Here is a 72,089-nt window from a genome sequence, read left to right as displayed (position 1 = left end):
CAGAACATCATTACCCCCTCGTTCTGCCTGCCTTTTCTCTTCCCCTCTTTTCGCAGCTCCCACTCCTTATCTCCCTTCCCACCTCCAAAGGCCGAAGCCAAAGCGGAAGGCATAAGGGAGTGTCCTTAGAGTTGGCAATTGTTAGGATTAGCAGAAACTAAGCCATTTCGGTTCTTGCCCCATCAGCCACCTCAAACCTGAAATTCAAAAAAAAAAAAAAAAAAAAAAATTCTCTTAAAAAATTCAAACATCTCGACACAGATTCCCATGCCTCTTTGATGATGGGCAGCATCTTTGCCGCCCTCTAGTAGGGCCTTTTGTGTTAACCGTGCGCAGAAGCACGCACATCCACCTGGGGCAAGTCCCAGAGGGGCCTATGAGGGGAGGAGATGCTGCTGACCATACCGGGTAGGACAGTTTCATCCACACCTGCTTCTCTGCGCCCTTGTGGTGGATGGATTGGATTTCTAACAAAGCTAGCGGGGATTAGATAGCCAGGAAAGAAAGCAAGGCCTAACTCGGCCTCCTTAGCACAGAGAACTATTCTCCAAACACTAGCTTAAGTGTAGAGCAGGGGTGGCAAACAAGTTTTACCTTTCATTTCCAACACCGAAAAATCAATACTGGCCGCCCAGAGCCTGGGTTGGGTTTCATATTTGTGAAAGGTCAGATAAGTATTTTAGACTTTGGGGACAGAATGGTCTCTGTGGCAGTTACTCAGCTCTGCCACTGGATTATGAAAGCAGCCATGGACAATACATAAACAAGTGAGTTGTGGCTGTGTCCCAATGAAACTTTATTTATAAAAATGGGCAGCAGGTCTGAGCATGTGTATAATATAATCCTTTGAGATATGGGGGGAGCCACATTAGAATTTCTCTTATGTTTATCTTATCTGCTTTTATTTTGGACTTGATCTTGCCTACCCCACCATGAATCCATGGAATTTGCAATGAGTCCGTGCATTCATGCTAATCAGAGGTCAGGTTTACAAACCTCTGAAAAAGGTTATCACAGAGGATGTGCCCTTGAGTGGCAATATCTGTCATTGACTCTCCCTGCTGGTCTGATCTGAGCTATGTACGTCTCCTAGGAACTCTCCTGGGAGGAGAACAGAAGCCCCTAATTACTTGCAGGCAGGTTTTGGGGAGCTATGGTGGACTTGCCATGCCAGAGGAGTCTTAGACTCATAATTCTATCTTGAATCTGATCAGCGGCTCAGCTATTGGTCAAAACCCAAAGAAATGGAACACCCCCATCCCCACACCACGTGTGTGCACGCACATGCACACACACACACACACACACACCCCATTCACAAGAACACTGAACAAATTGTGCTTTCCTGGCCTCTGGTGGTCTACCTCTCCCTTGATTATTTAGGCCTGCCATGTATGGGTGGTCAAGTTGTACACTGCACAAGAGTGTCATACCTAGGGAGGCATCATTGACATTGTATGCACATGAGACTTATTGCAACAATATTCTTGTGTATAGTAGCATCATGTTCTAAAAAAAAATCAGTCCATTACGAGAATTTCTGAGTAATGGATGTAAAGCATTGAGGAATGGGTGCCTTTTTAATTCCACAAGGGTTAGCCGCAGCCACAGCTATAGGACACCTGTAAAGAATGAAAAAGAAGGAAAATACACATAATACAATAGATTCACACTCTTCTGGGGCAGAGTTGTCTTATGAGCACCCTTTACAGTTTGGGGAGACTTTTCAGTGACCCAGCATTTGAGCACTGAAGCGTTAGAACAAAGCTTTAAGAGTGAGGGTCTGGGGCGCCTGAGTGGCTCAGTAGGTTAAAGCCTCTGCCTTCAGCTCAGGTCATGATCTCAAGTCCTGGGATCGAGCCCCGCATCGGGCTCTGCTCAGCGGGGAGCCTGCTTCCCCGACCCCCACGCCTGCCTCTCTGTCTACTTGTGATCTCTGTCAAATAAACAAATAAAATCTTAAAAAAAAAAAAAAGAGTGAGGGTCTGAAGCTGATGGCCTACCCTCAGATAATTTAATCTACTCATGATGGAGGTAAAGGAGCAAAGGGAGAGAAATTATGTCTTTCCCCATCCCACCTGCTCTCCCTTTCACACAGAGAAGAGGAGCTGAAAGATGAAGTCAAAGCAGAGAGATGTGTTTTGCTGTTGCCCCACACAGAAGCAAGTGATGAAGTAAGACTCCTTAAAGAGGAGCCAGTTGTTTGTCTTGTGGCTTCCCAGTATCCATTCCCCTTTCTCCTGGTAATAGCTCCCCACTTTCCCTTTGGGAAATAAGTTCTGCTCCATTGTGCAAAGTCTCTGGAATTACCCAACAACATCTTGCCTTCTTCCGGCCAAAGGGATGGTCCTATAATTCAAACTAGGCCAGATGTGCTCGCTCTCTCTCTCGCTCTCTCTCGCTCTCTCTCCTCCTCTCTGTGACAGTTAATTTAATGTGTCTACTGGGCAATGGGATGCCCAGCTATTTGGTCAAAAATTATTCTGGAATTTTCTGCAAAGGCAATTTTGGATCAGATTAACATTGTAATCATATGTGGTTGGTGCTTGCCCAATCCGTTGAAGGTCTGAATCTAGCAAAAAGACCAACCCTCCCCTGAGTAGGGGAGAATTATCCAGCAGACTGCCTTTGGGCTTCATCTGCAACAGCAGTTCTTCCTGCCTGATGGCCCTTGAAGTGAAACATCAGTTCTTCCTGGGTCTCCAACTCCAACCACCCCTGCACGTTGCACTTGCTAGCCTCCATAATTGTGTGAGCCGATGCTTTGTCATAATTCTTTCTCTCTCTCTCTACCTCTCCCCCACCCCCTTTCTGTGTATATTCCAATGGTTCTGTTTTTCTCTGAAAAACTCCACTCTCCCTCTCTTCCTCTGGATTTTGATGCATGGGTATACACATTCAAAAACGTAAGAGTGGCTGGAAAGCATTCATTTCCTTTTGCTCCTTTTCTGAAACTGATTCTCAGTCTTTCCAAAAAATTCTTTGCCCCCCCCATATCTTCTTTCAGGCCACAAACTTTTACTGAGCACCTACTATGTTCAAGGTCTGCTCTGCCAGGGAGACAGCTGTGCACAAGGTAGCCATGTTCTCATAGAACTTATTTTCTAAAAAGTCCTTTTCTTCTTAAGGAGATTTATTTTTTTTTTTCCTAAGATTTTATTTATTTATTTGACAGAGACACCGGGAGAGAGGAAACACAGCAGGGGGAGTGGAAGAGGGAGAAGCAGGTTTCCCACCAAGCAGGGAGCCCAATGCCAGGCTCACTCCCACGACCCTGAGATCATAACCTGAGTGGAAGACAGATGTTCAACAACTGAGCCACCCAGGCGCCCAAGGAGGTTCATTCTTTTTTTTTTTTTTTAAAGATTTTATTTATTTATTTGACATAGAGAGAGATCACAAGCAGGCAGAGAAGCAGGCAGAGAGAGAGGGGGGAAGCAGGCTTCCCGCCGAGCAGAGAGCCCGATGCGGGCCTCGATCCCAGGACCCTGAGACCATGACCTGGGCCAAAGGCAGAGGCCCAACCCACTGAGCCACCCAGGTGCCCCAGGAAGTTCATTCTTATTAGAGGATTGGTTTCCATTGCTTGCCACCAAGGAATCCTGACTGATATGAACATTCTCCCTGCAGAGACTACTGGGAGTCTCTGACCTAGGCCCTGCCCCTTCTCTAGGTCATCTTGGATAAGCCAGATGCCAGTCCTACAGAAGAAGTCAGAGGGTTTTGGAGGGGGGGGGTAGGGGGGTAAGCCTGGTGATAGGTATTATGGAGGGCACGTATTGCATGGAGCACTGGGTGTGGTGCATAAACAATGAATTTTGGAACACTGATAAAGAAATTAATAAAAAAAAAAAAGAAGAAGAAGAAGAAGAAGTCAGAGGGAAAACCCCAGGCTCTACGTAGTTCTCAAAGACCACTTCTCTCTGATTAGCCCAAAGAAAAACAACCTGGGACTTCATCTAACCTACTCCCTTTAGGATAATGAAGGACCGAACAGGAACACTTCCATGACAGTGGCTTCTCCACTGGAAACCCTCCATCTAAACCCCTGTTTCTCCTCTGCTGCTTGCAGCCGGAGGAGACCCGTTACAATGAGCATTACATTGCTTGCGCCTCATTACGATTGCTTTCAAGTTTCATCTTCACCGGCAGCCTTGTGAAAGCCGTCCCCCACCAAGACCCGTGGGATTTATTCTGGGGTTAGGCAGGAGACAAGATGAGAGAAGCTAATCGAAGTGGCCAGACAGGACTTTCTCCTCAGGTAGCGCCAGACAGGTCCTAAACATAACTGTGACTCTATTCTGCAGCCAGGAAGCCTGCTGTTTGTGTCACTGGGGCAGGGCGGGGCAGAGGGGGGTGTCTCAGAGATTACGGCTGGGAATTGTCACGGTTTAGCTGAGCGCTCCTGGCAAACCCTAGAGCTGGCTTGCATAATGCAGTGTCTAGAGAACATGATTCCAGTGGAACAGAGCACGTTGGCAGTTAAAAATAGAATTCGGTCACATAACAACTCATACATAAACCGGGAGGCTGGGGGAGGAACGAAATTCAATAACACTCCCAGGGGGTTACTGAACACCTGCCCCGGTCACTCAGAGCCCCCGCTCTCTGGGAATTGCCAGCTCTGCCCTGAAACTGAATGGCAGAAATAAACAACAAAACTGACCCAGTTAAATCAAGAAACATGAGTGCACCTTTAAGCACGCAGGAATTTGGGCAGCCTCTCCAGGCCAGGCCCCCTGGGAGACTGAGTTCCATGCTCTTAAAGAACTGACTGCTGTAGATTCAATGGCAGACATGCTGGGTTTACAGCTCCATGGAAAGCTGAGACCCAGGTAGGTCTGAATGCGTTTTCACTGCATGTGCACGTGTTCCGCTCTGTCCAGAATGCAGTGAATGTGGTCCCTGGCTCCTCCTAAGCAGATGCAGACATCACATGATCCACTGCTTGGGCTTGCAAAGAGCTGAGGTTTAGAAAAGAAAGATGTGGGTTTTCCTTACCAGGAAAGACATTAAAACCGTAGTGTAGTTCTCATTGGAAAGGTCATGCTGGGGAAGGAGTAGAGACCTCCTGTCTGTGAACATAGAAAGCAAAGCCGACCGGACAATTGATATTGTAATATACCACCAGAAAAAAAAGGATGTGTGAGAGCGAAAAGAAAAGGAGGCTCCTCCTACCCCAGCCCTGCCCTCACCAGCCCTCCATCTTGACAAATTGCTTCTCCTCTCTCTGCCTCTCTTCCCCTCTTTAAAAGTAACTTATGATGACTGTTTCCCTTCCAAACGCACCAGAAGGGTAGAAAGTTTAATTGGACACTTATGTTGGTTCTTTTGTTTCTGATTGTGGAATTCTAGAGCAGTAATATCCTCTGGGGAGCTTATAAAAATTACAGTACCTGGACCACACCCCCAGAGATTTTGGGGTGGTGGGTTTCAAGGCCTGGGTAGATTGAAAAAGTCCCCCAGCTGATTCTAATGTGAAGCACGGGCTGAGAACCATGAGCTTCGACAGAGAGAAAAATTGCTCTACTGCTTCCCCGGGAGAGATGGTGGAAGATGGAAGACACACGGATTCTCCGACCTCCTCCAAATCTTCAAAGGGTTTCTTTTCATGGGGTTGGACAAACTGTCTTCTTCCAAGACCTTCTCTCACCAACATCCTCCACCCTTCTGCCAGCGTCGCTCAGTGAGGAAACGAGCTAAACATCTTGAGAAAGTGGCAGGGAACTTCTGATTTTTTTTTTTAAAGATTTTATTTTATTTATTTGACAGAGAGAGAGAGATCACAAGTACGCAGAGAGGCAGACAGAGAGAGAGGGGGAAGCAGGCTCCCCGCTGAGCAGAGAGCCCGATGCGGGGCTCGATCCCAAGACCTTGGGATCATGACCTGAGCTGAAGGCAGAGGCTTAACCCACTGAGCCACCCAGGTGCCCCTTCTGATTGTTTTTAACTGAAGCCAAACCTTAAGTAGCACTTAAGTATATTATGGCCTTTATCTCGAAGTTTATCTTTCAGGACTTACTCAGTCCTGGAGCATCTGTAAGCAAGCAGGGGGTCTTACAGTCCTCGGTCTGTGCTGCCATGTTCAGGACAGGCTGCTGCCTTCAACCAAGCTGGCGACACTGCCCTTGTGCCTTGCTGTGGGCCATTACTAGCACAGGATGCCTGGGGGTTAAGCACCCCATTCCGTTATAAAAAGGGAATGATTCAGGCCAGAGGATCCACAGTGAGTCCTTAGGGAGGGACTTGATGGCTTGGTGTGGTTTGGTCAGTCCCGTTTCCCCGTACCCCTCCATGAGCTCCATGCCCATCCGCCCCCCAACCCCCCGCCCGACAAAGCATCTGTTACTACAGTTTCGCTCCACAGATCTGTTATGTCTCCCACTGGAAGTCCTGGAAGACCCATGGTCCTTTCCTTGTCCTTCTATAGCCTGTAATTTGTTCTCTGACCTTGAAAGCACCCTGTGTGCTTCTGCTCTGTTAATCAGACATTTGGAAGGACGAGGAAACCTCGAAAGAGCAACCAAAGAAAACCCCAGCAGGGTCATAGTAACAAGCGTGGTTAAGAGCTAGGGAGTCAAACAGGCGTTGATTTGAATCCTGTCCCTATCACTTCGTAGCTATGCACCTGGGATAACATACCTAATCTCTCTGAGCCTCAGTTTACTCAAACGTAAAAGAAGTTGAGTCATAAAATCTATAGCATAGGCTGGGTATGAGGTTGAAATGAGAAGTACCTGGCATCATGTGACCATCCCAAGTGGCAGTCACTATCATCACTGTTATTATTAATAAAGTTAGTTGTGCGGAGCGTGGGGGACCACTGGCGTCTCCTAGGAATGAATGTGAACTGTGGAGCAGCAGGCCCTGGGGAAGAAAACCTCAGTTTAGAACCATCCCTTTCTAAGATTTTAGACCAGTCGGAGAATCTCTACAGCCTTCTGTTTCCCCAGGAGCAAAATTGTGATAATAATGATATAATAATGATGTGGAGTGGTTGGAAGGACTAAATGCAACAATGCATATAAATGTGCTTTGCAAACTACAAAGAACCATATAATATTAGTAATCACGAGTCACACCCAATTCTCAATACTTCCTGGGACTGGTCCTAAAAACTGGTAAAAGCAATAAATGGCTTCTCTAAGATTAGACATGGAACAAAATGGGACTCAACTCTCATGCCTTTAATCCAGCAGCTCAATAAAGTCTGGGCCATTGGGTGAGCCCCACAGAGAATGAGGGATCTGATTAAAAGGGGGCCCCTGTGCTGGGCTTAATTGCATTCTGGAATGATCCCTTCCTTGGATACAGCAACTGCCTAGTGTTTACTTACCCTATTATCTCCCACTGCCTCAGGAGACATCTCAGCAATTAGTTAAAGTTATTGATTTTCAGAAACAATGACCTTCATAAAAGATGGCCTAATATCACAAGGCAAAAAAAGAGAGAGGGCAGAAAATATCATAGCGCATGTTTCTGCCTTTCCAGGAGCATTTTTTTCTTGGCTCTCACTTTTTTTTTTTTTTTTTTTTTGGTGCCTAACTTTTAAAAAAATAAATTAGATTTTGGGTGACACTTTCCTGGTATTTTTTCTAGGGGTTTTCCAACCCCTGCTGACTTTGCTAACCTACTCAATTTTCCACTGCTACCATAAATAGACATTTCTAATTTGAAAGTTAAGAGCAGGAGCACCTCTGTTGGCAAGAGAGAGGGAATTTAATGTCAAAATATCACTAGCCACCTGTAAGTAGGCCCTGGATGGCTGCTATCAAAGTGGAAGCTCTCTTTGGGTCTTGAGCTACATAATTACAGCCTCTCTTCCTCCTCCATCCTTCAGCTGTCCTCAGTGCCTCTGCTGACCCAAGCTGCTCCCCATTCACATTAAAGATAGAGATGACTCAGGACACCTTAAAATGCCAGTCCTCTAATACAGTGTTGTTTCAGGAACATTCAAAATGTAGCCAAAGGAAAGAAATTCTAATAGTAGAATTCCAGGCTTTGCTCTTGGGGGCCCAAGAGGTACTATGGGAGCAGGCAGAAGGTTAGTTCTCCAGTAATACTTGCAGTCTGTGGTATCAAGTCTTTAGATGACTTCCTAATTCCTTGCCCACTGTCCACTAGAAAGAAGTTGGGGCCAACTGGATCTGTGGACTTTGGGGGAGGGGGGCAAAGAAAATTTGCAAAGAGGGCACAGGAATGCCACTCCTCCTGAATTGTTTACATATTTGTGGAGGACACAGGGACAACTCAAAGGGACGAGAGGCAATCTAGTGACAGGAATGTTCTCCGTCCTCAAAAGGGCTCCTATGGAGGAGTGTCTTAGGAGTTGGGAGGGTGTGTAAAATACGCACCACTGATAATAGGGCCCCTTTTGAGAGCTTTCTTCCAATCCCCATATAATTTCGTTTTGCCCCCAAATTTGACAACAAATTAAGAACAAGAAAAGAAAACTTCAAGTCCCTTGTTCAGATCTGCAAAATCGAAAGCCCTGCTTATGCAATACTACACTTCACCAGTCAAAACAGCAGTGTGCGTTTATTTTAGGATTTGGCAAGAATTCAAGCACAGGAACCTGCAAGGTTAAAACAGGCACTGGCACATAATTGGGTAAGGCAAAGAACCAGGAAATGGATGTTCTGAAAGGACAAAAAAGAAAGAGGATCTCGATAAAAAGGACAGCCACCAGCTACCAAGAGGCCTAGTCACCCTTTGAGGGGCTCTAGACGCGTAAAAGAAGGACCAGCTTGGCAGGTTGTAAGTCACCAGTGACCCAACACATCCCTAAAATGAATGAAATCTGCATCTGTAACCTCCCATCCCCAGGCCCAACGCCTGACACACTGGAAAAAAGGGCCCTCTGTCCTGCCGGGGCCAGCTCTGCCCCAGTCAAAGCAAATATTAGACAAATATTTGAAGAATATCATTGCAAGGGACGTGGGGAATTACTTGCCTGCTCGAAGCACCCATCTTTGTTTGGGGTGCCTCTTCACACCCCATAGCTGCACAAGCCAAGAACACAGGGGAGCGGTACAGGCCAGGACTATTAACATCAGAAAAGGGGTAAACATTGTCTTCTCTCTTTCATCCTCTAACATAGGTGCCTAGGGTCCCTGGGCTGCCAGGGTCAGGACAAGGGTGAGGTGGGATGAGGAAAAGAGAAGGATAATGAAGCCAGGGCTGCTTCCCCCGTTGGGCACGGTCTCACTTATGCTTCACGGCCTGGAGTGGCACAAAGGGGATTTCCATTTTTCTGAGGCCTCCTGAGGTGCCAAAGACTACTGGTTGCATTATAGACATCATCTCTTTCAAACCCTCACCACCCACGGTGGTAGCTTTGACCATTCACACATTCCCAGTGTGGGGCGAGGGAAATTACGAAATGTATCCCAACTCACACAGAGGTTCAAAGCTGGGTCTGACCTCCCAAGCCACCCCCGCCCCGCTCGTACAGGACACATTTGAGGCTCCTCTTCATTTCCTGCGGTGTCCCCTCTAGCCTGGACTGTCAGCCCCCAGCCCTGGCTCTGTGGCCTCTACAGCCCGGGAACTTACTCCCCCTGGGGCCAGCTTGAGTCCTGCCTGGGAGAGTCAGGACCTTCCCCTTGCTGCCGTGGGGCAGCTAGGCCAATCAGCCACACACCTTGACATTGTGGCTTCTCCTACTGCTTCTAGCCTCAGCTAGAAGGTCTCACACAGGCTGTGAGATCTGATTTCCCCAGAAGTGGTGCCCAGGGGTAGTTATCTCTGTGCTGGAGAGACCCAGCCCGACAATCGTCTTCACCCTCCTCCCTTGCAAGGATGACTCCAAGGCACCATCTCTTGAAACAACCCCCCTGAAGACCTGCCCACCTACCAGCCCTGTGTCTTCAGAGCTCTCTGTGAGACAAGCTAAGGCATCCCTAGCGTTATTCCCTGGAACTTTCCCTACCTCCCTTCACTTTTCCCTCATCATCATGGCCCAAAGATTGCACTTTCTAAATCAAGCAAGCCTGGGACCCAGGCTTTCCAGTTTTGTCTTGACTTATTTTGTTGCTCTTAATCATGTGTTTGGTACCCACAATCCCAAACAAAAGCTAGAACCTTGACATAACCTTCATCTAACCACGTGGTCCCCCAGCCCACTCCCCTCATGTATCCACCCAAGAAAACCATCCTCCAGAATTCCTTTGTTTTTTTTAAATAGGTAGTTTTATTGCATCTATATGTATTTCTATAAAGTATATTCTTTTTCTAAGTTATGCTTTTTTATTCATTTATTTAATCCACTTAAATAACAAACAATTGTTGAACTCTATTTATCCATGTACCGTGCCAGGCCAGGGGGATATAAGGATAAATAACACACAATACCAGCCTTTAGAAAGTTCACAGTCTAGTTGTACTCTTGAGAGTGTCATCTTTTTAACCTCTTAGTCACTCAACATATTCCCGCCTCGGTCTACGCTTAATCACACACTGGAACAGATCACTCCATTTCTGTCAATCCAACTCTATTCCTGATTCAAGTTTTAACTCTTGTATCAATGCTTCCAATGATTTCAGGCAGTGTTTGGATGAACTAAGATTTAAGATTATAAAGTATATTCTTATATTAGTTGTTTTCAACTTTATACAAATTATGATATTGTATACTTTTAGGACAGCTACTGTCTTCACTTAATGTTGTATTGTTTCATTTCTAGGATTTATCCACACTGTAGTGAAGTAGAGTAGTTCATTTGTTTTTATTGCTATGTGATAATGTTATGTAACTATATTACATTTCACCCATCCGCTCTCCTGTTGATGGGCATCTGGGCTGTTCTCAGGTTTTCACACTGTGAAACTATGAACATTCTTGCACATGTCTCCTGTTGCAAATCTGCATGAGCTTCCCTCGGGTCCATCCCTCGGAATGAATTGTTGGATCATATCCACACAAATGTTCAACTTTAGGAGACAGACCAAACTGTTCTCCAAATTAGTTAACCAAACTTGTGCTCTATCATACTCGGACTGTTCTCTAAAATCCAGTGTTTGTGTTTCTTCTTGTTCCCATAGCTGCCAAAAATGAGAATTGCTGGGCTCCTCTTCATTAAGGGCAGTACCTTATGTTTCCTCTGAGTATTTGGATTTTTTAAGAGGATGCTTGGAGAGGCAACACTTCTATCCAAAGCAATGACTTTCTCAGGCTGAATACTGCGGGGCTTCCATCTCTACAGCCCCTTCCCGATTCACTCAAGTTCACTGACATGCTTACTAAGTCCTGGGGCTGTGTAAGACCTTGACCATCCAGGAGTGGGAGACACAGCCTTGCTTTCAAACATTCTAAAGGCTGATGTCTGAGAAAGACAAGAAGACTAATTATGATGGGTTTGGATGCTATCTCAGTCTTGCTTTTTCTTCCTCACTCTTTTTCCCTTAGGTGAATGGTAATGCAGGTTGATGGAAGGCAACAGGGACGGGAATGAGGACAGGGATTGGTGGAGGGGGGAGTGCAGTGCACGGGAAGACTTGAGAGAGCAGACAGGTATACACTAAACTTGGCTACCCCAAGGCAAATAACTTCAAATAGTCCCACCTCATTATGTGCTATCATCAGTCCCCTTCCAAGATAAATGTCCTCTGAGAAATTGCCCCCTTCTAACAAGGATAGCTGGTTCTACGGTGAGTCAGAGAGCAGGTTGCCCCATTCCTAGAGACTGGTAGAAACCTGTCCTTCTACTCAGCTTCACCCACACAAAGATCTTATAGAGTGGATACAGCACAGGTTAGGACCTCTCCACCCTCACTCCCTATCCCGTTTGCCTCTGCTTGGTTTCATCTTCAAGCTGACTCCATGTGTCAGTCAGTTGGACTCTGGTTACCTCAGACCTCCAGAGTTCCTACAGCCTATGATCCTGGAAAAAAAGGGTATTTTTCTGGATAGCTGGTGATTAAACACAGAGACTTCTGGGGAACTACTCTTTTAGAAACTAATCACTGTGACTGGAATGATGTCATACTCTGATTGACTGCATCTGGACCACATACCCATCCTTGGGCCAAACCACCTGACCAGGAATACTTTGGAATGTGGGTGGGGGACATGGTCCCCCAGAAAGGATGCTGGGAAGATTAAAAAAAAAGGGGGGGTGCTTGAAGGCTCAAGACGGTAGCAGTTTTACTTGATTACTCCAGTTCATATTCCTCTTAATACCTCTTTCACTAGGGAGAGGTAAGGCATAACTATATTTTACATTCTATCTCGGCATTCTATCGACTGTAGCACAATGATCCTTGTAATAGAGAGATAACTTAAGTCCTCTGTCTGACTTCTCCTTGCAGTGGCTTTAGTAATCACATGCATAAAAGAATGTTTAGAACTGCACAGGCAGCCTGGCGTAATACAGATTTATAGTCCCCTCTAACAGTTGAGCAAGCGGGGACCTCAAATGGCTCCCCACTTTGCCTTAGAAGTTTAGGAGGACTTCTGTTCCCCCTCTACTCTTTACCTGGGTTTCTGATCTGGAAGTGTCGTGAGTTTACTCTCCTACATGGAGCATTTTCCATCAGTTTTCTCAATACCTTTTTTTCTGGGGCTCTGTGTATATTCCTTAAGCCTCTCTCTTCTTATCACTAGCAGCTCCATAACTTACCACCTTTCCCTTTGTTCTTGTCCTTAGGCCAGTCTATTAGAATTCTCAACCCTGGAATTTCAGAAGATGCAGCTGAAGAATGGACATTGCGTTAGGGTGGGGAGAGCAGACAGCAGCTAAATCCTAAAGTCGAACCTCACAGACAGCAGTTCATCTCACCTACTTAATGATCATAGCTGGCTCTGGAGAGCCCCTCAGTGCTTAGAATGTTAAGTTTAAAGAATTTCCGAGGGTTCTGAGAGTGCCATAAGATTATCCCCAGAAGTCCTCCATGGGATTTCTTACATGAGACCTAAGTCAATAGTAGTCAGTGATGTAAATTATGAAGACTGTAGTCATTGCCAACTTATCTCTGTTGTACCACAGATTTTGCAAGGTACCCAAATTGTAGAGTGAAAGACAAAAAAATACAATAGCGTAGGTTTTGTACTCTTCGTTGCACATATCACAACTTGAAAGTACATTTTCCTTAGTTTTTTATGCTTTTGGCCCTCCCTTTTAGAATATAAATTCTCTGAAGACAAAAATATCTGGTTCTCCTCTGTATGATGAGCACTTAGCAAAGTGCCTGGTCCATATGGGTGATCGATAAATATTGGAAAGAAGTCTCTATTCAGGTCTCTCTTTCTTCTCAAATGGTTGGCAACTACTGAAATTAAATGTGTTGAGAAAATCCAGTCTTCCTTAAATTAAGTTGTGCAGGAATCCAAGTTTACTTTAGTTCTGCTTCCCATTTTCCTCTTCTTCAATACTGAACAGCTTCTCTAGCATACTTCCCAGGCATTCAGTATCCCTTCTGCAACTTCTTGGCAGCCTGGAACTTTTTCCTTTGGTTAAGCCTGTCTTTCTAAGATGGTACCCCAGATTCCAAGATTACCCTTTTTCCCCCTACACTCCCACTAAAATTCCTACGTTTCTCACTGCCAGGAGAAAAATAATCAGATAATTTTCCATTAGAGTGTTATACTGTAAAGATCATTTAATGCAGTAATTCTCCAGGGTGTTGGTATTTTAAAATGTGAAGCTGTAGGGGTGCCTGGCTGGCTCAGTCAGTGGAGGGTGAGACTCTTGATCTCGGGGTTGTGGGTTCAAGCCCCATGTTGGATGTAGAGATTACTTAAAAATAAAACCTTTTTAAAAAATAAAATAAAATGTGACATTGTTAACATAAGTATTAGGGTGGCATTTTAAGATCCCTGTGACAAGGCAGCAGGATGCATATATATTGTGGTATATATGGTGGTAGGGTGATTGGGGCTGTCCTCTTCTCAGGGTTTTGCCTTGATAAAAAAAAAAAGTCAAAGTCAATAAATTCTTAGATTTCTTATCATATGATCATTCTGGGAAATGAAAAAAAATAATAAATCAGGGGATTTTAACCACAAACAAAACACCTTACTTTTATCTAAAAAAAGGGAAAAAAAGAAAAGACCAACGAAATTGTTTCAGAAAGCCAAGACCAATTTATTTAGCTTGTAAGACAATTACAAATAATCGTCGCTTTAGAAAAATGGGATGGGCAAAGAGTACAAAAAATACAAACCTATGAAGAATAAAGAATGATCACAGGGAGGTTCTCCAAAAGAATCCTTTAAATGGCTAACTCCTGAAGTGCATGTAAAGTAAAATTCCACTTGCAAAAATAACATCTACAGTTAACTTTCTAGAAACCATGCTACTGTATAAAATACCTTCTTCTGCCTCCAAGAGAAATTGTAAACAAACTTCCATTGCCAAAAGTTCGTCAGCATCAGAATTTCCCTGGAGAGCTTTTACTCAGGGATTTCTCTATTTACCCTCTTCATATCATGTTAGGAAATTGATTTTTTTGCTGATAAGATTACAGACCGCCTGGGTGTGTGACTGATCAGCTTTGAAAGCCATCCCCTGTGGTAGCCTGTTCTCTCTTAATAAATGCTCAGAAGATCATGGCGGTCCTGACCCAAAGTCCACATGTGGACCAGAATCAGGAAGGAAGGGCATTTCTTTGGGTTTCCTATGTTAGATACAAGAAGTTCAGGTCCTGGGGCGATCCTGTCCAGCATGCTAAAAACAAAGCACTTCATCTGCTCAGTTTACTGTCCCAGATCTATCACACCCTGTTCTCTCTCTGGCAGGAAGTCAGTTCTCTGCACTTGCAAACAGAATAAACAAACCATCCTTACAGAACTAGTGGACACTTTGTTTTGTTTCCTGGAAGGTTCCAAGAGAGACCCCTGGGTGTAATACAGTATTAAACTTGAAATCTCTTTATCCCTCTCTGGTGCCACTCTACTTTCCAGGGAGACAACAAAACGTGGAAGTCCTTTGAATCATTACTTATGAGAGCAGCGGCACAAAACGGGATACTAACCTCTCCATAGCCACCCTGCTCCACAGCTTAGGCCACCTGCTGAACCCTCCAGCGTGGGTAGGATTGGGGGACCAGCCTGAGACATTTTCACATTTGTCTTCATCCCCCAGTCCTGATTTGCTGTTGGAAGTACTCCACCCATGTTAATTGACATACTTCAGTTGATGCTCTACGAATACTACACTCTCATTACACAGAGAGGTAAGCAAAAGGAAATTAAATGGCAATGCTTCGGGAAAATTTCTAAGTCTGATGAAGCCAGAGCAGGAATGAATGGTTTCTGCACCTAAATCTCGTGCTTTTGTTGCAGGCAGTACTCTGCTGCTGGCGCTCACCTGGCTGGCTGCTTCTGCTCATTGTCACCCGTCTGGGACCTGAGATCCCATGACCAGCAGGTTTAGAAAACCTCAGCTCTCAGGGTCGCCTGGGTGGCTCAGTCAGTTAAGCTTCTGTCTTTGGTTCAAGTCATGATCCCAGGGTTCTGGGATCAAGTCCTACATCAGGCTCCCCGCTCAGTGGAGAGCCTGCTTCTCCTTCTCCCTCCCACTCTGCCTACTTGTGCTCTCTCTCTCTCTCTATCCTTCTGTCAAAAAAAAAAAAAAGGAAAAGGAAAGAAAAGAGAAAATTCAGCTCTCTTGAACCTACCCACTATCTTTTGAGCTTATCTTTTATTCTACCGCCATAGTGATTTTCCTAAACTGAAACCTGATCGTGTTATTGTCCTCTGTCTCAAAGCAACTCACTGCCAGAGAATCAAGTCTGAACTCCTAGGTGGGCACACAAAAACCAGCTTCTACACTGCTCCCCTTAGTCAAAGCATCAGATATATTGAGGTATTTGGTCCCACAAAAGAACTCCCCTCACCATTCTCATCATTCCCTACCTTCCGCTGCACCTCTATCTGGATGCCCCTCCCATCTTCCTGGAGAAGCCCCTTCACCTCCCTCAAGCTTTGGTGCTGTGTCACTTCTGCTGTGAGGCCCTTTCCAATATGCTTTCATCCCTCTGAGCCTCTGTCTCTACAAAATGTATATCGTAATTCCAACACCCTCCCTTAGTTCAAGAGTCACATGAAAAAGGGAGTACAAAAGCTCTCTGAAAAACGCCAGGCACTATGCAAATTCCGAGTTATTATAAAAGTTATTATGCAATATGCTTTTTTTCTTTAGAAACCTAATTGAAGTGCTCGTGATGGTCCCTATAAAATTAATCTCTACAAATTAGGGCATCTTTCCTGTTTATTCATTGCTTAAACTTGAGCTAAGCTTAAGATGGTGATGAGAACTGTGCTCACTTCAGCCACAAATATATTAAAATTGGACCCACACGAAGAGGATTAGTGTGACCTTTGCCCCGCATGATTTGCAGTAGTGAACATTTTCATTTTCTTTGCTTTCTAGAATCCTATTACCAAGTTTCATAGTTCTTTCCTTTTACCAATAGAATGGTCTTCCTTACAACTCTCATCCTCTTGTGGACAATAAATAAAAGTTTGACTTCCTTATGCTTTTGCTCTAACATTGAGTTTTGGTGATTTCTTCACCACCCAGTTGGGAGACTGAGCCACCCATGGTTTCTGAAACACAGTGATAATAACAGGTAACATTTACTAAGCGCTTATTCTGTACCGGGCCCTCTTCCCTATGATCTCTGACAACTATAAAATGTAAACCTCACTACAACACTCATTTCCTCACTGCAAAATGGGAATGAGAAAAGGGAAACTTAAAGGTGAAAGCCTTTGCTGAAAGTCAAAAAGTAGAGGCAGGGTTTAAACCCAGGAGTCTCGTTTCACAGCCCTGCTTTTGACCACCAAATTGTAACCACTGCTCTAATGGACTTGGGAGCGGTAAGAGGGCTCCCCTGCGCTCAAGAAACTCACATTTAGTGCAACGGGTGTGGGGCCCACGGCTATGAGAGCAGACACCAGGCTTTAGGTGTACAGCTGGATCAATCCTACGCCACAGTGGGTCACTGCCACCTGCTAGGAAATGGACAGTGAAGGGAAACAACCAAGGGGAGGCAGGTGCTAACACCAGATAGTTAATGAGCAGGACCAAAAGGGGTCAAAGCCATTTGCCATTTACCAAATCCTCGTGCATTTTGTTCAGTCTTCAAGAGAAAGGAAAATGATTTTGTCTTTTTCATTTCCCTCCATTCCTGAAAATGCCTTCAATAAAGATCTCACTAGTTTAAAGTGGTATCCCAGATTGGGTCCTGGAGTGGTTAAAAAAAAAAAAAAATTAGTGGACAAGTGGTAAAGTTTGAAAAATCCTGTAGCTTAGTTAATATTAATACATCAATGTTAATTTCCTTGTTTTGACATGTCTCTTGGTAATAGAAGATATTAGAAGAAGCTGGGTGAAGCGTATATAGCAACTTTTCTGTAAATCGAAAATTATTTTTAAAATTAAAATTTAATTTAAAAAGAGTTGTTTAATTATTTTGAGATTAATTTATCGGGCCCTCTGAGTTAATCTATTGCACAATTTAATAAATGTAGAGTGATTTTTACATTTTTCTAAAACAGTTTCTTTAAAATATTTTTTATTTATTTATGTGAGCGAGAGAGAGAGAGAGAGCACAAGCAGGGGGGAGGAGCAGACAGAGAGGTAAAAGCAGACTCCCCACTGAGCAGGGAACCCGATGTGGAGCTCAATCCTAAGACCCCAAGATCATGACCCGAGCCAAAAGCCAGGTGCTTAACCGACTGAGCCATGCGAGGACCCCAATTTTTACATCTTCCTAAAATGATTGTTGACTACATCAGTGAAAAGAAAAGAACTGTGTTTATTGATGAAGTTCAGGTTTTGAATTCAGCAGTAATAAACACTTTCTTTTCAGGAGAAAGACAATATTGATTGAGAATGAGCTCAAAGTCTCATCTTTCTAGTCAAACGACCAGCACTTGGTATTACCATGGAGTAACACAAAGGAAGTTAGCCAACAATATGATTTCCCTAACACAGTTTCCTTCTCACCTCTTGACATCATAACCTGGTACATGTTTTATAAAGAGCAAAGAGAAAGTAAAATAATGACAAGCTAGGTAGACAAATCAGCCATAATTATACTACCACGGATAGGACTCAATAATACTACCTCAGACAGGACAATTTTGCATTACAAGTACTATTTTCCATAACAGCCCCAGTAGAGAGTAGAACACGCTGTGCCTAGGGGTACTGGCTCTTAGCTCAGATTTGAAGAACAAATCAGAAAATGACCAGTGTTGCAGTCAATGTGATAGTCATCTGAACATTCTTCCCAGATTTTGAACAGTTGTGCCTTCAGTGAAGATGCTATTGTTTAAACACTCTTGTTTTTCCAGGATCAAAAAAATTTACATCTATCTGGTTGCCTAATTAGATCTCACTTGCTCTGCCAGCCACTACCAGCTCCTTCTCAGGAAAGTGGGCGTTCCTCTGAACTGAGATGATTGGCAAAAGTGGTGCTAAGCTCTACATAACACAAAGTAACTGTAGTAATTCACTCCTGCTTTGTATGGCCCAGTGAGATCCTGCGAATTAGTCCCGACAAGTGACCAGATACTGCTCTTCTGCTCACCTTGAGTGGTCTCTATCTTTTCAAAACTAGTGGCACATAGCTAAGGATGAGAATTTCTTAAAGTGCAAGGTGCAAACTCTAGCACTAAAGGTTTTCTGAACAGAAAAACAGTACCTTCCACTTCTGGGATGAGAAGCAGGAGAGAGAGCAAGAAGGAGCACAAAAGTGGAAACACAAAATCAATCTTCTCAGAAGCTGAGAAAGAGTCTGGCCAATTCTCATTTCTTAGACCTTCAAAAAATGAAAAACTAAATGCCAAAGCTGGGTCACTAAATTACAGTATATTTTTGATTTTTAAAGGTAATAAATAAAATTGCAAATCGAACAGCGCTCAGATCTGGCAGTGTATAGCTCCTTTGGAAATATTAAAGTCTAATCTAACACTGAATCTTTGTGACTATGAAACCTGAAAGAGCACTACTATCCACAACCCACTCCCAGGCCTCAGCAAAACACAAATAAAAGTTTGGAAAAAATGGACTAAAGAAAATATATCAAGAGAAGCAGTAAGGAGATCCATTACATTGGAGCTCCGGTAAGTGAGTGCCAGGAGAAAAAGTGCAGAAACGGAATAGAAAAGAAAAACAATAAAGGAAGCAGCGGAAGACTTGGACTACCAGTTACAGTGGTCTCAGGTGCACTCAGAAAGATGCCCAGTAACAGTTGTCAAACCCTCCTACCACCGCAAGGAACCTAATTCATAGGCAAGTGCTTGCAAGGTGGTACTGGGACCCTACTGTGCTAATTCCTTATTTACTAAGTGTTAAACGGTGTTAACCATCTTACCATACACGGCAACAGGCCACCACTCCAGCTCTCCAAGGACCCCAAAATATTGGGGAAGCCGCCAAGGAGGTCACAACAGGGAGTCCGATAACTGGGTGCCGAGGAGAAGCGTCACCTAAGCCGAATCTTGAAAAGGAGCAGGAATTGGCCTTCTGTAGAAAGACACCTAGAGCCCCTCAAGTTGAGGACACGCCGGATAGGGTAGGAAGTGGGTAGGTGAGTCAGGAGGAGGCGGTCCGCCCACGCGTTTTTCTATTCGATATACATCCTTCAACCCTGCCTCCAATGATGATAATTTTGGCAATGAACTGAATTTCTGTAAGTATGTGTGATGAATAACGCTTTCGACTTGTTCTGTAACAACTTTCCATTTTGGCAAAAGGCCCCTAACACCAGTGTTGAAACGTGGCTTCATCTATAATAATATTTTGTAAGTCCGTCTACAAGTTGGGAACTGCGAACAGAAGAGGCTGGAAGACAGCCGCGACCGGGGACGGACCGCGCGGAACTATCCCGGAGCGAAGGTTCTGCGCGCGGCGGCGGACCGCGCTGCGCAGGTGCGGAGTGGGAGCGCACATGCGCGGCAGGAGACGGAGCGCCGGGGGGGGGCTGGACATCAGGGAAGTGGGCGCGGCGCACGCAGCATGGCGTCCAACATCTACTTGGTTCGCCAGCGGATCAGCCGGCTCGGCCAGGTGCTGCCCCGGGAGTCGCCTCCCCTTTCCAGCCCCTGCCCAACCCTCGCCTCCCGCCACCGCCCCTCTCGCGTCCACGCCTCAGCCTCTCCTCAAGCGGCCCAACCGCCGCCCCGCCCCGAGGCCTCCCGGGCCCACCTCCCCGGGCCGCCCCGCCCCACGGTCTCCCGGGCCCACCTCCTAGAGCCCGCCCCGCTTGGCCTTCCTCGCGGCCCTGCTGCTCTGTCTCGTCGGTCCCCCTCCTTCTCCGCCCCGCAGTCCTGACTCTCTCTCCCTCCTTATCTCAGAGGATGTCCTCCTTCCAGCTCAACATTAACCCGCTCAAGGAGCCGCTGGGCTTCATCAAGGTCCTCGAGTGGGTGAGTGCAGCCCGCACCAGCGAGGCCTGGAATCGCGCCGCCGTGACCGTGACCGCACCCGCGCCCACTCTGGCCCGGCGGGCTCCCTCGGCTGGGAGGCCGGGAGTCCCGGCGGGAGCGAGAGCAGGGACGTCCGACTCCGCGCGGGCCCCGAGACGGCCGCCGCCGCCCTCAGGAGGGTCGGGACAGCGGGGAGGGGACGGGAGGCCGCGGAGCTGAGCCCGCGCGGGGCGGGGACGCCGCTGTCCGCGTCGAATCACGAGTCCCTCACCGCCTCGGTCCCGTCCCGGCCGAGGCCGCCCTCCCACACCCAGGCTCACCTCTGGGTGCTCCCGCGGGAGTGGGAGTTCAAATTTCTCTTTGGTTGCACGGCTTCCCGCAAGGGAAGAGAAAACTTCCTGTTGCGGTCTAACCGAAACCTGGGGGCCGGCGTCGCGGCCCGGCCCGCGCTGCCGCCGCTGGTCCTGCGGAAGGGGCCAGCCGGTGCCTTCTGCCCGGTGCTGACTGCAGGCCGCGCTCCGTCGAGAGCTGGTTGTGCCTTCTCCAAGCGAGCTGCCGAGCAGTCCGTTCGTAGCTTGCTTTTGAGACGGCTCCAAGTTGAAAACGGACAAAAATAAACAGCGGGTCAGGCAAGCGGTGGGGGGAGGGCGGGGGCGTCTTTTACAAAACGCGTCTAAGTCAGTCCCGTCCACTCAAACTCAGGCTAGGAGTCGCCATCAAGTTCGTTTAGATATTTCCAAACAATGTCCTGCAGTCCGCTTTCCGTCCTTTCCGGGGAACCTCTCAATCATTAACATCAAAGGAGACTTATTAATTCGACCTTGGCAGTGATCAGTCACTTGGAGGAGTTAAGCGAATACATCAGGCACCGCACATTTGCTTCGGATTTCGTGGCCTCGTACATGTTTCAGGGCTCATTATCAGACCCGGATTAATAGGCAGCTGGCGTCTGTCCACTGTGCAAGCAGGTTGTTTTTATAGCCAGCGACATTTACATCCGTAACTCTTTAACCCTATATTTTAGTGTTCGAGTGGTGACGAGGAAGAACTTCCAGTTGCCTGTGTTAAAAGACTGAGGCTGTTTTTTTAAAGTCACACAGAAACAAGAAATTCCCACATGGGTACTCAAGAAGCTGATTTTCAGGAAGATCCCTACCTTTCCTCCAAAGTTTTAATTGTTCTCTGAAAACTGAAATAGTGCTGATTTCACACAAATGTTTACCTTAAAGACACATAAATATATCTTATATATATATGTATATATGTATGTATTACGCACACACACTCACTCCTAGGGTTCTATAAACCCATTTTCAAATATAAAGAAAAGTATTTGAGTATATAAAAATACGGAATTGCAGGAGGAAAATCATGTTTAATTGGGCTTATCAAATATAAAGGTTAAGAAAGAGTCTTTGAGGGTTTTAATTATATTTGTAATTAAAGTTTTCACTTAATAAATGAGGCCATTTATGTTTGTGCTTATATTATTTGTCAGTTTTTTGTTAAAACATAGACATAACTTTTTTCCTTGATATTTTAAAACATTAGTGGTAAGTTTATTAGTGATCGTAGATAGGTCTGATGTATTTTGGAAAATATCCTGTTTAAGCATTTTGAAAAAATACTACTTTCAGTGTGAACAACATACCATTACATAAGAGATCCCAATAAATACTTTAATAAAAGTGTAAGCAAAATGTATTAGGTGAAAGAGAGGAGAAATCAGTTGCTTGCAGGAACTAGGGAGGATTTCATAGATGAAAGAACATTTGAAGGATGAGTACTTGTTCACTTACGGCAGATGTAGGGCGTGGCTTTCCAGGGAAAGAGAAATTTGGGTTCAGCAGTGTGAAAAGTTGAAGCAGCATAGCCCTGTTTGAGAACTTAAAATAGTTGGGGTTGGCTTAAACTTATACTGGAAAGGAGGGTATAGTTTGAGATGATTCTGAAAGGTTTCATAGGGCTTATAGAGAGTTAGAAGTTTATACTATGGGGTTAATCTTTGATAACTTGGGTTCTTTCTTTAGGAAAATGCATATTTGTAGGTACAGAATTTGGAGTTACCGGATAGTTTCTTCTTAAGCCCAGAATTCCTACCATTTGGAGTGGGGACTCATTTAAGGGTTTTAAACAAGTAAATAATATAATTAGATTTACTTTTTAGAAATTTTTATTTTGTCAGTAGTGTACAGGATGGATTAGAAAAGTCATAATTGAAGGAAGGGAGATATGTTGCTTGAGAATTATGAAGGCCTAAAGTTAATTGCAGTGGGAATGGAGAAGAGAGGCATAGAAATTAGAATGTACTTGGACGGTGAAGAAGCAGGAGGTCTCTAAGATGACTGCCATATTTCCGACAGGTTGGTAGTGGTATCTCTGTCAAGATACATCACTAAGGAGAAAAGCAAATTTTTGGTTGAAGCTTAGTACAGTTTTGGGTGTATTGAGTTTGTGGTCTCTAGGTCACGGAAAGGAGCTATCTTTAGGCAGTTAGCTGTATGGCTATAGAGTTTAATAAAAAGGCAAGAATGGGCTAGAAATTCAGCAGATCCCTGCCAGCAAGGGAGAGAAGGAATGGTTAAGAAGATGCAAAAAAATAAATAACATCTTGGCATCACTTTTAGAATTTAAAGAAAAGAGTACTATTGAACAATATCAAGAAGTGCAAGAGAGAGATTAAGTAAAATAAGGACTAAAATGCACACCTTGGTTTTGGTAATCCAGAGGCTATTGGTGGCTTTGTAAGAGCAGCGTCAATAAATTCAGAAACCAGATGGTAATAGGCTAGTGGATGTATGGTAAGAAAGTGAAGACAGTGAGAGTAAAGCACTATTTGACCTTGAAGGTGGGAGGGATTTGGGTGGTAACCCATCTGAAAGATGGGAAAAACTGAATGTGTTTGTGGGCTGGAAAGAAGAGACTTGCGAATAGAATCGTTGGAGGTTGAAAACAGAGGGAGAGAGGGGATGAATGATAAAACAAGGTTCTAGAGGAGAAGGGCCCATCATAGGAATTTTTAAATGTTTTGAATGAATTGGTCAAGTTTCATAATGCATTGAGGTGTGGCAGGTTGCTTCTAAAAACAGTTAATAAATAAGTTTATAAACAAATCTAAAATCTAGATAATGGCTGTTTACCATCTGTGTAACTAAAGAAGTAATTCCCTCAATCAGCTCATCTCTAGCAAGTTTCTAGAATATGTTAGATTAAGATATAACCTGATGATATATAACTTTCAAGGGATTAGATGCCCAGTAAATATTTATTGACAGACTAAAACTATAATCGCCAGAGCAGAAGTATTTACACTTTGCTTCTAAACTGCAGCCACCGTCTTGTGTTGTATTCCTTCTCTTTTCTTTTTTTTTTGAACTACCCCTGGCACCTACTTACAGTGCCTGGCAGTGACATTGTCTTATTTCTCTATGTGTTGTAAGTACTCAGTAAAGGTTGAATTTTTGTTGTACTTGTATGGGAATAACAATACTTTGTAGGGCTATTGGAATGATTGAGTTAATATTTAATTATGTGAATGATTATAATGTACTTGTGTAGTTCTTAGTAGGTTCTTCAGGACTGAGATGCTGTGTTTGTAAGACTAGACCCAAGCAGTGGATAGACAACTATGAGCTCCATATGACTGACTACGTATCTCCTGGTCCTTTAAGATTGCTCAGTTCCCTATCACATATTTTAAACTTTAGAAATGATAAATTGTATGCTTTTCACTTGTCTTTAGATAGGCCTTTAGAAGAAGTCTATCCAGGTGACAGTATAAAATTTAGGTAAGAATAAATGCTCCATGTATAGAAGTAGAACAGAGAAGTGAAAGTCAAAGATTAATTTTATCAAATCAGCTTTTTAATGTATTCAGTATTTCTGTGGTAAATTTTAACTTGGTTCTTACTTTTAGTCAAATATCCTTAATATTTAGGTAAAAGTTTTTCATTGAAATGATTTTATCTTTTTTTTTTTTTAAGATTTTGTATATTTATTTGACAGATCACAAGTAGGCAGAGAGGCAGGCAGAGGGGTGGGGGAAGCAGGCTTTGTGCTGAGCAGAGAGCCCAATGCGGGGCTCCATCGATCCCAGGACCCTGAGATCATGACCTGAGCCGAAGGCAGAGGCTTTAACCCACTGAGTCACCCAGGCACCCCGAAATGATTTTATTTTTTTTAAATACTAAACACTGTGTGGGGCACCTGGGTGGCTCAGTGGGTTAAAGCCTCTGCCTTCCACTCAGGTCATAATCCCAGGGTCCTGGGATTGAGCCCCATTGGGTTCTCCACTCATCGGGGAGCCTGCTTCCCTTCTACTCTCTCTCTCTGTCTGCCTCTCTACTTACTTGTGATCTCTGTCAAATAAATAAATAAAATCTTTAAAAAATATATATATTAAACACTGTGTTTTGGACTTTCTTGTTGCTATTTTGCATCGGGTGGGATGCTGAACAAATATTTAGCCCTTAATGAATCTGAGTAATATGCTTTCCTCATTCCACACACATGGAATTGTGGAAGAGATACTGTTTGAGGAGTATAGAAGGAATTACTAAGTTGAATTTTAGGATTATTAACCATCTGAGTATTTTTGTCTGTGCTAGTCAAATGTGTTAACATATTTATTGAGTAGACATGCATGTGCTAGGGCTTTATTTATGTTTTCTCATTTAATCCTCCCACAACCTATGAGTGTTGTTATCTCCATGTTAGAGAAATGAAGTAACTTACCAGTGTCCATGATTATGATTACTACATTCAGGACTCTTAACACTCTCTTCTTAGTCATTTTAATAACTACCTTTTTGTTTCTAATTGTCTTTTAATAAATTAATAAAAAGAGTATTGAAGGCTTAAAAAACAAACGCTGAAGGTATCTGAAATGTTTTTTTTCCTTGTTTGTTAGATACCTGTTTATAATAAGATCCTAGGAATTAAAAACAAGTAGGATGTTCTTGATTCTTTTATTAAGTTTGAATGTTTTTTCTAATTTTATATTTACAATTAACGAACAAATTCAAAAGACACCAAGACATTCCTTTCGGGCAAATTATTATCCAAGAAAATTAGTGTGAAAAAGAGGAAATAAGAAAACCTGTAATTCTTTGAGTATTGCATATATCAATTTGTTTAAACAACAGACTTTCAAATATACACAATAGTTTTTTAAAAATACTTAAAAATTTAGTCATCCCAAGTAAGATAAAATTGTTGCAAATAGAGACCATGTTTTATCCTAATTTTATCATTAAAAAATAGCACAGAGGAGCACGCTAGAAAATATAAATTATTTGTACTGCACAGTGGGAGGGACAGGGCATATACAGACTGATGTTTTGTCCATTTGCTTTATTTTTACATTTTTAGGCTATCAGTCTATAAGAGACTGCTCTTTAGGAAGCTTACCTTTCTTTCCGCCCTGCCATTTGGGTACACTTCCTCTTCCCACCCCTACTCTGCCCCCATAATGGAAAAGATTTCAAATGGCATTTTATGCCTAGTAGGACTCTCTGTACTTAGAGCTTATTGATAGACTTACAGACTCACTTCTATGCCTTTGCTCTCTGGCTTTTCTACCTGATTCTCAATTATTTACTACTCTTTATTTAGCACTCTTGTAGGTAGATCAGATATAATTTTCATAGACAACATATATATGTTGTAAGTTCTTTGAGAACACACACACACTCATACACACTCACCCCACACATACAAATAGCAATCCCTGATAAAATATAAAAGGGAAATTTAAGGGGAAATTAAGCTAACAGAGCAGTGTCTGATACAATGGTTCTCAAACACTTGGGTCTCAGAACCCTTTTATGCTCTTAAATATTGAGGACCTCAAAGAGCTTTTTGTTCGTGTGGGTTGTATCTATTGATACTTACATATCAGAAATTTAAACAGAGGCTTTTAAGGAACATTTATTTATTTTAAAACACAGTAATAATTCACTTAAAAACTTCAGTTGCACCAATGCAACAAATGCTACCGGTTTTCCAATATCTGCCAGATATCCACATCTGAATAACTACTTTTTGTGTATTATTCTTTCAAGTAAAAATGGTGTTTCATGAAAAAAAAAAAAAAACAACTAGTTCAGTGTATAACTCAGTTATTTTAAATGCTTTCCCTGGAGACGACCATTATGTGCGGTTAACGTATTTGTACATCCTGTTTCATCATACAGAATATTAAGAAGGCTCAAGGGTCAGGATTTCATAAAAATTGTAATTTTTACTGCTTCATCAAAGACATTGTCAAGTAAAACTTGCCTTTTTTTAACTGTAAGGGCAGGACGGTGAAATAACCCTGATGCTATTGTTTATTCTTTCTAAAGCCCAACAGTTTCACCCACAAATGCTTTTGCTCAAATCAGTGCAAATGTCAACATGTGTAAAAGGCAAATAATATCTTAATAATACAAAAATATTTTTGACCTCATGGACTTTCTGAAAGAGTCCTGGGTACTCTCAAGGCACCACAGACCACACATTGAGAATTGAGAACCATCACTGGGGACCAGAAATGAAACAAAATATGGGTAGAAGAAGGAGTGTTCATGATCTGGGTAATATATTTGGAAAAAACTCCAACCTGTTGTCTGGATTTATAACTTATAGAGAGCCAGTTACTTAAGCAGGTGGAAAGAGAGAGATACAGTCTTCTAATTTAAGACCTGAATCAACCTAGCCACTAGCTCGAGATCTGAATTTGTGAACACTTCATTATTCTCACATGTTGGTAATTTGGGGGTCCCATTGTAAGATGTGGTAATTGCAGCCACATAGAAATGACTGTAAAACTACTAGAGAAAAAGGGGGAAAAAACTGTAAATTCGAGCCTACATCAGATATCTTAAAACACATGAAGAAAACTAGTTTTCACTTAAAAGTTCAAAAATCAGAGGCACAAATGCACTTCAGGACAGCCAGCCAGATCAACAATCAAGATACGGATTTACTCCAAAAAAATGTAAAAGTAGTACAGTCTGAAATGATTTTAAAATAAATATATTTAAGTTCCTCAGAGATTTCTAGTTATTCAGTAGCTTAACAATTATTTAAGGGTGAGGGTGCCATAACGGTCCCCGCAACAGGATCACCTGCCTGGCTCAGTGGGTAGAGCGTTCAACTCTTGATCTCGGAGTTGGGATTTTTGAGCCCCACATTGGGCATAGAGATTATTTAAAAATAAAATTTTAAAAAAAGATATTTTCAACATGTAATAGTTAAGAGTTAGCAAAACAAAAACAAAAACAAAAACAAAAACCTTCCGTTTCCTCCAGCAGGAACAGTTAATTTCTCATGATACAAATTCTTAAGGGTTATGGAACCGTACTAGCAGGCTATTTAGAACTTTCTAGGATTGTACTTTACAAGCAGAGGGAGATCATAGAAGAATGAAGCTGAAGCAGTTTGTACCGGACTTCAGTGCTTGGTTCATAGTGGGAATAAACTGAAATAGCAGCATCGATAACAAAACATTTTTAAGAATAAATGTCTTTTGGGGCTCCTAGGTGGCTCAATCGGTTAAGAATCTGTCATCCGCTCAGGTCATGATCCAGGTTCTGGGTTAAGGTTAGGAGCCCCTCATCAACCTCTCTGCTTTAGCGAGGAACCTGCTTCTCCCACTCCCTGCTGCTCCCCCTGCTTGTGCATGAGTGCGTGCATGCTCTGTCAAATAAATAAATCTTTTTTACAATTTTTAAAAAAATAAAAATGAATGGGGGCTCCTGTGTGGCTCTGTGGGTTAAGCCTCTGCCTTCGGCTCAGGTCATGGTCTCAGGGTCCTGAGATCGAGCCCCCACATCAGGCTCTCCACTTGGCAGGGAGCCTGCTTCCCCCTCTCTCTAACTGCCTCTATGCCTACTTGTGATCTCTCTCTGTGAAATAAATAAATAAAATCTTTAATTAATTAATAAATAAAATGAATGTCTTTAGTAAATGCATGAGGACTTTAACTCATAAAAATCAGTGCTTTGGTTCTTAGCATCTAATCTTACTGATTGTAAAGGCAAACATGCCATGAGAGTTCATTTTCATCACTGAGTGGTTCTTTCATTTAGTAAAACAGCATACATTTGATTTACATATAAACACTCAAATACAGTGTACTTTTAGGTCTATTTCTGAAGATGTCAGTTATGTCAGTTTCTAGACTAAACCTTGGACAGAAATTTAAGCAAATGACGTCATATTAATGATGAAACCCAATAGCAGTCAGAAACTTGTAAAAGATACCCATATATAGAGGAGTTCTGGTGTTCTCTGAAGAAGCATTAGTGAGTTGAGCAGGGTCTAGAAATAGGATCGAGGACTTGAACTCTGGCTATAGGCTAAATAACTCACTGAAAATACCAGGGGTCTCCAAACTTCTTTTTATCCTGAATCCCTATCTGTAAAATTTTATGCATAGAGCCCCAATATGCATCCATAACTTAGATGGATATTTTACTATGTAAGTATCTTTTTTTTTTTAAGTGAGCTAACTAAGGGCTTGAACTCATGACCCTGAGTTCAAGACCTGAGCTAAGATCAAGACCTGAGCTGAGATCAAGAGTTAGACATTTAACTGACTGAGCCACCCAGGCACCCCAGTATGTCAGTATCTTAAAGGCGTATTATATGCTTGGGGTAAATTTCATTCGTATTTTTAAATCCTTATTTCAACACTCACCTGATATATAAATATGTAGATATATATGCCATCTTCTTGTGATCTGATTAAGTAGAATCTGTTTTTCCTTGGAATGTGGCTAATGAATATAGCACATATAGGAGGTTAATGCTTCTATTTTCTCTTTTGGGTGTGAGTTTTTGTATTATTAGTCTATAGTTTCTTTGAAGACATTTTTAAGCCATTGGTCTGGGTTGGTTTGGTTAAAATTAGATAACTTACTCCATAAACTCACTTAGGCACAGTCACATTATAATACATGAACACTAAAAGGGAAAGAATAGGTGAAGGCATCACTGTCCTTGCATGTCATGGGACTTCTCCTGCCTTCGGGATACCAGCGTATGGTACTGACATGTGACTCGGACCTGCAGATCCAGCATGGGTTGCAGTGATGTATTAACTTTAATAAGGCTTTAATTCCTTAAGTCTAATGTAAATAGAAGTTCAAATATTTTCTTCTCATATACCAGTTAATTGACTACTACCGTTTATTTTGGAGAGTAAGTAGTATTCTAAAGAACCAAGCTGAAATGTTAACTTCAAAGTTACAAACCTCAGAATTCTAGTGTCTGTGTCTGGTATTGGTCTGGTGGGTAGAGTGTTAAGTGGCGCTGTTTCATGGGCAGCTTGAGGCTGTCATAATGAAATATGGATCCGTTTGACCTGAGTAGACGCTTGCTGTCATCCTGTCCTTAGATTCTTACTAGTTACTCTACATATAGAATTTCATGCTAGCAGTTTTAGCCATTCTTCATGGAATGGAGAGGAATGGGAAAATGCATTTCATAAGTGGTGAGGCAGTAGAAATGAGTATGCCAGTACTACCTTGTTTGGACGAGGAATACAAACTGAAGTGCACATAGGAACCACCCGCATAAAGTAAGTGAATGAAAAGCTGCTTGGAAGAAAAACAATAGTATAAGCTCATTGATTCCTGGTAACTAACATGCATCCTGAGGATTGTTGAGACCGTAGAGTGGCAACAGTCTGGAAAAAGCACATGCCCCATCTTACATGTCATCTGTCACTCAGTTCCACGTGGTTGTTGCTTATGGGAATATGGGTCTGATGCTGCCGTATTTTCAGTTTCCCCACAGTAAGGGTAAGCAGCAAATCAAATTTTTATGTGCGGTATGCTGGTATTAAAATAGACAATAAATTCCTTTTTTTATTTTTTTTTTAATGAATTCTGGGAAGATCACACAAATACTATCTGTAGGCCAGGTTTCACCCTGGGCTGCCAGTATATCACTTCGAATTTAAATCAAAACAGCAGTAGAGAAGAGGGAGAAGTGAGACAGATCCTTTACCCTCAGGTTGTTTTGTAATTCATATAGTAAAAAGTGTGTATCTTGTCCCTTTTTCCCATGAGATAAAGACCAGAATTGCAAAGATGACATTTATTTATCCTTGTAACAAAAAGATAGCTTTGAAATGACCTGAAATACAGTTTTATTTGTATATTATTGGAAATTGGATTTTTCTTTAATTAAGCAGTTAATTAATGAGCATTTGCTATGTGCCAGACCTCCTCCTAGGTAGGCACTAAAAATCTTGAGTAAGACCAAGTGCAAAGACATGACAGTCTGCCAAGGGACAAGGAAAGGCATTGTGCTTAAGAGCAGTAAGTACATTATGCCATTTATTTACTAATTTTTTTTAAAGATTTTATTCATTTATTTGACAGAGAGAGAGATCACAAGTGGGCAGAGAGGCAGGTAGGCGTGGGGCGGAGGTAGGGGGGGAGCAGGCTCCCTGCCAAGCAGGGAGCCCGATGCAGCACTCGATCCCAGGACCCTGAGAACATGACCTGAGCTAAAGGCAGAGGCTTAACCCACGGAGCCACCCAGGTGCCCCTACTAATTTTTGTATTTAGTTAGAAACTAGTTTTTATTTTTATTTTGGGTTTTGTTTTTGTTCGTTTTTTTAAATAAGGCAAGACAGAAGAAAAATGCCTATAGTGGAGTTAATGAACCCAAGTCTATGGCAGCCCAGGAGACAGAATAATTCTACTGTAAGAAACTGGGTAGGGCCTTTAAGGTGAGCTTGTCAGAGAACAGTTGAGGGGGGTAGGGGGGACAAATCCTGGCAGAAGAAATAAATACACTGTAAATACAGGATGTGTTTGAGGGGCAGTAGTAAGTAGTATTACAGTGTGACAGAGTTGTACAGTACCTGGCTGGATGTATAGTGCGTATAAATCTGGAAGGATAAGGTTGAGGGTACCTAAGCCATGCCTGTTAGGCCAAATGAAGAAGTTTGAGCTTTTTTTCTTTTCTTAAATTTAGTTCTGGGAAGTCACTGAGGAAATCCTTTTAAACAGGGGAGTAACGTGACCAGATCTTCATTTCAGATCAGTGTGACATCACTCTAAAGCACCTGTTCAATAGAAACAGAATGCAAACTACAAATGCAAGCCACATAATAATTTTAAGTGTGCTGGCCACACTGAAAACATGAGAAGAAACAGGTGAAATTAACTTTAATATTATATTTTATTTATAAATCCAAATACTGTTTTAACAGGTAGTCAATATAAACAGTTATCAATGAGATATTTTACATTTTGTATACTAAATCTTTGTAATTCATTGTCTACTTGACACTTATAGGTATCTTAATTCAGGCAAGCCATTTTTATTTTATTTTTTGAAAGATTTATTTATTTTATTTTAGAGAGGGAGAAGGAGCATGGGGAGGTTTGTGGTTTGCAGAGGTGGAGGGAGAATCCCAGGCAAATTCCCTGCTGAACACAGAACCCTACACAGGGCTCAGTCTCATGACCCTGAGATCATGACCTGAGCCAAAATCAAGAGTCGGATGCTTAAAGAACTGAGCTACCTAGGTGCCATAAGACAATCCATTTTTAAAATGTTCTACAGCCACATGAGCCCATGCTACGGAAGAGATTAGAAATGAGAGGAAGAGTCCCTGTGAAAAATGGTGAGGGCCTAAACAAAAATAGTGTAGTGGCAGGGGTGGTATAGTTAAGTAACCAAAGCTTTTTAAAGAATGGCATCATACTGTATGAAACGTAAGCAACTTTTTTTTTTCCACTCAGCATTAGGTTTCTAGGTTTCATCCACATTGATGTGGGCAGCTGTAGTTCCTGTATCTTTATTGCTTTAAAACTTCCCATTGTAAGTGTATACTATTATGTTTTGTCCGTTTTCCTTTTGCTCCACTTCTTCTCTATTTTGATACTATAAACCATGTCACTGTGAGCATTCTTGTGCATGTTCTATAGTACACATGGGTGAGAATTGCTCTCAGATCTATATACTAGTAGATACTGATCCTTCGTGACTTTATGCAAATACTTTGACCTGGTTTGTAGCTTGTTTTATGTTCAAAAGCTGACTTGGTTTCTGAAGTTCTTTTTTTGTGGTTGAATTTAACCATCTTTTATGGTTAGTATGTGCTTTTATTTTTAATCATAAGCAATTTTTCCTTTCTCTGTGGTCACAAATTTTCTTTTACATTAAAGTTTTTTTTTTTTATATTTTATTTATTTATTTGAGAGAGACACAGTGAGAGAGAGCATGAGCGAGGAGAAGGTCAGAGAGAGAAGCAGACTCCCCATGGAGCTGGGAGCCCGATGCGGGACTTGATCCCGAGACTCCGGGGTCATGACCTGAGCCGAAGGCAGTCGTCCAACCAACTGAGCCACCCAGGCGTCCCAACATTAAAGTTTTTTAAGGACTTGCATTTTGCATTTGTCTTTAGCCCATCTGGACCTTTTTTTTTTTTCCCCTCCCCGCCCCATTGTGTTTTGTTTATTAGAGAGAGAGAGAGCAGGAGCAGAGGGGAGAGGGAGAAGCGGGCTCCCTGCGGAGCAGGGCGCTCAGCATGGGGCTTGATCCCAGGACATCATGACCTGAGCGGAAGCTACTTAACCAACTGAGGCACCCTGGCGCCCCTGGACCATTTATTGAAGTCCTTCTTCATATTAGTTATCTATTGCTACATAATAAATTACCCCAACCTTAGCTCTTAAGACAGTGGGTCAGGAATCTGGGAGCGCTTTAGCCTGAGGGGTTTCAGCCCAGAGTCTCCCTGTTTGCAGTCTAGCTGTTGGCGGGGCTTGAGTCATCTCTAGCACCCAGCTCACTCACATGGCCTTTGGCAAGCCTGGGATGATACACTTGCAGGCTCACTCACATGGTTGCTGATAGTCTGTGGTTCCTCATCACAAGAATCTCACTGTAAGTTGCCTAAGTATCCTCCCAGCATGGCAGCTGGCTTCCCCCAGAGCCAGTGATTTCAGAAGAGAAAGGAAGACAAATTGTAGTCCCTTTATCACCTAGTCTTGGAAAGGATGGATGTCTCCCATTCCTTAGACCATATTCAATTTACTAGAAGCCATCCACACTTAAAGGGAGGGAAATTAATCTTTGCCTCTTGCAGGGAGGAGTATCAGAGTTTGTGGACATCTCTTTAAAACCACCAAACTCCTTTCCTTGGTGATCTGCAGTGCCAGCTTTGTTAGAATTTATCTAGTTACACATAGGTCTCTTTCTGGCCTCCTTATTGTCCTGTTGGTTAAATTTGTATAACCTGTTTCTGTTTTCTAATCCTAAATGGGTATATGCCCAATTTTGTGGCCTCTGTTTTCATTCCTTATACATGAACATTTATGTGTAGAGAGTATCCATTCTTCTGTCTTTACCTATGAACGCTTAACTGAAGATTCCAACTGTGTACTGGACATTACCTCAGACTCTTCATATCTGTAACCAGACTCCTTTTCATGTATCTCTGCTTTACAGAAAAAAAAGTCTTGATAGTTGTGATCCTGGTTATGGCCTGATTCAAGGCCCTGTATTAATCCGTGAGAGACATTATATCAGTGTTTAACAGTATAGGCTTTGGAATCAGACCTGCACTGAATTTTATCTGTTTGCTAGATGAATGTGACCCTGAGCAAAACAAAGTCCCTGCCGTTGAGTTTGTGTTCTAGTGAAAAACGGACAAATACTTGAGTGCTAATAGGCAGTGGTAATTACAGTGGCGGAAAAATAAAGCAGCATGAATTAAGGAAGTAAATACTGTGGGGTTAGGGCATTATTACTTAATATAGTGTGGTTAGGAAAGGCCTCTCTGATAAAGTTCTTTTGGAACAGGAAGCTATGAAGTAGGAAATATTCCAGGCAGAAAGAGTAGCCAGTGCAAAGGCTCTGTAGGAGAAGTTTATGCCTTATATTTAAGGAATAGCAAGGAGACCCTTTTTTTTTATTTTTAAGATTTTATTTATTTATTTATTTGACAGGCGGAGATCACAAGTAGGCAGAGAAGCAGGCAGAGAGAGAGGTGGAAGCAGGCTCGCCACTGAGCAGAGAGCCCGATGTGGGGCTCGATCCCAGGACCCTGGGATCATGACCTGAGCTGAAGGCAGAGGCTTTAACCCACTGAGCCACCCAGGCGCTCTAAGGAGACCATTTTACTTTTTTTTTTTTTTTTAAGATTTTATTTATTTATTTGACAGAGAGAGATCACAAGTAGACAGAGAGGCAGGCAGAGAGAGAGGAGGAAGCAGGCTCCCTGCTGAGCAGAGAGCCCGATGCGGGACTCGATCCCAGGACCCTGAGATCCTGACCTAAGCCGAAGGCAGCGGCTTAACCCACTGAGCCACCCAGGCGCCCAGGAGACCCTTTTATATAGAGAAATTTGACAAGGGGAGAAGTAGCAGTCTGATCAGAATTATTAAGAGAAGAAAGGATCTGGTAAACCATTATATGAACTTTGATTTTTATCCAGAGAGAACTCAGAAGCCGTTAGAGAATTTTGAGCAGAGGATGTAAAGTTTTCGCCTTGTATTTTTAAAAGATTACCCTGGTTGATACAGTGACAGTAGACTGAAGGAGGGACAAGGACAGAAGCGGGATTATTTAGAAGGCTGTTGGAATATAATTCAGGCAAGAGGTAATAATGGTGGTTTACATCAGGATGTTGCGATGATGATCAGATTCCAAATATGTTTTTTAAATAGCACTGTCAGAATTTGCTGAATGATTGAGCTTTTGGCCACTACACTGTATATAGGCTTTTTGTTTTGTTTTGTAGAAAATTTAGAAGATTCAAGTAGAAAAAGAAATTATTTTTATTTTCTGTTGAGAGGTGACCACTGTTGAAATTTTGATATATTTTTGCAGTGTGCATCATATGCCTAGGCATAGACACAATGCTCAATGCATGTGTAAATAAACTTTAAAATTAAGCTCTACCCCCATTGTGAGGCTAGAATTCACAACCCTGAGATCAAGAGTTGCATGGTCTACCAACTGAGCCAGCCAGGCACCCCATAAACAAACTTTATTTGTAATGAATGTTTTTCAGTATCATTAAATATTTGCCAACTTTTTAAAGACTGCATAATGTCCCATCCTATGAATGAATTACATTTTATTTGATTTCATATCAACATTTAGGAAGCTTCCAGTTTTATCCTGTTATGTATAGCATTTACAAGAACATTGCATTCTTTTAAGTATATGCATGATCAGGAGAACAAATTTCCAAGTACTTTTTGAGACCTGGAAATACTGAAATACTCAAATGTGAAATTGTACAAACTCATGAAATAGCGTCTCCTCTTTGCTTAGGAGTCTCTTGGCTTAAACAGTTACCATTAAAAATAGTTACGAATCACCCCCTTTTGATTTTGATACTCATAATACTTCATGTGAATTTCATGCTAATATTTTAGTAGGTACACTGCAGTATGAACAGAAGAATTATTATATGGGCTGTTATACTAGCTTCTGTATTATACTCAGGGGAAAAGAAAATCATTTGTTGACAGTTGGAAGTGAGATTTTAAGTGTTTTTCAGCATCTGCATTTAATTTGTAATTAAGAATTCCTAGAACGTTAGTGAGCCTGTTTTTAGTACTATATTTAGGTTTTAGTGACCCATGTTTTGGGTACAATAATCCTTCTTCCCCCCTTTTTGGTCTTACTTTGTATAGATTGCTTCTATCTTTGCTTTTGCCACCTGTGGAGGTTTTAAGGGCAAAACAGAAATTCAAGTGACTTGCGGTAAACTTCATGAAAATAAAACGATTACAGCTGCTTTTGGTTATCCATTCAGGTAAGATATTTGTTTGTTTTTATAGTTGAAAATTTTTACTTTCATATTGACTTTTTGAGATTTCCAGCAGTTTGTGTTGGGGGAGAAAATTTTAAATTGCACATATGCTCATTTGTAAGTGGTGATCATTGCTCTTCAAAATGTGGCATGTGGACCAATGTCTGTCTGCAGACTGTGTCCCTGGCCTGTGAGGAATTAAGTACGGAAAACAAGAGGAAGCATTTAGAAACTTTTCTATGACCTTGCCTTGACATTTTTATACTGTCATCCCACAGTGAATTGAAAATTTAAAAACAAATAGTGACTGCTCCATCACCTTAGCATGAGAAGCCATGGTGTGGAAGCAATCACAGCTTAAGAAAATTTAAATTTCTTGTGTATCTGCAATTACTAAAAAAATAAGTATTCTTTATATAATTTTAAGACATGTATTTAAAGCAAGGAGTTTGTGTTTCTTTATTTTCTTACTCAGACAAAAATGAGTATTTTGTGAATTCTTCTGTTTAACTTAAGTGTTTATTGAAAAGCTTATTGAATATGTCTTGTGTTTAAGCCGTGGTGTAAATCTTCTTCCATGTACTACTTACCTGACCTCTCTAGGACTCGAAATCTCTAGCCATTGAGTGAGAACTTTTACCTTTTTTTTTTTTTTTAAGATTTTATTTATTTATTTGACAGAGATCACAAGTAGGCAGAGACGCAGGCAGAGAGAAAGAGGGGGAAGCAGGCTCGCCGCTAAGCAGAGAGCCCGAAGCGGGGCTCAATCCCAGGACCCTGGGATCATGATCTGAGCCGAAGGCAGAGGCTTTAACCCACTGAGCCACCCAGGCGCCCCAGAACTTTTACCTTTTAAGGTTGTTTTGATGATTAAATAAACCCTTAAAGTAAAAATAGGTCAGATAGCAAGGGCCTGGTAATGAATCATTGCCACTCCATTTCCCAGCCCTTCACTTAAAAAGTTCCTATATGAGGAACTATTATGGCACATTTAGTGATAAGTGTTTTTGCAGTTTATAGATAAGGAAATTTGAAAACAATCTCAAGTTAGCAGCTAATTAATCTAGGGTTAAAATGTGAATCATAATTGACTTTCCTGGTGCTAGTCACATAGACTCTGCCTCCTAGAACAGAATATCATGTCTCAAATTGCAGACTGTTTTGTATCAGCTCTCTTACTCTGCTAAATTCTTATTGCAGAAAGATACTGGGTGTGAAAGTGTTTAATGGAATCTATAGTCTGTCTATCATAAACCAATTATAAGGCATAGTTTATGTACATTTCTTAGGAAATTTTTAATTTAAATATTTGAATTTTCTCCTTTTTCTCCCCAAAGGAAAATGTCTGTGATATATTTTGGGAGTGTTTTTTGAAATGTCGTTTCAGTATTCTAGTCCCAAGTCATTCACAAATTTATTTGAGCCTTTTCTTAATAGGTTGAATGAAGCATCATTTCAGGCACATCCAGATGCAAACGTGTGTGATGTAAATTGGAAAAGTTATGTGCTTATCGGAGATTACTCTTCCTCCGCACAATTCTATGTGACGTTTGCAGTCTTTGTCTTCCTGTACTGCATTGCCGCTCTTCTGCTCTATCTCGGTTATACGAGCATGTATCGGGATAGTCGAAAACTTCCCATGATTGTAAGTAAACACTTTCTTTTTATACAAAAGTTGTATATAAGTTATATTTGGAGTTGATGTAGATTTTCTTACGCTGGAAATGAAAATTTGTGACATAAACCAAGTAAACGTGTTTTGGTCTGTGTTTACCATGAGTTTGAGCTTTCTCTGGTTGTCACGTTGCGCCTGATTCTTTGCACCAGTTTGCAACACCTTCTCTGTACTCTAGGGCATACAGAGGTCTGTTTGTTTCTCAGTCTCACTTTAACTTGGAAAGATCTCAAATATACAGAGTATATTGGGTTGCAGGTAGAGAAATTAAGTGGAAATTAATGCCTTTAATTTGAGGAATTGTTGACCATAATAGTAGTCTCATGATGGTGTTCTACTTTTTTCCTCTTTTCTCAAAGACCTCCTTTATGTCTATGCAATGTTTTATTGAGCTTAATAGTCAACATCAGAAATCAGCAAACTGGCCCACAGCCAAATCTGATTCATTGTGGGTTTTATTTTATTTTTTTTAGTTAATGAAGTTGTTTTTTTGTCTTATAACACAGCCATACCTAAACATTTCCATGCTGTCTATAACTGCTTTCATAATACAGTGGCAGAGATAAGTAGTTGTGAGAGAGACCAAATGTATTTACTGTCTGGCCCATTTCAGGAAATGTTTGCTGACTCCTGATCTATATCCCTAAATTCCTTAATTTAAAATCTGACTCAGATAATTCTATAAGAATTAGAGAATGCTCACTAGTGATGTTCATGAGCTAATTTCGAATCTTGGAGATGGAAACAAAGGATTCAGATTTGAAGTCCTCTAACATCTTTCTTGGCTTCAGGGTCTTCTGAGTTAGAAATAAAAATAATCTCCGAGATTTAAGTAGTAGAATCTCCTCTGGATTATTGGTGCAAATACACATAAGCCGTTCTTTTAAGCTAGAAGTCCATAACAATAGAATAACTACAAAGTCAGTATCAAGTGTTATTGACTTGAAGGGAGAATAGGGGTGCTTTTGAGATACCAGTCATTTATATCTTGAGAAAGCTCTATCATCTCCTGATTATTTGTGAAGTTACTTTAAAGGGAAGGCTAGTTGGGTATGAAAAATTTATTAAATAAGATAACGGGTTTTATTTCTTATTTATTTTTAATTTTTGCTGCCTGGATCATAAGAATACAAATGGTAAGTAAGGAATAAAACAATCTGCTAAAATTCTTATTTATTTTGTTTCTTATATCTGAGAAAAGATTCTTAAACCTGACGTTTTAATAAAATATTTTCTTGGATGTCTTTCAAAAAGATGGGCATCAACTATTTTAATTTGCAGTGCTTAACCAACAGAAATTACATATGAGGAATCTGTAACTTCTGTAGACTTTCCCAGACTTACTTAAAAAGGAAAGGTAGAGGGGCACCTGGGTGGCCCAGTCAGTTAAGCCTCAGCCTTCAGCTTGGGTCATGATGATCTCAGGGTCCCGGAATCGAGTCCCATCTCGGGCTCCCCACTTAGCAAGGAGTCTGCTTCTCCCTCTCCCTCTGCCCCTTTGCACCATTTGTACATTCTCCCTCTCTCTCTATCAAGTAAATAAAATCTTTTTAAAAGGTTGGGAGTGGGGTGGAACTGTGGAGCACCTGGTTGGCTCAGTCAGCTAACTCTTGATCCAACTCTAATGCTGATCCAACTCAGCATCCAACTCTTGATCTCAATTCAGTTCTTGATCTCAGGGTCCTGAGTTCACGTCCTGCACCGGAGGGGTATTCAAGCCCCCTGTGGAGCCTACTTTGGGAAGGAAAAAGAAAGGAATTATGATTATCATATAGATACTATCTCCTGTTAAAATTCTTTATAATTTAAATACTAAATGAAGACCGTTCTTGCCATTTTGTCATTATCCCAAGAAACTTTCAAGTTAACTCTAGAATGAGCCTGTTATTTTTCATATTTTGTTTAGTGAGCTTTTAAAATCACACTTTCTAAGGCAGCACCTAAATCTATTTTTGTAAAGGGTTTTTCTGTTAAAACTATAAAACTGATCTAGGTGCATCATTCAGAAAATCAAAAGAAATTTTCCATCTTGGAGTGATCAGTTAGTGGTTATAGATAATCCAGAACTAGCCCTTTAAGTGTTTTTTGTTGTTGTTGATACAGTATATAAAGGATGCTTGTCTGTAAAAATTCAAGCTTCTAAATTAAATTTTGAATTCTACTTTGAATTTAACCATATAAATGTAAAACAAGTTTTCTTGAGAAACCCAAGTTTAAAATATAGCCAAAGAGGACATTGTTTTTTTTAAAGTACACTTTGTTAATGAGGACATGCCTTTTTCGCAATGTTCTCAATTCTCTACTAAGGTATTTCTAGGAGCATTTCAATTGTGGCATTTTAACTTCCCTTTTTAAGTAAATATAGCATTTTTTTGGTTTTAAATAGCAGGAACTTAAGGGTGCTAGGCCATGTGGAGAGTCAGAAATATCCAAAAACCTGAAGCCAAACAAAGATAAAGTATCCCAAATCCTAAACACCTGTCATGAATCCTATCCCACCTCGTTGGTGGGACCAAGGCAGCTACCGTTGGTGCATTGCAGAACTGTGGGTGGGTCGCATCCTAAAAAGAGAGTCCTGAGTAGAACAGAGATGATCTTCAGAGGCCCTCATTTCTCCCATCTCTCCCTCACCCTAAGGTGACTGTGTGCATCATTTTCAGAAAAGTTCCCCTGCTTTTGAAGTATAAGAATGTCATGCAAGCAGCAAAGAAGGTTTTATGTTTTTTTTATTTTTATTTATTTATTTTATTTTAAAGATTTTGTTTATTTATTTGTCAAAGAGAGAGAGCGAGTGCACAGGCAGACAGAGTGGCAGAGGGAGAAGCAGGCTCCCCGCTGAGCAAGGAGCCCAATGTGGGACTCAATCCCAGGACGCTGGGATCATGACCTGAGCGGAAGGCGGTCCCTTAACCAACTGAGCCACCCAGCCGTCCCGCAGCAAAGAAGGTTTAAAGAGCATTATCAGAAATATCAGAGTGTTTTTTAATTAGGAAGTTGGAAGAAAGAAACCTGGAAATTAAAAGGACTTGACATATATGGGCCAAAGCTATGAACTTCAGCCCAGAGGGAACTTGTTTAAGGTGTGATAATCTTATACTATTTATCAGTTCTCCAAAAGGCATTGTGTTTCCAGCACAATTTTTGTTTCTAGAAAATACCTACCTGCAGCGAAAGTACAGCTGAGTGCAGAAGTGAAAAGGAGAGTACTCCCACAGTGCAAAACATGGAAGCCGCATTTCTGTCCTTTTTTCTTTGCTCTACATTTTTTTAAAAGAGGATCAGGAGCAGTGGAAAGCTCAAATGCAAAATGCAAATACCTCCTTCTTGTAAAATTAATCATTGTTTTGGTTCTCTGATCACAAGCCATTTATTCATTGCCATCTTGACCTGGTGGACAAGCTATATATAGTAGAGTTTCTGTATGTCATAAGTGGTTACTCGTGTTTAGTCTCAATAAATGACTAAAAGCTGGCTGGAAAAAGTAATTAAAAACCAATTAGATTTATTTGGGATGGGGGTAGGGAACCACTTTTCTGATAAGCTCCAAAACCCATTTCTGAGCTTGCAGAGGTTTTTGCTGCAGATGTGTAAGAACTCGTAGCTCTGGGTGTACCTGAATGCTAAGAATATGTAACATTAAAAGATAGAAATTTTACTTTATTCCCACTTTGGTGGTTAATTTAAAGGAAATATTATATTATACAAATGCATTATTTAAAAAGTCTTTAGATTTTTATAACCAGTGCTAGTCAACAAAATTTTAGTTCCCCAGCAGAATAGATTGAGTAAAGAGAATACGTTTTTTTCTTTCTTCATCTTATTCAATAAGAAATTGTCCAGAATATTTAAAACTTTAGTCCTGTTCTTGGAAATGTAGTAAATAGCAAAGACTTTAGGGGGAAATTACTAGTGAGAAGATGCCTTGAGAGATTATTAATTTTTTTGTCCTTAATATAATGAGTATTCTTAAAATTTTAGGGTCATGAATTTCAAAAGAAACAAGGCATCCTAGATGCATGCTTTTCACCATTTCATTATCCAGATCATAGACAGCTAGATTTTTTTTTTAAGTTTTTTATTTGAATTCCTCCCAGTCATGGGGAATTGGATTTAACTGAAGTTAGAGTTTTGCCAGAAGAGTAATGGGAAAGCAGGAGAAGGTGAGGGAGTTGAGTTTGTGCAAGGGGTTCTAAGAAGGACCTTAGAATCGAAATTAAACGGGAAATGAGAGCATGAGTGAGGTTGAGAGACAGTAAAGTGGTAAAATCAGATTGTAGTCTCAGCAGTCAAGGGATTTTTGAAGGTGGGGTGCCTAAAGGAGCATGTGCTGGAACAAGAGATGAGACTGGGAAGTGGGTGAGGTGAAACTGGGATTCTGAGGGGATAGAGTTCTTGGTGATAACAGGGTGTGAGGTGTGATCCTGGCAGTGAGTGGCTTAGTCAAGGCTGTGGTAAGGGCTACCTGAAACTGAGTTCTAGTGTCAAAATCTTAGACTGCTGAGCAGATGACTGAGTTTTGTTCACTGCTCAGGCAGTATGCTAGTCATGCTAAACAGCGATGTGTCCAATGCTGACTATGATGTTTTTTATAAAGTATGTCATGTAGGCCATTTCTCAGTACTATAGAGTTCACTGTGATCTCAGTTCCATCATGGATTTGAAGTATAGTATTTTTAAATTAACTCTTCATCATTAACTCATACTTATTTTTACTGTAGGACTTTGTTGTTACTCTTGTTGCCACTTTTCTGTGGTTGGTGAGCACTTCAGCCTGGGCTAAAGCTCTTACAGATATTAAAATAGCTACTGGTCATGGCATTGTCAAGGAACTTCAGCCTTGCCGTCAAGAAGTGATGTGTTATTTTGGCTCTGTGACTAGTATGGGATCCTTAAATGTATCTGTGGTACGTATGCGGTATTTATAACATACTTTATTTCACTTAGAAAAACCAAAAACCTTACTAGTGATAAAAGAAAGCAATAGATTTTAATCAATCTCTCGATGAATGTATTGTTTGCATGTTTACTAAGATATCAGAACCCCCGCTACCAGATAGTTGTTACCTTTATAACAGTGGAGAAAAGTTTTCAGGAAAATTATTACTTGTTAACAGGTTTGAACAAAATTGTGATTGAGTCTTTCTTTTCATTAAAATTGACTAGGCAAGACTTTTACCTGAAAGGCACTAATAGTCATCACTAACATTTATAAAGACTATGTGTCAGGCTTTGTGCTAAGGGCATTATATTACACTCATCTCATTTAACTTATCCAGTAACCCAAAGAGGAATGTGGGAGATAGGATTATTATCTTCATTTTCCAACTGGGAAAAAAATGTAGGTCATCTATGAATTTGCTGAAGGTAACACAGCTGGTAAGTTGGCAAGCCAGGATGGGGACCAGATCCAACTTAGAGCCGGTTCTCTGGTCTGACCTGCTCTAGGTCTATGAAAGTGGTACTTACATGGTTTCTTAAGTGATCTTAAAAAAATCGGTATATATAAATTTAAATAATATTTCATCTGTTTTGCCAAAATACAGATAAATGTATTACTAAATATATTCTTAATATACAGCATATATTATGTTTAAGGAAGTCCTCTATCTTTTCAAGAAAATGTTTTTCCGTGGATGAAGTCAGCATACCTTGTAAAGCAATTTGGTCAAATTTTTGTGTTACCACTTTGTGATTTAAAAGTCTTTTTTTGCATTTATATTGACCGTGATCTGAGATTGACAGTTTCAGAAATGCTGTTTCTGTATGTGAATATGCAAAAAATATAAAGCATTTGGCCTTCAGTAGTATGATACTACTCTCAAGCTCTTTACCCCAGTCTTACATCATATAAGTCACTATTGTTCTTATATTTGGAGAAAAAAAAATATACAAAAAAAAGGGTAACTTCAGTTTATTCATCTCTGAGACTTTTATCTTGTCAGCTTTGTAACTGGGAAAACTAATTCCTTTTACGTTGACTAATGTAGGATGTAATATAAAGGTCTTGTGTGACTCCTTTTCTCTTCTGGCTGCAGCTGTTGGAGTAGGAGAGATAGTAAGCAGTAGGGGATAAAGAAAGGATATAGGAAAAGATACCCAGGGGCAGGTTATAACCATTCAGATGGAGAAAAGTGAAAGCCCCCAAAGAAGGAAGCATGGATTCCTGTTCCTCTTCACCTGAAAGCACTAAAGTCTAATTGCAAAGTAATAATAGGGTTTTACTTATATTTCTCAAATTTAATCCCATCTTCTTGGTAATGTTGAGCATGCAAAGATAAGCTTTCTTTTAGTCGTAATTTTATATGTTACAGATTTAGAGACGTTAGCTTTATTTCATTGGGAATAGTCATTATCTATACAAATTCGGCATTGAAATGGAAGGTCTTCTTTTTTTTTTCTACTTTACATGTAGTTTACATTTTAATTGAAATAATGCTATACTGCCTGGAAATGTTAAATATTTAAAGGAAAATTAAGATGGGTATAAATTTTTAAGTAGATAATAGATTTTCATGTTTACTTTTCTCTTCCTTAGATCTTTGGCTTTCTGAATCTAATACTTTGGGGAGGAAATGCGTGGTTTGTGTACAAAGAGACCAGTTTCCACAGTCCATCAAGCACTTCTGCTTCCCACAGCCAAGGAGGTATTCCACCTCCTTCTGGAATGTAATTAAAAGGAGAAGTACACTGTATGAAATATACGTCTATACTATGACCTGTTGCCAACATCTTGAGAAGCATTATTTGTTTCTAATAAAAGTAATGGCTTTTTCAATAAATTGGTGGGTTTAAAATTTTGCTGCTTTTTTATATAAAGCCTATGCCTTTCCTAGAAAGTTAAGATGTAAATGTATTCTCACATGTAAATTTGAAAATTCAGGGGCCTATTATGAGATGATACACATTTTTAAATGACTGGTTTATTTCTTTACTAAGTTGTTTGCCTTCCAAAGTGTTTACACCTTAAGCCTTAACATATATCTTCACTCAGAAAAGAGTTACATTTTCATATCATAATAGGAAGAAAATCTCTATTTGGAATAGACACTACTGTAAGTTTGTACAGATCATATACCTAAGACCTGTCTTTGTTTAAGAAAGCCTTGATTACGTAAATCATATTTAGAAAAACATACTTAGTTCAGAATTTGTATCTGAACATTGTTTATATGGTATGAAAAATTTTTAATTGCAAAGACTGGTTGTATGTTTTATTTCTGTTTTCCTAAGCGACCTACAGTACTTAATAGGTGTACTAAAACTGTTTTGGGGAATGGGGTTTGGAAATTTCTAATAGATGTATAGTTAATTTAGTGATTCTGTCGCGTGAGGCGTAAGCTTGCATTATGCTGGTTGTTTAATAGACTTGCTGAATAAGTAGAAAGAACATAGTTCAGCTAGATATTTTCATACGTACGGGCATTACTCTCAGTGGTATTTGTTTGCTGTCCTTCATTGCTCATCCTACTTAAGTGCAGGTTGAGACATGGTCTCCTTGCAAGTGGAGTAAAATAAGTAAGCCACCTGTTTTTGCAGACCCTTTCACAGGGTTAAAAAAAAAATTAAGATTTGCCTTTTACTTTGGAAACATTTAACATTTAGATTCAATGAAGTTGCTATTTTGAGTGTAGCATTGATATTGTGAAAATAAATGCAATTTGGAGTTCATGTTTCTTAATGTTCATTCTTATTTCATAAATAGATCATTAGGGAATTATGCATCATAAAGAGAAATTTAAGTGAGCTGTATTATGGGTGCACTGTCTTTGCACACACATTTGGGTATATTCTGAATACAGGGATTATTCACATTTTGCTTCCTAATCTTTTTGTTGTACAGGGCCAGATTTCTTGTTCTTACCACATGATTGTTTATATGTGAAGCACATCTTGCTGTTGCCTTTATTTTTTGTTGCGTTTGTTCATGACAAGAATTGTCAATATGAGAATGTATATCTTTTATGCAACAAACTTAATAAAGAAGTTAAAAGAAAGAGTGCACTGATTGTTATATTACAAAGAAACTTTCATCTTAAAGGCAGGAACAATGCAAAATGGAACTCATTTCCAAAGTAGGAATAATTCTTTTAAAATGTTCGGCAGGAAATAAAAGAGACCAAAAAAATGCTTTGGAGACCGTGGTTCTATCCTTTTTTCTTTCCGTCTTGTTTTAACAATGCTTATGTGTGAATTTCAGGTTAAGTTTTTCTGATAAACTTTCTCATTGATTGTCAACAAAGGTTCTGGATTAAGAGCGTATTCTCTGGAACCAAACTGCCTGAATTTGAATCTTGGCTTCCCCACGTACTAGCTGTTAACTTTAGGCAAATTACTTACCTTTCATGTGCCTCAATTTGCTTATCTGAAAAACAGGATTAAGTATTGACCTCAAAGACTGTTCCTGAGAATGAATTGAGTTAGTAAATATTAAGTCCTTAGAATAGTGTTCAGCAGTGGGTCCTTTATAAATGTTGGCTATGATTACTAACGTTTGATAGATTCTGATGCACAGGTTCTTAACCTGGAGTCTCTAGAGCTGGAGAAGGGAATGTGGTGGTCTTGGGCAGAAAGGCAAGGTAAGCTTCAGGATTTTATAGATCTCCCTTTCTATTCCTCACAGTCCTGGATGTTTTTAGCATTTATTTTTCTGTTGGTGGTAGTTGTACATAAAGTTAATGACATGAAACTTAATAGCTATTGAGATTACAGCAAATTCAGGAAGGAGTCCATTCCGTTGCTTTTTCACTTTCCAATTTTGATTCTGATTTTGCATTAACATCACAGGGTTAAGCAGTTTATAGGATAATTTCCAGGACAGAAGAAGTAAAACGCTTTGGGATGCCTGATCTCAGGTTGTGAATTGGAGCTCTTGATCTCAGGGTTGTGAGTTGGAGCCCCACGTTGGGTATAGAGAGTACTTAAAATAAATCTTTTTTTTCCTTTAAAGTAAAAGCTTTGACTTACTAGGTAATAGGTTGCGGAGAATTATTTATAAACATCATTACTAATGTTTGTTTGTTTTTTTAATATTTTATTTATTTATTTGACAGACAGAGATCACAAGTAGGCAGAGAGGCAGGCAGAGAGAAAGGAGGAAGCAGGCTCCCCGCTGAGCAGAGAGCCTGATGCAGGGCTCGATCCCAGAACCCTGGGATCATGACCTGAGCCGAAGGCAGAGGCTTTAACCCACTGAGCCACCCAGGCACCCCCATTACTAATGTTTTTGTGAATTCAGGTCATTTGGTTAAGGATACTTAAAGTAATTTTTAACCTGCTATAAATTTTTTTTTTAAGATTTTATTTATTTATTTGACAGAGAAAGATCACAAGCAGGCAGAGAGGCAGGCAGAGAGAGAAAGGAGGAAGCATGCTCCCCGCTGAGCAGAGAGCCCGATGCGGGGCTCGATCCCAGGACCTTGAGATCATGACCCAAGCCGAAGGCAGTGGCTTAACCCACTGAGCCACCCAGGCACTCCAAGCTGCTATAAATGTTAAGGGCAGTGGTGCTTGTTATGTACTTTTATGTTTCACACTTAATTTAAAATTTTTTAATTATATAATATTTCAGATAGATAAGTATAAGTATGACCAAGTCCCCCTACCACTAGATCGAACAAATTACAACATTTTGTTTTATTTGTGTCAGATTTGTTGGTTTTGACTTTTTAAGGAAATCAAACATTATAGATACAGCCTTTTCCTTACTGAAATATAAATTTTTTGTACTTTCACTATTACAAGATAATACTGAAATAAACATTTTTGTGAGATGTGTGAAGGCTTCTGTAGGACATACCACCAGGAGTAGAACTGTTGGAATGTGAAATAATTCACATTTTCAGATATAACTTAGGTATTACAACTTGGTCAGTAAAGTGCCTGTACCAGTTTAGTCTTCCACCAACAATACGTAAGAATCCCTCTTGGCCCATATTCTTACCAGTGTGGCACATAACCTTGCAACTTGATGTTCTTGGACTATTGCCAATCTGATGGGTTTGAAATAGTGTTTCTGGTGTGTTTTTAATCTGTATTTCTCTAATGACTATAGAGGTTCATGATCTTTCTGTATTTAGTGGACATTTAGTTTTCTCCTCCTCTGAATATTCATATCTTTTGCCAGTTTTTCTATTGTGGCGTTTCTTTTTCCTATAGATTTGAGGTGTTCTTTATTCTGGATACTAATTCCTTGACATTTATATAGATTGCAGCTGTCTTCTCCTCGTCCATGGCTTGTGTTTTCACTTTATGATTTTTTGTCATAGAAGTTTTTTGGGTTTTTGGGGGGGGTTATTAATGATTTTATTTGTTTATTTGACAGAGAGGCACAGCGAGAGAGGGAACACAAGCAGGGGGAGTGGGAGAGGGAGAAGCAGGCTTCCCACCAAGCAGGGAGCCCGATGTGCGGCTTGATCCTCGGACCCCGGGATCATGACCTGAGCTGAAGGCAGACGCCCAACAACTGAGACACCCAGGCACCCCTGTCATACAAAAGGTTATCTTAACTCTGACTTAACTTTCTTCATGATTTGTGCTTACTGTGTCTTAAGAAATTTTCAATATGTTTTCTGAATGTTAGATTTGTTTTTTACTTTTAGATCTTTAAGCCATTGGCAGTGTATTTTTGTATATAGTTTGAGATAGGGATCTAATTTTTGTATTTTTCAATACTCATACCCAGTTTTCATACTATCCTGTATTTTAAAAGTTCATCTTCTAGGGGGCGCCTGGGTGACTCAGTCAGTTAAGCAGTCAGCTCTTGGTTTTGGCTTAGGTCATGATCTCAGTCAGGGTCCTGGGATCAAGCCCTGCCTTGGGCTCCGTGCTCAGGGGGGAATCTGCTTAGGGATACTTTCTCTCCCTCCCTTCTACCTTCTCCCACTACCTTCCCCCCTTCACTTGTGCTCTCGCTCTCTAAAGTAAATAAATAAATCTTAAAAATAATAAGTAAAAAATAAAGGACACCTGAGTGGTATAGTCAATTAAGCGTCTGACTCTTGGTTTCTGCTCAGGTGGTGATCTCAGGGTCCTCAGGTGGAGCCCCCACATTGGGCTCCATGCTCAGCACAGAGTCTGCTTGAGATTCTCTCTCCTTCTGCCCCCAGCCCCTGTGCACACACACTCATTCTTCTCTCTCAAATAAGTAAATCTTTAAAAAAAAAATAAAAATAAAAGTTCATCTTTTAGTCACATCTGTCATATATCAAGTTTCCGTATTAATTGTAACTCTCTGTGTACTCTAGACCAGCACCATATCTAGCCCTATCTTTCTTTAATAAGAATTACTGTCTGATAGGGTAAGTACCAGAGCACCATCATTATTTTTACTCAGTTGTCTCAGCTATTGTGAGCCCTGTACTCTTTTGTATAAATTTTAGGATCAGCTGGTCAAGTTCCCAAAAACCTTTGTGGGACCTCAGTTGAAAAGAATTGCATGCAATTAATAGATCAACTTAGGGAGATGATCACATTTATAATACTGAGGCTTCGTATTTATGAACACAGTGTATCTCTCCATTTAGGTCTTTCATATTTATCAACTATAATTTTCTACATAAAGATTTAGATTTATGTGTCTTATAGTCTTTGTTACTATTATATATCATAACAGTTAAGTTATATTCTATATTATCATTTTCATTGCTGTTCTACAGGGCTTCTGACTTATCTATCGATTTTCTACAAGGTGACCTTTCTAAGCCTAGTTAATTTTAATAATTTGTAGATTCTCCTACTTTTTATGTGGAAAATGATGACATATATAAAAATAATTTCTTCATTTTGTTTGGAAACTAAACCTTTTTTCTCCTATTATCTTTCTCTAATTATAGTTGCATAGTGATTATTATTGAAATCTGTGAAAAATAGGAACTATATGTTCATTTGAAAATATAATAGCATTTTGTTTCAGAATAGCAAACATAATACAAATTTATACCATCTTGTGTCTTGGTCATACTAGTAATATACAAAATTTGATCAATATCAACAATTCTGACATTGTGGAATAAATGAAAGTACCAGTTAAGGGGCGCCTGTGTGGCTCAGTCAGTTAAGTGTCTGCCTTTGGCTCAGGTCATGCTCTCAGGACTCTGGGATAGAGCCCTGCGTTGGGTCCCCTGCTCAGCAGGGAGCCTGCTTCTCCCTCTCTACCCTTTTCCCTGCTCCCCACCCCCAGCTCATGCTTGCTCTCACTCTCTCTGTCAAATCTTCAAAAAAAAAAAAAAAGTTAAGTTGACCAAAATAAGATAATACTATTACATGTTATATTTTGTAACATAGCCATCAGAGTGAATTTCTTATTGTTACAGTTTGGATTTTGCTTGTACAAAAGTGGAACCTTGCTTGCTAGTCAAATTTGAAAAATATAGTTAATACAGTTTCTTAAAAACAGTTTCATTCAGGTATAACTGACATATCATAATTACAAATCCAGAACATACAATTTAACAAGTCTTTATGTATTTGTGAAACTGTCACCACATCAAGATAATAAATCTATATAAGTCAAACCCAGCATGTTCTCATGACCCTTGGTAATAAGCCCTTTCACCCATCCATCCCACTTAATTCCCAGCAGCCGTGGATCTTTGTCACCATTAGTTTGCATTTTCTAGAGTTGTATATAAATGTTGGATTTATATACAGTATTTGTTATAAATGTTGGATTCATACAGTATTTATTCTTTTTGTGGGACTTATTTCACCCAGCAGAATTAGAGATCCATGTTGCGTATCAACAGCCCATTCCTTTTTGGTGCTGAGTGTTGTTCCATTATACACCATTGGTGTACATGTTCACCTGGTAGATATTAGAGCTCTTTCCAGTTTGAGGTTAATACAAGTAAAGTTGCTTTTTATGGACATATGTCACCCTCAAGGGTCAATAGCTAGGAGTGTGATAGCTGAATCACACAGTAGGATTATGTTTAACCTTTTAAGAAATGCCACAGTGGTTTTAGCATTCTGAATTCCCACCAGCAATGTGTGAGAGTTGAGTTCTTTCACATCTCCGTCAACACTTAGCATGGTGAGTCTTTTCATTTAGCCATTCTAATGGGCATGGATCTCATTGTGGTTCTAGCTTGCATTTCTGTGATGCTAATGATGTGGAGCATGTTTTCATGTGCTCATGGGCCATTTGTATATCTTTAACTATCTGTTCAAAACTTTTGCCCACAAATTATGTTTTGCTTGCTGAGTTTTGAGGCTTCTTAGTCCATTGTTGAACTTGTCATTTCATTCTCAGTCTTTCAGAGAGCACAGGTTTTTAATCTGTATTTTTAAGATTTGTTTTGTTGTTGTTAACTAATCTCTACACCCAGCACAGGGCTCAGACTCATAACCCTGCAGTCAGAAGGCACATGCTCTACCGACCCAGCCAGCCAGGTACCCCACAGGTTTTTAATTTTGATGAATTCAAATGTATTGTGTTTTCCTTACAGATTTTGCTTTTGGCATTGCATCTATAAAATCTTTGTTTAACCCAAGGTCAATAATTATTTTGTATTTTTTCTCTAGAAGTTTTATAAGTTGGGGTTTTACATTTTGGACTACGGCGCATTTTGAGTTTAGTTTTATGAGTGCATAGTATTGATCAAAGTTACTTTTTTTTTGGCTGGTGGTTACAGCACCATTTGCTGAAAAACTGTCCTTCCTCCAGCGAATTGTTTTTGCACCTTTGTTAAAAAAAAAAAAGTCCATATACGTGTGTCAGTTGCACTATATTCTGTTTCACTGACCCATTTGTCTGTGTTGATTGTTGTAACTTTGTAAGTGTTGGAATCAGGTAGCGTGAGTCCTGCAACTTTTTTTTTTCTAAGTTGTTTCTGCTGATAGAGGTCTTGCATTTCCATGTGAATGTTAGAATCAGCTCAGTTTCTACAAAAATGCCTGTTGGGGTTTTGACTGGAATTGTGTTGAGCCTACAGATAATTCAGAAAGAACTGACATGTTGAGCCTTTGGCTTGTGAACATGGTGTAACTCCATTTATATAAGTGTTTAATTTCAGTGGTGTTTTGTAGTTTTCAGTGTACAGAGTCTTACATGGTTTTTCAGATTTATCCCTTATAGTTAATATTTTTATGCCATTATAATCATATTTTTATATAGAAACATAATTTTTTTGCATATTAATCTTGTATGCTAAACTGACTTATACTAGTAGATGCAAACTACCTCATGTTTCCATCCAAGGTGCAGTCTGATTCCCTGTCACAGTCCCATTAGCCATCATCATAATCCCGGGATATCAAAATGACAAATTCCTCATTGGTTCTGCAGAAGCTTCTTAGGAAGATTTTTCATCTGACTCATCCACTGATTAGCAGCTGTCAGGGTCACTTTGGGGCCAGAAGAAATGCAGAATCTCAGGCCTCCCTCCAGAGCTGCTGAACCTGAATCTGCATTGGAACATTCCTCTGATGTTTTCATGTATATTAAAGGTGGAGTAGCATTGCTTCCTGTCAACAGAAGGCACCATGGCAGATCCTATACTCCTGGGCCAATCTGAAAAACCGGCTTTGTGTGTAATTTATCGAAAGGAGTCTCAAGCCATTATCCCATATAAGTACTATAAAGACTTTTGTGCCCGATGCTAGGTTGTTTGAAGAAATATCGAAATTGATTTACATAAGTTTCAGTCTTTTTACAGGATGTATTGATTAATCATCAGAGCTGAGAAGGCTGTTGTTAGACCCAGATAGAGGTCTCAAATAAGTGAATAGGACCTTAATCACAATACCATCCTCAAGAACCAGGATCTCCCCCATACACTTCATTCCCTCACCTCCTTAACCCAACCCTTCTGCCAATATTCTTGACTTCCTCACTTAGCAGATTCCCAAACATATATCACTCTGTCACCTTTCTCTAGTCCTACCTTCAGACTGCTGAGTTCTGCTGGAAAAATCACCCAGCTGTGTAGACTGATACAACTTTAAATTTGTCTGGGTCTCCTTAGCAGTCCTTCCCAGGCAACTCTCTCCCACTCTCCATTTGTATGCATTTCCTGAGGCTGCTGGAAGAAATTGCGGCAAATCTGATGGCTTGACACACAGAAATTTGTTCTCTCCGATCTGGAGGCCAGAAGGCCAAAATCTTTTCGTCTGTGAAATCGCGGTGTCTGCAGAGCTGCACTCCCTCCAGAGGCTCTCTGGGAGAATCCACTTGTTGTGGTAATAGCATCCCTGAGTGGGGTTCCATCTCTCTTAGTTGTTGCTTTTGGAGACACATTACCTTTTCTTATGTGTCTGTGGACTCTTTCTGCCTCTCCCAAGGATAATTATGACGGCATTTGGGGCACACTGGATAATCCAAAGTGATCGCATCTCAAGATTCTTAATCACAGCCACAAAGACCCTTTTACCAAAGTAACGTTTAATGAACTCCAAGGATTAGGATTTGATATTTTGGGGTGGCCATTATTCAATCTACTATACTATTCAAAGATAATTCTGTTATGAAATACAGCCCATATAAAAGTATATGAAAATGCACAGCCGTCCAACCAAGAAACAATGTTACCAATGCCTCTCAAACTCCTTTCACTTCCCCTCCCTGATTGGATCTTCAATTCCAAATGTTATAGTAATTCTTCCTTTTTTTTTTTTTTTTTGGTAGCTTTTACATCCTAAATAATATGTGGTTTTGATTGCTGCTTTTGAAGTTTATAAAAACAAAACGGTTTGGGGTTTTGATTTTGGGTTTATTTGTTTGTTTGTTTTCTTACTTTCTCGGACTTTTTTTTTTTTTAATTTATCCCTGCTGATGAATTTAGCTGTAGTTTATTAATACTCACTGGTATAGTTTCATTGTATAAATATACCGAATGGATACACGTTTGGATTGTTTGGAGCTTTTGCTGTTATGAGTGATACAGTGAATTGCTGAGTTGTAGGGTAGATGCCTGTTCAACTTAGGTAACGTAAACCGTTTCTCAAAATGGTTATACCAATTTACATTTCCTCTGGTAGTGGAGGAGGGAGCCCATTGTTTCATAGTCTTACAGACACTTGGGGTTGTTTCAGTGTTCAATTTTTAACAGTTCAGTGAGTATGAAATATTTCACACTGGATTTAATACCCCTGATTATGAATGAGATTGAGTACCCCTTCTTAACATTGCTCTTCTTTCTGTGAAATTACTGTTTTTGTTGTTTCTGCCTTTTTTTCTTTTTAATTTGTTATAGTTCCGTAACATTCTGGATACAACTCCTTTCGGTTAATAAGTGTCACCAATACTTTTCCCAGGGACCTGAAAATACATCAAGAAGTGTTTCCTTTATTCTTTATTCTGAAATAATTTGTGTAAGATTGGGATTGTTCAGTCCTTGAATAGTTCGTAGAGCTCACTCATAATATCACTGGGGCCTAGAATTCTATTTGTGGGAAGATAATTTTTTTTTTAAAGATTTTATTTATTTATTTGACAGAGAGAACACAAGTAGGCAGAGAGGCAGGCAGAGAGAGGGGGAAGCAGGCTCCTTGCTGAGCAGAGAGACCCATGTGGGGCTCAATCCCAGGACCCTGAGATCATGACCTGAGCTGAAGGCAGAGGCTTAACCCACTGAGCTACCCAGGCATCCCTAGGGGAAGATAATTTTTAAATCACTGTCTCAGGGGTGCCTGGGTGGTTCAGTGGGTTAAGCCTCTGCCTTCAGCTCAGGTCATGATCTCAGGATCCCCACATTGGGCTCTCTGCTCAGCGGGGAGCCTGCTTCCCCCTCTCTCTCTTTGCCTGCCTCTCGGCCTACTTGTGATCTCTCTGTCAAATAAATAAAATCTTAAAAAAAAAATAAGTCACTGTCTCAGTCTTATTTGTGATTATAGGACTAGTCAGATTTTTAAGTCTTTCTTGAATCAATATTTTGAGAATTTTTCCATTACATCTCAGTTTTCAAATTTATTAGCATGAAATTAGATCCATATTTTTAAAGGATCAATTTTATTGATCCTTGACTTTATTGATCCTTGTTAGTTAGTTCCCTTTCTTTAATTTCTGCTCTTACCTTCATTAGCCCTTTCCTTCTACTTTCTCTGGATTTGCTTTGCTGTGTTCTTTTTTTTTCACCCTTGTTTGAAATGGTCACTTAGCTCATTAATTTTTCAAGCTTTTTCCCTAATACACACGTTTGTGATTTTATATTTTCCACTATATAAGTGTTTTAGCTTTATCACACAAGTTGTCCATGTCTGGTATTTTTATCATTTTGGTTCTAAGTGTATTCCCATTTTACATTACAATTCTTCTTTGGTCTATTGGTAATTTGGTAACGTATTTCGCAAAATGGCATTTTCTAACTCTTTTTTTATTGACTTCTAAGGTGACTGCATTGAGGTCTCTGCAATGATCAATCCTCTTTGAAATTTGCTTTGACTTGCTTTTTGACCTAGTTTATGATCAAAAATGTTATTTTATGTGCTTGAAAGAACATATATTCTATTGAATGTGGTATTCTATGGTTTGCCTTATATATTAGGTTATTAATTTTACTATTTACATCTATATGTTAAGCTCATGTAAATAGGATGCAATACATTAAAAATACAACAATGATAAAGAGATCAGGCAAAACAAGTTTTATCTGTTTGGGATTTGCTCAGCTTCTTAAATCTATAGATTTATATCCTTTGCCAGATTTGGGAGTTTTCAGCCGTTACTTCTTCCAGGCCTTTTTCAGCTCTGCCCCCTTTCTCCTCTTCTAGGACAATAATGACATAAATGTTAGATTTTTTTGTTGTTGCAGTTCTGCAGGTCTCAGAGATCTCCTCTTATTTTGCTTTTTATAGTCTATTTTCTCTCCAGAAGTTGTGTAACATCTGTCTTCTAACTCATTGATTTCTTTCTTCTGTGTCTTTGATTCTGTGGTTGAGTCCATCCATTGTTCAGGTATTCTATTTTTCAGTTCTAAAGTTTCCATTGGGGGGCACTTCTCATGACTCAGAAGGGTATGTGACTCTTGATCTTTTTTTTTTTTTTAAGATTATTTATTTATTTATTTATTTGACAAAGAGAGAGGTCACAAGTAGGCAGAGAGAGGGGGGAAGCAGGCTCCCTGCTGAGCAGAGAGCCCGACATGGGCCTTGATCCCAGGACCCTGAGATCATGACCTGAGCTGAAGGCAGAGGCTTAAGCCACCCAGGCACCCATGATTCTTGATCTTGGGGTTGTGAGTTTGAGCCCCACATTGGGTATAAATATTACTTAAACTTCAAAAGAATAAAATTTCCATTCAGTTCTTTATTTACTGAGACTTACTACTTCTTTGCTATTTTTTCATTTGCTTCAAGAACGTTTATAATTGGGGCGCCTGGATGGCTCAGTGGGTTAGGGCTCTGCCTTCGGTCCTGGGATCTAGCCCTGCATCGGGCTCCCTGCTCAGCAGGGAGCCTGCTTCTCCCACTCCCCCTGTTTGTGTTCCCTCTCTCACTATGTCTCTGTCAACTAAATAAAATCTTTAAAAAAAAAAAAAAAGGCTGCTTATAAATGCTTGTTGAAGCATTTGTATTAGAACTGCTTCAGAATTGTAATTCTAACCCATCACTTCAGTGTTCTCATTGTCTTTTCTCATTCAGCTGGTTCTTGGTGTGATGAGTGATTTTTACTTGAAACCTAGACATTTTGGGCATCACGTTATGAGACTCTGGTGCTTACATCAGCTTTCTGTTTTAGCATGCCTCTTTGACTGTTCCAGCAGAGAGAGGTCGGGCCACCTCTTGATTACCTCACATGGATACAACTATAGGTTCCTCATTGTACTTTGTGGGTATTGGCAGGGCCACAGTTTTTTCCTGTGCTGTTTGACTGGAGTAGAGTGGGTTGATTGTCTAAACATTTCTTACTAGACTGCCCTTTCTCTTATCCTTTGACTAGAGAGAGTCACCTTTTGCCAGGACTGTGTGTGTGTGTGTGTGTGTGTGTGTGTGTGCGCGCGCGTGTGCGCGCGCGCGCGCATGCGCACCTATTGGTGTTTCCAGATCACCAGCTTCTTCAGCTCCAAGTCTGATACTATGAGGTAAATAGAAAATCCAGGGAATCACCACTGCATTGTGTATTCCTTGGGTCCCAAGGTCCCTGGCTACTGTTTCATCATCTCTCCATCTTTCAGAAACTTATGATTGTTTTATATATGATGTTCCAGGTTTTTAGTTGTTCTTCACTAGAGAAATAGGGAAAAGTACATCTCTATTCCATCTTATGGAAAGCAGAAATTCTCATTTTCTTATTTGCTGAACTACATATTTAGTGAGAGGAGGGAAGATGTGTAGAGAATATGACTGTTCTCCCTAAGTAATTGTTTTCTTCCTGCTTAGCACAGTGACCAGACGTGCTGGAGCAATCGTCAAGGTATGGAAATCATTTTAACATAGTTTTCCTTTTTCTAGGAATTCAAACGAAATCGTGTATAATTTCATTTTAAATCAGTTTTAAATCAGAGGTTGTGTGTATGCTCCTGATTTTACCCATGATCTGAGAAGAGAGAATTTTAAAAACCATTGCTTTAGAGATCCAACTTAGTCACTTTATAAGTGGGACATGAAGTATAGCAGGCTTGAAGATGGAAATAACATCCACTCTAGTCCCAAAGGGAAAGTAAATCTGGACTCTCAATTCAGTTTTTCCTCCCACTCTACTATTTGCTTCTAATAAGCTTCTAATAACTGTTTGCTTCTAGGGTTTCTTTTATTGGAATTTTAAAGAAAACTATGTAAATCAGCAAGGAATACATCTGGTTGCAAATAACAGAAACCATCCTTTAGTGGTTTAAATAGAGATATATCTGTATCATATAGCCAAATGCTTTACCTCTTTGAAAAAATAAATTGTGAATAAGTGACTAAATACACAAACACCATGTATTTACACCTACACGTGCACACACATACACACACGCACACACACCCAAGATCAACTGTAAAGTGCTGAGAGATTAAGTAAGATGAGGACTGAGAATCAACGTTTGCATTTGACAATGTGGAGTGTATTGTCTTTGACTAAGGCCATTTCAGTGGAGTTCTGGGAACAGCCTGAGTAGTCCAATGGAATGATTTGTGGTGAGAGTGGAAACTAGCAAGTGTAGATGACTCTTGAGGTGTTTTGCGATAAAGTTGGGCAGAGAACTGGAAAAGCTGAAGGTGGATGTGGGGCATTTTTAAGATTTATTTATTTCAGAGAGACAGAGCACACCAGGGGGAGGGACAGAGGGAGAGGGAGAAAGAATCTCAAGCAGACTCCCTGCCAAGTGCAGAGCGGGGACATAGGGCTCGATCCCACAACCCTAACATCATGTTCTGAGCCAAAATCAAGAGTTGGTCCTTCAAATGACTGAGCCACCCAGGTACCCCTACAGCATGTTTTTAAGCTGAGAAGATTGATTCACTTTAGGTCTAAAAAGAAAATTGATGATGCAAGTAGAGGATGATTGCAGAGCTGAGTCCTTGAAAATGTGTGAGAAGGGATCTGATACCCAAAGGAAAGGCTGATATTGGTGAAAGCAAACACAGTTCATCCGTTATATAGGAGAGAAAAACAGAATTTTAAAGTTGTGTTTGTAGATTCTGGTGATTAGACTGAAGAATTTCTCTTTGCACCTGTTTCCTTTCTTTCTTTTTCTTTTTATTTTTTTTAAGTTGGCTGCACACCCAACCTGGAGCCCAATGTGGGGCTTAAGCTCATGACCATGAGATTAAGTCCTGAGCTGAGATCAAGAGTCAGAGGCTTAACTGACTGAGCCACCCAGGCGCCCCTGCACCTGTTTCTGAACATGAGCTAAAAAGCAAGGTCACCAACTGAGAATGAGGAGAGAGGAGGTATAGAGGCTTGAATGGAGAGGGGAACATAGGACATAGAGTACATAAAAATGAGTTGGTATTGTATTGGGGATCCTAGCCAATGCAATAAGACAAGGAAAAAAGTACATATAAGAAAGCAAAAAATTTAAAAAAAAAGAAGAAAGCAAGAAACTAAGCTGTTATTAATACATAACATGTATCCACATAGATACCCAAAATGATCTACCAACTAAGTACTAGAATTAATGAGTTTAGGAACATAACTGAATATAAGATCAGTATATAAAAACTGCATTTCTATGTAGAGTATCAGTTATAAACCATAATTTACGAAAATATATAATCTAAGTAACAAAGGCTTATGAAGTGAGAGATAAAGCTAATATGCAAAATTATTAGTAAGAAAACTATAGAACTTCTCTGTTTAGTAAACAAACGTCATTCAATTACAATAAAAATTCCAAAGTTTGTGGAAAATCTTGACAAATGGATCCCTATGGAAGAGCAAAAGCCCTCAGATAATCAAGACACTCCTAGAGAAGATTAAGTAGTAACACTTAATATGAACCTATTATAATTGATATGGTAATGATGTGAAGGAAAGACAAAACTCACCAATAGAAGAAATATTTAAGAAAGAAACTATGCAAATATGTAAATTTGATACATGATGTGGAAGATATTGCAGATTCAGTATGTACAAAATGCCTAGCACATAATGGGTGATCAGTATATATTTGTTGAATTAATGTTTGGGTAAATGAGTAGAAAAAGAGTGAGCTCTTTAATATTTGATGCTGGGACAATTGGTTATCCATATTTTAAAAAATCGATTCCTCTCTCAGACCATAATTAAGATAAGTTTCAGATCTGTTAAAAACTGGAATGAGAGAGTACCTGGCTGATTCAGTTGAAAAAGCTTGTGACTCTTGATCTCGGGGTCATGAGTTGGAGCCCCACATGGGGTGTAGGGATGACTTAAATATATTAAACTTAAAAAAAAAAAAAAAGAAAAACCTAAATGTGAAAGGTAAAACTTTAAAAAATTTTATAACAATATTAAAGTTTTGGGACTTCACTGCTATGAAAATGAATAAATTACTTCTATATACAACAACATGTATATCTTAGAAACAATGGGAAGTAAAAATAGCAAATCATAGAAGACTTTGTGATACTATTTTTATATTAAGCTCAGAATGAAACAATGCAAACTATTGTGTAGGTATACAGTGATACATGGTTAAACATTTTCTTTCTAAAAAAGCAAGAGAATGATAAACATAAGATTCAAAACATGATTACCTTGGAGGGAGAAAAGGGGGTTGGGATCCAGGAGGAGCGCTTGAGGGTTTCAAAGGCACTAACAATGTTCTAGTATAAATTGGGTAGTGGGTTCATGTGTGTTTGTTGTATTATTATACTTCATAACGAAGAGTGTTGATACACTTTCAAATGTATCAAATACTACATAATAAAAACAAAAATACATGGTAACGTGCCTAATAAGACTGTGACAGTGGCTGTGAATGGAGGCACCTATGGCTCTTCTCAGTTTGACTCATTGTTTACTGTTTAATCATCAGTATCCCACTCTGCTCCCTCTCTGTGTCCACCATCTTGTTCAAGGCAGGGTATCAGCTGTCCTCCCACAGGTTTCCTGCCTCTGTCTGTCCACCTTCATCTCAGACTCCTCATTGCTATCAAAACCACTCTGGTCGCTGGCAGTAGGGTTGAGTTACAGTGTTTTTCTCTACGTGGGAAGTTAGTTCTACCTTCTCTTCCTTCACATACACATGTAGTAAGTCCTTCTCTGCAGGGGGGATTCTTCCCCTCGGAGCAAAGCATCACAATCACTCTCCCCTTGGCAAGAAACAAAAACAAAAAGCCATATGTAATTTACTTTGGAGAAAAAAGGAAGATTACTTATACATATGTGTGAGGTTTTAGTCGCTGTTAATTATGCTACCTGGTGGCAAAATCAGATGATTTACCAACATAGAGGAGAAAGTCCTGTATTGGTTTTTTGACCAGTTATTGCCTTCTTTAAGGTGTCATGGCATTTGTTTGTTTTTTTTTAAGTAAAAGACATGTTTTTATGTCCCCCATAATTACTTAAAAATACAAACATAATTCTGTAACAATTCATATATTTAACAAATGTTTATGAAGTATTACTTTGCGCCAGGGATGGGTCAGTGAGGCAAACAAAGTGCCTCATGATGCTTACATTTTAGAGGAAAGGACAAACAACAAAGGATACATATAAGCTCGGTAAATAAAAAAAGATGTGTTACCAACCAATTAGGTAAAATTTTGTGACAGAAACAAAAGAGAAAAGAGAAAGCTGATTCAAAACTTTGAGGGAGATTTGGAGACTAGAAACTAAAGGGTTTTTTCTTTGCAAATGTGGAGGGAATGCTTGAAGGAAGCGAGGGTGTTGATCCTGAGGTTTTCAGGGAACAGCATCCAGAGGGAGCAGCTCAGGCAAAGGTACTGAGGTAGAAACACGTCTCACGTGTGCAAACGTATCAGAGTTCAAAGGGATTTGTTCAAAGGGTTGGGCCTCACGCAGTCCGGGGAGCTGGTGACAAAGCCTGGGGAAGAAGGTGGCCTCTGCATCTGGTGGTATGAGGAAGTCATGGTAGACCAGGAGGATCAGCAGTCAGGAAGGAAAGCTGAGTGGGAATCGGGGAAGAATAGGAAACAGAAGAGCAACCAGAATCTGTGAAACCAGACCCACCTCAACTGCAGAGGTGAGCTGCAGAGCTGCACACACCTGACTCAGAACTGGGAGAAGACGAAGATCCGGCAGCAACTGGCAGAGCTGCCTGTCATGAACAGAGAGCCAGCAGATCCGAGACCGCACGCGTGCCCTGGCACTGGGCCCCTGTTCCCACCTTCGCAGCACAGTGGCTGCTGCTCCACCGATGCCTTCCAGGCCTCACACCAGGTTCTCTTGAGGCCATTGCAAACAGGAAAGAGAAGTGCATTCTGGGACATCTATTTCCTGCTTAGCAAAGATGACACACTTTAAAATTCCGAGGAACCGCAAGGAGGCCAAGGTCGCCAGACTGGGCTGAGCATGGACGGGGCAAACTAGTAAGGGATGAGGACAGAGACGTATACTGGGGTCCAGGTCATCAGGGGTCTTATAGGCCGTTGTAAGGACATGGACTTTTACTCTCAGTGAAATGAGGACCCTTTGCTGGGTTTTGAACTGAGGAGTAATCATTACTTTTAAAAGGAATAACTAAGCGGTTTATTAATAATGTAGCTGTACAATAGTTAACCCTGAAATATACCATCTTACAAATGATTTAGACTAAAAGGAAATGTCAAAAACCAATGGATGATAGAAACATCATTCAATAACTGACATTGAGAAAATTAGACATTTAGGGGAAAAGCAAGTTAGATTCTGTTATTCCCCCAGATAGATTTCAGATTGATTAAATAAGTAGATGCATACCATTTATATAAATGGCTAATAGTAACCTTTCTGGAAAATGATTTCACCCAACAGATACTGATTAAGTATGCAGTAAGTGCTAGGCAGCTCTGCTAGGTACGGGGGAGAAAAATATAATGAATCTATCATTCCGGCAGTTGAGAAGCCCATATTCTGCTGGGCTATTTTGCAATACATCCCTAGAGTCCTGAAATTGCAAAAGGTAAAATATTTTCTCACTACACAGGTATTTAAAAATGTAACCTGTTTATTTTTTATAGCTTATGTCCATTTTGAGGCTTTATTAATATAATCTTAGATAATTTCTGGTAAACTCATTAAACTCGGTTAATTCAACTTTTATATTCCCCCCTCCTCCCCTCCAAGATGGCATTTTGATTCTGGCGAGCTTACATATTATGACAGCCCTAAAAGGCACCATCTGCCCCTCATGCCCTTGTCCCCCATCTGCTCTAGGGTGAAGCCACGCCCACCCCCATAACAAATACACTGAGATGCTCCAGGAGCCAGCACCTGGTCCTGGGAGCTGGGTCTTCCTCAGCCTCACCCCCACGGCCCCTTCAGATCTGCCTGCTTGCTCTCAGTCACTTTCTCACCACTTCCCTCTGAGTGTTCCTGTACTGCTCAGAAGCCTGAGAGTCTGAAAATGATCCCTCAGTCCACACACACTTTACCATTATTTACCATTATTTCCAACCCACTCCCCCACCCAGGAAGCAGACATGGGTGCTCTCTGACCTCAGATCCTCAAAACTGTCTGGCGTTCTGTCATCTCTTCGCCAATATGTCCATACCCGGGGCTATGGTCATCAACTAGCTCCAGCCTCCTGGACACTCCCAGGAGCATCTGACTTTCTTTTCTCCTCTCCCTTAGCCCTAGAAATCTCACTCTGATTTATTGTTCTATATCTTTTTTTTTTTATGTCATGACCTTGACCCAGTATGCTCAAAGACCCAAGCTCTTTAAGCCTTTACTCTACAAAAGACTGCAAAAAATATTTTTTGAATATACAGTACCTGTGCATTAACTCGTTTGATTCCCACTGCATTTCTTCAGGAACAACCTACCAAGTGTAGTGTCTTAGCTTCCTGGGCTGGTGGAGTACCTTTCAAAGTTTAAGGAAGCCAGGGTAGTAGGGTGACAAGTGGCCCTGGGAATGAAAACTGGTTAAGACTTCAAATTTTCATTCTACCATGAAGATTTTCCTTTGGCCCCAGTAATTCCACTTTGAACATTTTACTTTTATTTTTTTATTTTTATTTTTTTTTAAGTTAGCTCTATGCCCAACATGGGGCTTGAACTTATGACCCTGAGATCAAGAATCACACGTTCCACCAACTGAGCCAGCTAGGCACTCCACTTTGAGCATTTTAAAATAAATGAACAGTAAAAATAAAATAAATAAATAAATAAGTAAATAAATAATAAAAAATAAATAAATGAACAGCGATAGGCTTTCTATTCTTCCCTTTCTGACAAGAAAAGAATCTTGGGTTTGCCCCAGATTGGAGCTCTGAAATCAGGAAGTAGATTAGGTTGACCCATGGGTTAAAGAAATAGCTTGCAGCTTTTTTGTAGTGTTATTTGTTTTTATAATTTCATGGAAAGACATTTCTAGAAGACATTTTTTTTTAGAAGACATTTTTTTGTCTTGCAAGATATCCATGTGGTACTAGACTAACTGCCCACCTTGGTTTCTGGACAACATCCCCAAGATGTGGTAAAGACCAAATATCCATTCCTTCCTTTCTATGTTAAATTAACAGAAATCCATTTGCTCCATGCCACCCAACAAAAAGACTATATCCCAGCCTCTCTTGCAGCCATGTGTAGTTTGATGGCTAAATTCTGGCCAGTGGAATGAAAACAGAATGTTATATGAGACTTCGAGAGTCTCATTAAAGTCTGATCTTTGGGGCACCTGGTGGCTCAGTCAGTTAAGCTTCCTACTCTTGGTTTCAGCTCAGGTCATGATCTCATGGGTTGTGAGATGGAACCCTACATTGGGCTCCATGCTCAGTGGGGAGTCTGGTTGGAGATTCTCTCCCTCTGCACCTCCCTGTACTCTCCCTCTCTCTCTAAAATAAAGAAATCTTCCTTAAAAACAAAACAAAACAAACTTTTAAAACATCCAATCTTAAATAAAACCCTTACGATAAAAAATCATGCTAAGTAGGAAAACATTGGAAATTTTCCTTTGAAAGTCAGGAAATAACTTAAGGTGCCTACTTTTATCTCTTTAGTTCATCTATAGAGATCCTATGCAACACAAAAGGTCACAAAAAAGAAATTAAACACATAAGGATTGAGGATGAAATAAAACTCATTATTTGCAAATGATATGATTGTCTAGATAAAAATCCCCTAAAGAATTTAAAAATAAATTATTAGACATAATAGAAAACTTTGATATGATAACAAATTCAATTTCATTTCCATATACCAGACACAATTTAAAAATTTATTTTAAAATATCAATATTATTGATTTATAATACTATAAAACTATAAAAATTTCTAGGGGAAAAATTAACAAAAGATGTGCAAAATCTATACATAGAAAATTAGAAAATTTTGGCAAAAGAACATGAAAGAGTACCTAAATGGCGAAATATCCCATCTCTATGGATAGGAAGATTTTTATCATAAATACGCCCATTCTCTCCATATTGATCTCCACATGTACTGCAAATCAGTTACAGTCAAAAATCTCAACAAGGTTTTTCATAGAACATGAGAAGTTGATTCTAATATATGTGAAGGAGCAAAAGGCCAAGGATAGATATTTTTTAATATAATATTTTTTATTAACATATAATGTATTATTAGCCCCAGGGATACAGGTCTGTGAATCACCAGGCTTACACACTTCACAGCACTCACCATAGCACATTAGACAAGATACTTTTGAAGGAGAAAAATAATGGAGAGAATTATCCTGCAGATATAATGATTTATTGTAAAGTTATAATAATGAAGGCAGTGTGTTAATGAGGTAGGAACAAACGAACTCACCAATGGGTAGAATAGAGAGCCCACAATCAGAGCCATGCATATTTGAATTTTTAAGACATGTTGGAAGTAGAAAGTAGGAAAAAGAAACACTGAACCACAAATGGGGCCAAAAAAATGAAATCTGAGCTTATTTCACATCTTATACAAAAATCAAACCTAGAAGCATTAAAAGCTTAAATGTCAAAAGGGAACTTGAGCCCTTAGAAGAAAATGTAGGTGAAAATCTTTCCGATCTTAAGATAGGGAAGAGTTTTCTAAACAAGTTGACAAAAGCACACTAATATGAAAGGTGTTATTAACAAATCCCAGACACATTAAAATGAACCATCAAAACATGTCATCAGCATACTGTAAAGAAAATTTACAAGTAGAAGAATTAGCATGCAGAATATACAAAGATTCCTACCAACAACTAAGAAAAAGAAGAGTAACCTGATAGAAAACTGTGCTATAAATTCAAACAGGCCTTCCTTTCACGGAAGAGGAAACCGACATAGTGGATAAACGTGAAACACTCTTGACCTCGTTACTGGGGAAATGTAAGTCAAAAGCACATAGAGGTATCATTGTGTAAATGCAGATAAGAATGACAAAGTCTGGCAACACCACGTTTGAAGGGAGTGTGAACCAATGTGATCACACTGCTGGTAGAAATGTAAATTTAATATAACACTTGGAAAATTAGTTTGTCATCTGGTAGAGTTGTTCATGCTTTAAGACCCAGTAATTCCACATCTGGGTATTTGCCCCCACGCAAAATGAGCACCTGTGCAATGTAACATAGAAAGGAGAAGGTTCGTAGACAGAAAGTTTGTATTAGAAAAAGAAATTTAGGGGCTCCTGGGTGGCTCAGCAGGTTAAAGCCTCTGCCTTCGGCTCAGGTCATGATCCCAGGGTCCTGGGATGGAGCCCCGAATCGGGCTCTCTGCTCAGCCGTGGGGGAGCCTGCTTCCTCCTCTGTCTCTGCCTGCCTCTCTGCCTACTTGGGATCTCTGTCTGTCAAATAAATAAATAAGATCTTTTTTAAAAATAGAAAAAGATGGGGCGCCTGGGTGGCTCAGTGGGTTAAAGCCTCTGCGTTCGGCTCAGGTCATGATCTCAGGGTCCTGGGATCGAGCCCCGCATCGGGCTCTCTGCTCTGCGAGAAGCCTGCTTCCCTCTCTCTCTGCCTGCCTCTCTGCCTACTTGTGATCTCTCTCTGTCAAATACAGATAGATAGATAGATAGATAGATAGATAGATAGAAAAAGAAATAGAAACAACCCAATTCTCTATTGGCAGGAGAAAACATAAATACAATTTGGTAGAGTCACGCAATTGAATGATAATACGGAGGTGAAAATGAATGAACTGAGGCTTGACTAACAACGTGGACATCTCAGAAACACCATTAAGTAAAAATAGGCTAGAGAAGAGTAAATACAGTGCGATACTAATTTTATTAACCAAGCAAGCCCAATTATGTCTTTATTTCAGATGTACGAGCATATTTGGTAAAATTCCTTTTCAAAAGGCAAAGGAACGGCACACACCGAATTTAGGAGAGGAATAACCTGGGTAAGAAGCAGAGAGCGAGGGAGGACGGGAGGGTCACCCTTACTTAGGTCAAGGGGAAATGCTGGTGATAGGCTAGTTCTTGTTGGCATTTGTTCCAGCAGGTGTAGATTAGCAGAGAAAAATACCATGAAGCAAAATGGGGTCATGCCTGCTCCCATGATGAGAGTGTGCCATGAATCAAGAATTTTAATTGCATTCTGCACATTGGAAACCCATGTCTTAAATCATTTTTTTTATGAAGGCCATGAAAACTGTACAAAAAATTTTCCTTAATCCCACTACCCAAATGCTGCAAGCAACTCCTCTTAAAAGTCTCAGTTAATGACCTGGAACATGCTTTTATGGCTTTCCAATGAAGTGTGAAGTGTTGCTGTTCTTGTCAACAAACTGTCAAACTGCATTTCCAGCAGCTCAAAGGTCAGGGGACTGATTTTGAAAACCTTGGCTGGGAACTTCAGGAAAGAAACAAAAAAAGGTGTCAGCGAAGGCTCCCTAGGGACAGTTTACAGTTTATTTTAAAAATCTGGTTCCAAAAGCCTCATTTAAATTCTAGAAAAAACAAATAGGAGTATTGCAAAGTAAATGTTTATTTTAAATGTCACTTTCAGATCACATTTATAGTGTAACATGCCTTGCACTTTCCTTCTGTGTGAGTCATTATTAAAAGTATCTTTACAACTTTATATAGCCCTCGGTTTCCTCATAAAAATACAGAAAGGCATTTTGATTTAGAAGCAGCAACTAAGGGCGCCTGGCTATCTCCGTTTGCAGAATATGGGACTTGATCTTGGGGTCATGAGTTCAAGCCCCACACTGGGCATAAAGCTTACTTAAAAACAAAAATTAGAGATAGCAACAAAATGGAGTTTGGGGGGCTAGAACAGGGTGCATTTAAAGCAGCATCCTGCTCCCCAAGAGGGGAAAGAAGCAAATACACACTGTCCACCCTCTCTCAGGAACTCTATGCTATGGTTCAAAATGACTACACTTAGGAAAAGAAAGGAACCCCTTACGGTCTGTAAGTCCCTGCTGTGGTTCCAACCAGCTGCGAGTTTAGAATCCCACTTCCCCATCTGTTGAACTCAAGAACCAACACCTGCGTTCCATACCTCACGGTCAGTGTGACGATGTCCTGCACGGTTCTACAGGGTTCTATGCACTGACAGTAGTCAAGGAGGAATAACAGGAGACCCCCCCGGGACGCATAGAGTCCCTTTACACCCACTGTATTCGTGTGTGGAGCATGATGGTACTAGGTATAATGACCACGGAGTTCAAAGTTAATTTATTTTTGCGTTTCCAACAGAACTCATCAAATCCTATCTGATGTGTTTGATGTCAAGTCCCTAAGCAGGAATGTAGCTCCACGTTTATAACCTGGGTCCTGTGGTAAAAAGTAGAATCCACTCTGCAGAAACCTGTTTTGCGATGATCCCGTTTATGTGGTGGCTTCTAGAAAAGTGTTTTGGGGACCACCAAGGGTTGCCGGTCACCGAAATATTAATTATATAGTCAATGTAGACCAATATGTGCGGGCTTCCCTTGACACTGTGGAGGGTAGATGAGTGCCTTGGATACAAACGCTTGTCCCATTACTTAACATTAGCATTTCAAAAGCACTTTATCGGGACGCCTGGATGGCTCAGTTGGTTAAGCAGCTGCCTTCGGTTCAGGTCATGATCCCAGCGTCCTGGGATCGAGTCCCACATCGGGCCCCTTGCTCGGCAGGGAGCCTGCTTCTCCCTCTGACTCTGCCTGCCTCTCTGTCTGCCTGTGCTCACTCTCTCTCTCTCTCTCTCTCTCTCTCTCTGACAAATTTAAAAAAATAAATAAATAAAAATTTTAAAAAAAATTCAAAAGCACTTTATCTTTCTTTCTGCTTCATCGCTCTTTGAGAGCAACACTCCCAAAATGTCAGTTCCAAATTTCTCTGCCCTTCAGCTTCCCCGACAAGTAAGTTAACGATCTGTAAATAAATCCTTAAATATCCTCGTGGATCCGCCCGCTGGTGAAGGAATCCTATCAGAAACCCAAGAATCCTCCCGAAATGCAAATACCTTCCTTGTTCCTGAGCTGGCCTGGAGTTTTATACAAGGGGCCCTCCGCTCTGAGAGGCAGCAAACCCCTCACAGGGCTCCCCGGCTTTCTTTTAGTTGATCTCATTGTCTTTCGGGGAAGACAAGGGAAGAAGCATCCTAGAAAATCTTTATCTCTTATTTTTTTCAAGAGGAGTAGGAGGAAGATCGAAATAGTTAGGTCTGGCAGCTTAATCTGGGTTGGCTGCTTTTTGCCAGCAATCTGTAAAATGTGTTTTTCAAGGATAAGAAGTTTGGGCCCCAGGCCAAAGCTCATGTCTGTCAGTGGCAGGAAGAGAAAAGATCCCTTTAACCCACTGCTATGTTCTGTTTACCTTTGTGCTTGACCGTGAGCACCAGGCCTGCAATGGGCCTGGAGCTGCTCAGGGGTGACCCTCTCCTCCCTCCAAACAGAGCCTTCGTGCCCTCCAGTGCAGTGAGCAGGGCCCACCTTTGTTTGGGGAGACCAAACCAGCACCTGTTCCTGGATTTTTCTTTAGTTTTTCATGCTGCTTAAGAGGCTCCGAAAGGGGTTGCGGTTGGGGGCGGGGGGCGGCGCCTGGGTGGCTCAGTCCTTGAGCCCCTGCCTTCGATTCAGTTCATGATCCCCAGAGTCGTGGGATGGGGTCCTGGGATTTGAGCCCCGCATCGGGCTCTCTGCTCAGAGGGGTGCCCGCTTCTCACTCTCCCACTCCCCCTGCCTGTGTTCCCTCTCTCTCTGTTCTGTCAAATAAGTATAAAATCTCTTAAAAATTAAAAAAAAAAAAGAGGCTCAAAGAGGGAACTTGAGGTACTCTTGCTTTTTTAATGCCCCCAAAGGGCATTTCCTAAGAAGTCAGAAGAGCGTACACGTGCCCTCGGGATACAAGTGGCTGCCAACCACCAAGAGTCTCTGGGGCAAGAGTGTTCATTCATTATGCAAAACTTCATTCTAGCCCACCCCGCTACTCCCGGGGGCTTGAGGGGATGGCTGCTAAACCGGGTTTCCTGTTTCCTGCAGAACCCACCACAGCAGTGCGGAAGATGTCTCAGAGCCAGGCAGACTCAGGCTCCAAAAAGAGAGAAAAGACTGGCAGCACAGCAGGGGCTCGACCCCTCCCTCCTCACCCTCCCTCCTTTCCCGGGAAAGCTTCCTCCTCAGGGATGGAAAGGGGGATGCGGGTCCCAGTTCCTTGGGGAGCTGCTCAAGGCCATGTTTCACAGGAGACCAGACACAGGTGGATTTCCCTCCCTCTTGTTCCCCCCCGGCCACTGAGCTGCTGCTTCTTTTTTTTTTTTTTTTAAGATTTTATTTATTTATTTGACATACAGAGATCACAAGTAGACAGAGAGGCAGGCAGAGAGAGAGAGAGAGGAGGAAGCAGGCTCCTTGCCGAGCAGAGAACCCGATGCGGGGCTCGATCCCAGAGCCCTGAGATCATGACCTGAGCCCAGAGCAGAGGCCTTAACCCACTGAGCCACCCAGGCGCCCCTGGCCCCTGAGCTTCTTACTCCCCTCTTCCTTTCCCTGGAAGGCCAAGTGGACCAGCCCCACTGAGAACGGATAGAGAGAGGGAGAGGGAGAGGCTCTGACCAACAGGCAGTGGAAGAAATGGTGGAGTGAGTAGGTCCCCTGCTCAGCCTGGCTTCCCCACACCTGCTCCTCCAGCTGGGGTACTGGGTAGCGAGGAGGACAGACTGTGGGGCTGGAGGACGAGGTGGGGTGGAAAGGACGAAGTAGCATAACCTTGTTTTTTTTTTTTTTTCCTGAAGTTGGGTCCAGCGAAAGCCCCCAACGTCTGCATTGAAGAAGCAATGACCCAGTGACCGCACTGGCCCTTCCTGGGCCACCTTGTAGCATCCAGCCTTCTCCAGGCCCTTTCTTCAGGCACTCACGGAGCTCCTCCTTGCACTGGGTGAGAAAGCTGGGGTCCTCCGCTCAGTGAGCTCACAGTCTAGCTAGGAGGAGACAAGTTCCCAGGGTCCTTCCATGGGAAAGGCTGGGGCTCCGGCTGGGGTCTGCAGGGACCTCCGGAAGAGCTGGAAAGAGGGAGCAGAGCCTGGCGTTGGGCAGGAGAGAGCTTGCTCACTAAGCAGTTATACTACCCTGGTGTAACTACCCAGGGCGCCCTGCCCTCCCTGGGCCTCCGTTCCTTCACTGCCAGGTAAAGGACTTAGAGGCTCTGGAGATCTCAGGACTCCAAGCCTTTGCCGGCTTGCCATGTGGCCCTTTCCCCCACCCCTTTGCAGGGCTGTTTGCTCTCAGAAGACAGAGCCCAGCCCCCGTGCAGTCAGGATGAGCGTGGCCCTCCTGACTCTCTAGGAATCCCTACAGCCCCTGCTGGCCTCAGAGGATCCGAGATTGCCTTGCAGGGAGGGGGTCGGGCAGCGGTAGTCTGCAGGCCGCACTGATGCTGAAATCCTGCCAGCTGGGGCATCGAGCAGGCCTGGTGGAATTTGGGGCATGTTCTCACCAGAAAAACCCGAGTTGATTCTTTCTGTGTCAAAGGTGCTAAAGATGTGTCCTGGGGTGGTTAGCACGACAGCCAAAGCCAGCCTAGAGAGCAGGCCCCCCACTGCCCCCAGCCCCACCGCCCTCTCTTCCCATTCCTTGCTAGGCAGTCCCGGAACAGAGCGTCACCTCATCTGGGCAGGTAGAGGTGGACACATGACACCCTGCCTCCCCCACGCAAAACACACGCACTGTTTTGCGTAGATGTGAAACGTAAGGGACTCGGGCTTCAGAAACGCAGCTTTCCTCCTCCCGCAGGCAATGCCATTTTCAAGGCCAGTATTCAAGTCCTGAGGAGTTCCTGCCCATCTGCTCAAGATTTCACCTCAGTGGCTTCCTCCTATCCAACCTGTGGGCTTCCAGAATCCTCTGTGTGGATCTCCACCGAGCTTGAGAGCTCAGCCTGGCCCTGTCCTTCTCCCCACCATGTCCCTGAGCAGGTTCTCAATCAAAAGCAGGAACAGTTCAATGCAGAGCATCCATCACCTAATACTGAGGCCTCTACCAATACCCAGGTACTAGGAATGTTGTAATCAATTCCAAGTATTCTGTTCTCAACTATTCTCATATTACTTTGTATGATCTCAATTCCTTCCACAGCTGTGGACTGACTTATGTAGACCTCATCTATCTTATTAAATGGTGGTGTTGGGTTATCTGGGGTGAGAAAGCTGGGGGGAAATGCTGAGACTCTGGCTACTACTATTTCTAGGAGTAACAAACTGTCTTTCTGTGGCCCAAGAGTCTCATGTCTTCCACCAACATCCATGACATTGTGTCACACTGATTTATTAGCCTATACAGAGGACAAAATCCCAGGCGCTTTGCAGTTCTTGACAGCATGGGGCATTGCAGGTAGA

At 40.9% G+C, this 72,089-nt stretch overlaps 1 protein-coding gene and 1 long non-coding RNA gene across 2 annotated transcripts; one reads left to right on the top strand and one right to left on the bottom strand.

The window, feature by feature from the left end:
* Positions 1-16,106: 16,106 nt before the first annotated feature.
* Positions 16,107-21,016, bottom strand: LOC116876922. The gene is made up of 3 exons (XR_004384488.1): positions 20,701-21,016; positions 19,327-19,452; positions 16,107-17,190 (listed from the first exon to the last, which is right to left on the bottom strand). It is a non-coding gene; the product is annotated as an uncharacterized LOC116876922 (long non-coding RNA).
* On the top strand, positions 19,918-45,823 carry SYPL1 (synaptophysin like 1). The gene is made up of 6 exons (XM_032873364.1): positions 19,918-20,021; positions 20,309-20,380; positions 36,034-36,155; positions 37,590-37,797; positions 42,546-42,731; positions 44,363-45,823. Exons 1-6 carry the CDS (start codon positions 19,971-19,973, stop codon positions 44,495-44,497), a joined length of 774 nt encoding a protein of 257 aa, XP_032729255.1. The 5' UTR covers positions 19,918-19,970; the 3' UTR covers positions 44,498-45,823.
* The last annotated feature ends 26,266 nt before the right edge of the window (positions 45,824-72,089 follow it).

This window comes from Lontra canadensis, unplaced genomic scaffold, assembly GCF_010015895.1.
Source record: "Lontra canadensis isolate GAN:19392208 unplaced genomic scaffold, GSC_riverotter_1.0 scaffold48, whole genome shotgun sequence".
NCBI lineage: Eukaryota > Metazoa > Chordata > Mammalia > Carnivora > Mustelidae > Lontra > Lontra canadensis.
This window is presented reverse-complemented; position numbering and strand designations above follow the sequence as displayed.

What these genes read in the sequence shown, in the direction of transcription:
- SYPL1 (XM_032873364.1), top strand. Translation starts at nt 19,971, where the DNA reads ATGGCGTCCAACATCTACTTGGTTCGCCAGCGGATCAGCCGGCTCGGC. An exon ending in GTCGAAAACTTCCCATGATT is followed by an intron (nt 37,798 to 42,545) that starts GTAAGTAAACAC and finishes TTTTTACTGTAG; the next exon opens with GACTTTGTTGTTACTCTTGT. An exon ending in GATCCTTAAATGTATCTGTG is followed by an intron (nt 42,732 to 44,362) that starts GTACGTATGCGG and finishes TCTCTTCCTTAG; the next exon opens with ATCTTTGGCTTTCTGAATCT.